General features: G+C 43.3%; 3 protein-coding genes across 5 annotated transcripts in view; 2 read left to right on the top strand and 1 right to left on the bottom strand.

Annotated features, from left to right (window-relative positions):
- LOC119431160 (neuralized-like protein 2) overlaps nt 1–8252 on the top strand; it is a 23184-nt gene extending 14932 nt beyond the window's left edge. For all 3 annotated transcript variants that reach the window (XM_049670207.1, XM_037698632.2, XM_049670198.1), the window contains exons 4-5: nt 4120–4322; nt 5805–8252. In XM_049670207.1, the coding sequence (XP_049526164.1) occupies nt 4120–4322; nt 5805–5935 (334 nt within the window). In that variant the 3' untranslated portion in view covers nt 5936–8252. The remainder of the gene's footprint in view (nt 1–4119; nt 4323–5804) is intronic.
- Nucleotides 8253–22142: 13890 nt separating this feature from the next.
- On the top strand, nt 22143–51430 carry LOC119431151 (cysteine and histidine-rich protein 1-like). Its single transcript, XM_037698623.2, has 5 exons — nt 22143–22881; nt 25255–25493; nt 35225–35436; nt 44793–44979; nt 51062–51430. Exons 1-5 carry the CDS (start codon nt 22597–22599, stop codon nt 51264–51266), a joined length of 1128 nt encoding a protein of 375 aa, XP_037554551.1. The 5' UTR covers nt 22143–22596; the 3' UTR covers nt 51267–51430.
- A 1199-nt stretch (nt 51431–52629) lies between these two features.
- On the bottom strand, nt 52630–60304 carry LOC119431140 (1-phosphatidylinositol 3-phosphate 5-kinase). Its single transcript, XM_037698615.2, has one exon. The coding sequence runs from the start codon at nt 60053–60055 to the stop codon at nt 54071–54073; it is 5985 nt and encodes a 1994-aa protein (XP_037554543.1). The 5' UTR covers nt 60056–60304; the 3' UTR covers nt 52630–54070.
- Nucleotides 60305–72089: the final 11785 nt, after the last annotated feature.

Here is a 72089-nt window from a genome sequence, read left to right as displayed (position 1 = left end):
CTTGTCGAAACGTTGGCTTCTGGCTCTCACCTTGTTCTCGTGTTGCTCACTTCATCGAGGTAGCACAAACAAATTTCCCATTTAAGTCTTCAGGGGATAGTGTCCATAAATCGTTTGAATGTTGCTGGCACGTTACAAAGGCCAAGCGGCATAACATTAAATTCATAAAGACCGTCTGGTGTCACAAAGGCCGTTTTCTCCTTATCGTCTGGGTGCATGGGTATCTGCCAATAAATACCCTGATCGCAAATCTAGTGATGAACAGGAGGCAGCGGAATGTAGACAATCGATGACATCATCAAATGTAGGAAGCGGATACACATCCTTTTTGGTGACTGCGTTTGGTTTCCTATAATCAATGCAGAACCGCCACGATCCATCCTTCTTCCTTACTTAGATTACTGGTGCTGCCCACGGACTAGAGGACTCTTGAACACTTTTCCATAGTATGTCTTTCACCTGTTCAGCAATAACTGTCGACATGCAGTAAGGCTTTTGCCGAATGGGGTGTGCAGATCCGATGTCAATTCTATGGCGAGCACGAGAACGCGGGAGTGAAGCCTGGTTGTCCCCTTGTGTGAAATCAAACACAGAAAGATGTGCCAGCAAAACTTGTACGAGAGCGTGGCACTCATGTGAAGGCAGCGCCTTGTTGATCATCCGTAGGATCTGCTCTTCCGAAGTGCTTAGGTGGGGGGTAGCTAGTATGAGACTGCTCCTCCTTGCTTAGAACTGTAATGGTGTTCTAAGTGATCTCGTCGAAGTCAGTGAGCTTCATATCGTGCGGGAGAATAGCAGGGACAGAAGAACATCTGAAAGCCCACAAATTTGAGGCGCTATTCACCACTGTCTCCAGAGAGCGTGGCACAAGTACATCTTTCGTTTTGTCAAATGATGAAAGGTCGGCCGCAGTGACATTGACAGGGACATGTGACAGCGACCAAGGCGGTAGCAGCAAATCGTTCGAAACAACAGAATAGTTTTTCTCTGGTAAGGATGTGTAGGCAAGGGTGCAGAGAAGCGCGCTATTCAAAGTAATTTCGCATGTGCCACAGTCAACAGAAGCACCACAATTCTGAAGAAAGTCAATCCCGAGAATCACATCATGAGTGCGCCGTGTTAGTACGAGATATTCTGTTTTAAGACCTTTTCCACCGAATAAACCACTTGCAACACAAATACCAAGGGGGATAAGGCACTCTTCACTGACACCACAAAACGTCACACCATCATGCCACGGGAACATAACTTTCCGACCCAGCCTTTCTTTGAAAGTCACACTCATGACGGAAGCGGTAGCACCGGTATCCACTAATGCAGTTGCAGGTATACTGTCAGTTAACACACGCACTTTGTTCTTCACCATCACAATAGGCAGAGGAGTATTTCGCAGGGACGCAGACTGTCCGGCGACCTTACCTCCATCGGCCGCACTGGGTAGTTTCCCAACCACAGTGGCGACATAGAATGTCGCCGTGGTGACGATGAACGGCATTGGCGACTGGTTGGTGCCGTCAGACTGCGGTCTGAAGCTGGCGAGCCACTCCTTCTGTTGTATTGACGGAAAGCATTCCTGGGTGGCGCACCTGTGGTGTTTGCAGCACCAGGGTCTGTCGGCCAGTGGTCGTCATACATGTTATGTTCAAAATTAGGCCAAGTCAGTGGTGGGCCATATCTTGTTGGCTGTCGGCGCAGGCAACAAGAACAAGCGATGTGTCCTATGGCGCCACAGCAGTAACAAACAGGTGATGCACGACCGAGGTTGTAGGCTTCGGTGTCAACCCTTCGACGCTGTGAATAATAAACTTGCTCTTTCGAATGCTGATTTGTAGTGGTAGCTCTACGAGTGTGTTGATCGTGCGTCATGTCATCGGGAAAGGAACGTCAGTGTTTTCGCAGCTGATAGACTCGACAGTCTGCAGCGCCTGGCACAGCAGATGCATGCTCTTGAAGTTGGTTGGAAGCACAAACAAGCTGTTCGACATCTGCCCCTTTGGTGTGTTGTTCAAGTTCTTCGTGGACAATTTGCCTTACAGTTGTTGCAAGGTCAAATCGAAAACTGTAGTCATCGTCAACGCTTGCAACTGTTGTGACATTCGCTAACCTTCCAAACTTTGGCGTGATATGGCGCAGCTTCAAGGCCTCAAGTGTGCAGCAATGCTTGATGAGGTCGGAGACCTAGGCGAGACTCTCTTTTCCGATTAAGTAATTGTACACATCCTTGGCAATACGTTTGAGAAGGTGTCCAACTTTGTCCTCTTTGGACATTCGAGGATTGACTGTTTTACATAGCTTCAGGATCGCCTCTATGTACGTAGTACGGGCACCTGGTACTTGAGCACGCTGAAGCAATATCTGCTCCGCCCGCTTCCTTTTCGTGGTGGACTCTCCAAAGCACTCTGTGAGGTCAGTAACAAAGCTGTCCCACGTTCGGAATGTATCTTCATGGTTCTCGAACCACACTAGCGTAGTGTCTGTGAGGAAGAGAACGACGTTGTCTAGCTGAGCCGTGGAGTTCCAGCCGTTGTACTTGCTCACATGCTTGTAGTGGGTGAGCCATTCCTCCACGTCCTCGCCGAATTTTCCTGAGAAAGGGCGTGGCTCCATCTGATGCATCGAGGCGCCTGTTGTCCATGCTGGAGCAGCCAGAGATGGCTGTTGGGCATCGGGATCTTTAGTGGTGTTGGAGGCAGTTGAGTGAGGCGTCAGCTTTGGTGTGGGACTTGCTGCACCAGCCTAGTCGTCTTGGTCAAAGTACCCATCACCTCCACCACAAAACTGTTGTTATGGTAGAGCTGGCTTTATTTACAGGACGAGGTTGATGGTCAGGTAAAGATGGCGTCCATAGGCTGCACCAGCTAACGTCGTCGTCTTCTTCTCCTTGCCCGGCTCATGCCATAGCAATATAGACAAATATTAAGACAGAAATATTAAAAAAGGAATAATTTGTCCTGGGTGTTATTATGAGCCTATAATTTAAACACTTTGACATGCTGTAACTTTAATTCAAATCAGTCTGGAGCATTCAGTCTTGTACCACTGCATACTCTGATTATTCAAGATAACTTTTATATGTTGATATGTATTGCACCATATATAGCTTAGTAAATAGTCCACTTCCAAGCAAGTTACGAATTTTTTTAATTTCTAGAAAGATATTATGCGAGAAAACTGAATGTATATCTTGAATTAGTGCATGGAAATACAAAAACTGATCAAGTTTCATCAAAATCTATTCGGAAATAAAAAGAAAGTTTGTAGATGCAGAGAGTCCTCTTAGCGACTGCGCTAAGAGCGATGGAACGAAAAATGTTAGGTGTAACGTTAAGAGACATGAAAAGAGCGGTGTGGATCAGAGAGCAAATGGAGATATCCGATATTCTAGTTGAGATTAAGAGAGAAAAAAATGGAGCTGGGCAGGCCATATAATGCTTTGGGCAGATAACTGGTGGACATTAGTTACAGAATGGGTACCAAGGCAAAGGAAGTGCAGTCGAGGATGGCAGAAAATTAAGTGGGGTGACGAAATTAAGAAATTTGCTGGCACAAGTTGGAATCAGCTAGCACAAGACAAGGGTAATTGAAGATCGCTGGAAGAGATTTTCATCCTGCACTGGACATAAATGTAGGCTGATTATGACCTGCCGTGGTTGCTTAGTGGCTATGGTGTTGGGCTGCTAAGCACAAGGTCGCGGAATCGGATCCCGGCCACGGCGGCCGCATTTTGATGGAGGCGAAATGCAAAAACAAAACACCCATGTACTTAGATTTAGGTGCACGTTAAAGAACCCCAGGTGGTCCAAATTTTCCAGAGTTCCCCACTACGGCGTGCCTCATAATCAGATTGTGGTTTTGGCATGTAAAACCCCATAATTAAATTTTTTAATTAAGGATGATTATGATGATGATACTGATGATAGGTTTTGTACCATGGAAGCCATGGAAGTACTGCATTCACTTATGATTTGTGTGCTGTCATGGACATACGAAACCTAGTTTTGATGCTGGTATCACTATGTGCTGTTCTCTATTGCATTTTTCTTGCACATTACCAGCATTTAAGAGACAGTTATTCAATTTGCTTTTCTGTTTGTTCTGCCCTTGTGGCTTTTGCTGCAGGTCAAGCATTCTTCCAACAGATGTCGGAAGTCGAATTGGTGTCATGTATGTGACCAGGGGTCAGTCAGCTGATATGCACTTCATCATCAATGGGGAAGACCAGTTGTACGCAACAGATATCCCTCACCAAGATGCCCCTCTCTATGCTGTTGTAGATGTCTATGGCACCACCAAGCATGTTCGCATTGTGCAGCTTTATGGTGGTAAGTTTTGGCTGAAATTGTTGTTTTCAGGCACTTTGGGGAGTGTTAAAAAGTAGAACTCTGGTTGGTAGGATGTCACCAAACATGGTGTATAAAGCAACTTGCACTTTATAAAATGAACAGAGCTAGACATGCATTGAGGTTATTTTGCATTGAGTTTTTCTAGTGGTAGCAGCAGGAAACACTCAGTACACTGCACCTGGTAATATTTTTTCAGCCCGGTTGCTATGCTTCATTATTTAGGGTTCGTACGTGGCATGTGGTAGTCGTACACATTGTTTTCACTTCTCACGTAGCAAGGACATCAGGCACATATGCTAAGTTGTGAGCATTTTTTTTTGGCTTCTCGTATCGCATAGACATCTGGCACATAAGCGTACTTCATTGTTTGCTTGATACGAGTGCCTTGATTTTAACCATACACACCATTAGAAGTTATCACCCGGATAAAAGCATAGCTCGCAACGGCACTTGATGCTATGCAGCGATTTGCTAAACACATTGTTTGAGACATTTTGAACTAGCTCAACATTCAAGCCGATGTTTTTCCACACTAAACTGGCTTGCTTTCAACAGAATTGCACTAAATTACACTAAAACATTAAGTGCTATGGTCATCTTTATGACTTTACAAAAAGCCTCTCCATTTTGCATTAAACTTGCATGAAAAGGTGTGAAGTACTTTTTAACTGTAAATTTAACATTGCAATGTATAAGGCTTGGTTCCTGTCGATGTTTAAATTTGTGTTAAGGGGGCCCTGAACCATTTTTCTAACCTATCATAGAATGGCTTCACTATTTAAGTAAGTTGTCCCACGAATCTCATGCTGCAAAAATTTTTTTAATCCTTCAAATATAAGTGGAGTTACCGCACCGATACTTGGCTTTCTCTATGTTTTCATCTCTGCTAGCGCCCTGGGAGCAACAAAGCGGAGAAGCCTGCCTAGAGGGCAAAGCACTAGCAAAAGTTTAGTGTCGCGGCGGCAAAAGTTGAGTGTCATGACATCCCGTGGTGGCCGCGGTAGACTATGCTACGCAGCACACCGTTGCCATCTCGGAGGCCATGTGCAGTAGACGCAGCTCTGTGCAGTGAAAAGATGAAATAATTTTTTATTAAATTATTAAATTAAGTTGCAGACATATATATATATATATTTATTTATTTAGCTCAAAATTAGCGATTATGTACTATATTGAGAATGTTCTTGAGATCACGAAATCAGGCAATAGCGTTGGTCCCTTTAATACCTCTTAATTTATTTTCATTGGTAAAATACCAGGTCATCAGTTCTCCTTCAACTTTTACATAATTTTCCTCACATCATCTTGCAACATTTAATGTGATGATTGTGCTAGTGTTAAATTGAATAAGGAAATAGTATTTCAACAACTTTTCCCTTTCTTCAACGTAGCATGTCAGGCGGTCCTCCCTTGGTAGTAAATAGTGTGATAAATGTGTTGCTTATTGTGTGCTGCCCACAGTGGTGGCATCTTTGCAGAGTGCCTGCCGTGATGCCATCCTTCAACATATATCAAGCTGTGCTGTGCGCACTTTGCCACTTCCACGCAAGCTCAAAGAGTACCTGTGTTATCACTCATCACGGCCACAGTAAGCACTTTGCAGCAACTCCAGCTGAAGACCACTACTTCTGCCTCATAATAACAAAAAATCCTTGGTAATTTCAGAGCTTCTTCTCAAATAAGTTGTTATTGTTGTTGTTGTTGTTGTTGTCGTGGATAGGGATTGTGCCTATGCAATTCCTGTCATAAGGGCTTTCTCCCTGTGTGCCATGCAAATGGAGCATCTTTTGTTATCTGTCTTGTATTGAACTGTTTCATGATGTTGTGAAGTCTATTATTTATCTTGCGTGTAATAAAGTTTAAGATGGACTCTGCACAGTTACTAGCGGTTGTTTTCTATGGTTGCAGTTAGGTTTGAAGTATCTTTATCACCGTGGGCCGCACTTCTTGAGGTGGTGGTAGCTAAAAGAAGAGGAAGCACCAACTCACAAATTTTGTTAACATTCTAGGGACCTGCGCTATGATATTTGTGAATTATGCTTGTATGTGTGGGCTCCCTTAAGTCAGAATTTTTCCACATAGTGACCAGTGATTGTTGTGCAGAGTATTCTGCAGTGTATTTAGTGAGTCTATTGTATTTTCATATGCACTACATTACCTAATAGCTTGGCACCAATTGCTGAGCATGTGTATTATGGGATTTTTCCACTGTAAACCCTTGTAGGGGCAATATATGAGATGTGGCCAGCCATCACGCTATCTTTGAGCATGCTTTCTAGGCATTTTTAGTAAACTGAATGTTAAATGTTGCTCTGCACTATGCTGAAGTTGTTTTGTAGGCTACTACTGGAGACAGTGAAATGTAGGCAGTAAAAGCCTTGTGGAAATAATTTTTATGGCTAGTTTTATGGAGAAGTATCTTGCAATTGAGAAATAAGTTGAGTGATGGGAAAGTAATACATTATAGTCTTACGTCCTACTCATTTCTGATGTTTGTAGAATGGTGTGTGTTGACTAGAGATTATTTTTGCAATGTTCAAGATGTCAAACCTGTTATAGGTGATAACAGAGGTTTTTGAAAATTGAGGTAGAAGTCCTTACATCCCATGTTTGTCCACATGGTCCTAATTTAAATTGCCTCTCTCACATTTTCTCTCTTTTTGTTCTTTTTTTTTTTTTGTCACTTGCTATATTCAATCCTGACCTGGGAAAAAAAATATGGTTGTTGTCAAAGCCTGTTGCTGTCTTGAAAAGAAAGGCTTTGAATTTTTGCAGTTGAAATCTCCACACTTTGGTTGTTATCAGTTATTGTTCTGAACTGCTTGCTGAGATGTGCCAACATAGATAAAACATATATTTACAGTGTGCTGTTGTTGAGTAGTTGTGTGTAAATGCTAGCTAACACTATTTATGCCTTTCATGTTCATGTATGTATATATTTTATCCATTGAGGCAGACATAAAGAGGTTGTGACTGTGTGAACTCATAGGTCTGTAGTTTTTGTTCACTTGAGGTCACATGCTGCAATGGTCTCACACAAGGCGCATTACTTCAGCATTGTTATAGTGCCATGTAAGTGCTGTGGCATGTTGGGTACAAAATAATGGGCACCATGTAAGCATCACTCAACCAGTCCTACTGTATGAGTTTGCAGGATTAGAATAGGCATTATTGCTGGACGTCTTCTTTGTAGCATGTTTGAAAAGTGCATGTGTGCTTGCAACTTCACCAATTTTGGAAGGCTTTCATTATCACTGGCGTGTTGATTTGAGCAAAGGTATGAATGAATGTGCCATAACTTCAGCGGAGGGTGCGGCTTACTGATCATGAAATATGGCAAAAAAAAATCTATCTTTTTAACATTCAAATGCCGTATTTATTCGTTTATAAGGTGGTCATGATTACAAGCCAAGGGTGCAGTTGGGGGACCGGAGAAAATGAACTTAAGTATGCACACTAATATAAGGTGATATAGAGTAGCTGACAGATTATTCAGAGTTGGCAGGGATTGCCTGAAATACCAAATAATCAGAAGCCCCCGGAATAATCGGTGTGGGTTATACAGTGTAGACCGCTTATAACGTAAGTTGCTGGAGTCGCGAATATCCGCACTATAAGCGGTACCGCACTATAACCAAAGCAACGATTTTCAAGGCCTGCACATATGCAAAGCATGTGCACCGAGCCGCCACGCACATGCGACAGTCGAGGAATGCGGCTATGTAACGTTTGTATTCAATTTACAGTCTAATCTCGTTAATTCGAACCAAATCACGCGGCGGCGCGTTCGACCGGCATTGCTCCGGCACCGCCATAGAGTAAAAGCTTAGGAGAGACCCCTCAATGTTGGTGCGAAAGAAAAAAAAAAAAAAAGAATGCGGCGGAAATTTCACCCTCTCAAATGGCAAGGTCGCCGATTCTGCGTTGCACCGGAACATGCGTGTACGTTCCGACGTCTCAGCCATGCTACCGTAGCCACCTTTAGAAAATGGCAGTGAACCCTTCTTTCTCCTTTATGCTTCCTCTGCTTTCTAGTCACGAGTTGACCTTGCACGCTGCGGCTACGGCACAGAGGGAAGCAGCGGCGCTGTCCCAGGCCAGCCAACAAAACTGCTCACGCCGGCAAATGCCCGCTTCCTGGTAACAGCAGAAAACAAAACTTCGGGGAGCTTGCGCCGGGCCGGCTGGAGCGGCGGCGCCTGCACTGCGGCGGGCACGCACGGTGACAGTCGAAAGTGAGGGAGCTACGAGGGAGGGCGAGGGGAGCCACCGAAGCGGCGGAGTTGCCGAGGCAAAATCCGCTTCCCTGCCGCCCTCCTCTCTCACATTCCACGGTCTCCGCGTGCGCCCTTCGCTGTGCTGTGCCGGCGCCGCGCGCTCCCTGAAGTTTCCTTTACTGCCGTTATCGTGAAGCGAGCGTTGGCTAGCGTTGGCAGTTTCGTGGCCCTCGCTCGCTATGCGCGCCGTGATATTTCACGACTCGCACTCAAGATTCTGGTTTCAGCCTCACTGGCTGTTCGTTCGCACCACGTGCTCTTCTCCTCCACTTCGTCTCTCTTTCTTCCTCGAGCACTCCTTGGGGCGCCCGTTTGAGGGGAGTGTTCGCCGTCTCCGCTGACTTCCGTACTCCCAGGCAGCCGCACAGTAACCGGCATTTCGTTTCCCGCAACTGCACTATAAGCGATACGTGTATACATAGAGTGCTATGGGAAAATTAACGGGAGTCTGAAAAGACCGCACTATATCCGGTCCTGCACTATAAGCGGTTACGTTATAAGTGGTCTATACTGTATGTGAATTTCACCTTGAGGTGTGGCTTCACGGCAGCGTCGTGCGTCTCTATGGAAAGCGTATTTCTCCCTCTTCAATTTTGCCGCCTTGTCCGGCTCCTCCAGGCAGAAGTCAGCGCACGAGGAGCAAAAGTTTCAAGGTCTTGCAAAAGTTCCTGATTGGCAGCACCCGCCATGTAACTGCAGACCGCTTTCCCTCAAGATCAATGCAGCATAGTTTCGATATCAAATCTTGCCTCTAATAATGGACCGGTGACCGTTAAAGTTGAAGTACAAGACAGTGCATAAATTTAACAGTTATAAGTGGTAGTCGCCAATCACTAAAATGTAGGCTGCTTCGGTGACTTCTGAAAACAGTGCCAGTGACATGCAGCACAGTGTGGACATGTGGCCCAGCATCTCAAGTGTGGTTGGAAAATTGCCTGCGCATGCAGACAACACTGTTCAAGCGCATCTGGAACCGTGTTTTGTTCCGGCAGAAACATTGAGTCATCGTGCTATGCATATTGTGGACGATGCAAATGCTCAGCTTAGCGCAATCGTGCAGGGTCATGACGCCATCTACCACTACCAGTAGCACAATTCGAGTTCAGTTAGAGCCTTATTTTGTGTCATTGGAATTGTGAACATGCTGCAACAGTTAAATGTTGCTAAGTGCATTTGCTGGCGATTGAGCACAAAATGACGGTGGACGGGCGAAGGTGACAGTCATTTCAGAATTCGGCCTGAGGATGAATTCTTTCTTGTACAACGCACGGTCCTAAATGCATTCCTCAGCAATGCTCTGTGCCAACAATGCGCAGCCTAGACTAAAGGTCGAGGAGGGTACAAACCATGTCTTGGCAGTGAATCTGGTGCTAACCAGTGCTGCGTGCAGCGCGGTCGTTAATCAGTGGTCTTCGCTGTGAATGGAAGGTAGCACGGCTTTTGAGGTAAATCTCGTGGCAATGCAAGCTATTAAAACTATTAGAAAAGGAGCAACTGAACTGACTGATTTTTAGTCAGCGATGAATGTCTCGCTTCGAGGGTTGCACCACAAAAGGTTCTAGAAACACCTCAAGGCAGAATTTTCGCTTGCTGGCGAGGCAGCCGTGACTTAGGTTTCTTTCTGACGCTGTCGTTACACAATTAAGTGGAACCAGCATCTACAAAAATGTGACAGTGGTGTATGACAGGACATGGATAACACGTGGTCATACATCCCACTAGGTGTGGGCACTGTGATAGAGTTTTACACAGCGTTGTTGTCCGACTGCGTTTTGCTGTCACACTGCTGTCATGGGTGTACGCTAGGCTTCAGAGAAAGTAACGAAGGCTACAGTGAGTGGTAAGATGCGCATGTGTGCCAAAAGATACTGATGCTAATGCTGGTCAAATGGATGTAGAAGCAGCACTACACTAATGCTGTTCAGGTGTTCAGTTCAAAAGAATGACTTGCACTACACGAACATTGTCTGTGGCAATGATAGCCGAATTTTCTTGGCATTCTGTGAGAGCAAAACTTAGTTTTATACCCCTCACAAATGAAGGTTACGTCAGCCATGTAAAAAACAAAAGGATGGGAATAGCTGTAAGGAGAAAGAATTTGTTCAATAAAATGTTTTCAAGATATCACAAAGTTTTAGTGGAGGCATCAGGGAGGCATTTTTAATCTTGGTGCCAATTTCGTCAACATTCATCAAGAGACAAGAAAGTTCGTTCTGTAGTGTAGCCTCAGCATTACCTCGGCATTTTCTTTTCATATAGCAAAAGTGTGGCCATAAACATGTTAAAAGCATTCTACACTGTAGCTTTGGCATAACAATGTTCGAGCATTCAGCAACATATCAACTGGCACGAGGAATCTTGTCTTTCATTAAAGTAACTTGCATGTCAGTTGATTCATATGTGTAAGTGCTTGTGAAGTTGTTACATCATTTTGTGTTAAAAGTGCCTTGTTTATGAAATTCAGACCAGTCCACTTGTAACAATACAACATATGACAGTATGTCACTTATGAATATTTTTGTGTTCATCCATGCAAACTTGAAAAGCACACTGGGTGTCCCAACACAGCTATAGAGTAAGTTTTTAAGAAACAGTGAAACCTTCTGTGTGGATGAAACCTACTGTATGTTGTTAGCAACCTCCTAGAGAAGCACTCAGTATTTCTTGTTTTTATTAAAATGGTAATTTGTACTGGTTAATTAACAATCTTTTAAATTATTAACTTTAATGCCCCAGTTTCGATACAAAGTTTCTATAGCACATTTGAAAATGCCACGTTCAGTTGTGTGCTTTTGTGTAGCTCTTTCTTGCTGCATTAAAAAAAAAAAAAAAAGAAAAAGCTGCTGTGGCATGCAAACAGCAGCTTGCAGCGACTTTTTAGAATTTTCATGGGCATTCTTTCAAGCATGGAAAAAAGAGACGGAAATGATAACACATTTTAAACAACTGAAAGTTATGTTTTCGTGTATGCTCTACATATGTCGTATTGACATTGCGTAATCACTAGTTTGTAACTAATCAGCACTAATTTCTTATAATAAGAGCACAGCAATACTGTAGGCTTCTTAAAGAGGAATTGCTAACACCATACAGTTGGTTTCATCTGCACACAAGGCTTCACATAAAAAAAAAAAAAAAAAAAAAAAACTAGCTCCATGTTAGCTGGGACATCCAGTGGAAATGATAGATTTCGTATTGCTTATCAGATGCTGCTATGAAATTTTGGCCATCGTGAAACTGTTTTAAGGGTAGATTGGTCATAATGTGAAGTGAAAATTCCACCACTCAAATGGTGCTGATATGGGCTAGTGCTGTCTGAAAAACCCCTAGGTATGTTGGCCTGCTGCTGAACGAAGCACAGAAATCACTTTTCTCAGCATGTCTAACTGCCTTGTGCACTGTTTTATTACATTGTTAAATTATGAAGTATAGCTTTGTTAATGCTGTCATAGAACCAAGCCATCTGATGAGGTGTGCTGTTCTGACACCACCCTTTTCAAAGATAACTGAAGAAAAGTGCAACCCCAACACCATTCTAGAGAGATTCATGGGTGACAGTTTTAATGTGAGTACAGAAATAGTGGTAACCTAGCCATTAGGCACCATACATATTCCAAGAGATGTGGCTTGTTGAGACTGACTTAATTTCGTAGATTTTTTTTTTTTTTTTTGTTGTTGTATGTTCATATTAAAATAAACTTGACAGTGCTTTATTTATGCTTTACATTTAAAACATGCCTCAGATGAATTATAGCTATGGCATAACTAGGGAAATTAGGTACTGTGTAAATGAAGTGGAAAGAACTGAATAAAATTGGTCTGTCAAAAAAAAAAAAAAAAAACTGCTTTCAATCAATACATTTAGGCATGCTTTGTTTTAATGCCCAATACTTTATTGGAGACTCGGCTATTAGTACATCATCATATTCACTTACATTTGACTCATTCCATGTGTAAAGGGATGCCTGGCCAAACTGAACCCTTAGATTAAGACTTGAATGTGGCGTGAATTTTAGGTATATTCTTGCATGGGTACTTATTTGTCACTGCGTCTCAGCCTAATGGTCTGCCAAAGGCTTAAGGGTCATTAAACAAGACTCCACCATGTTACAGCAGTTTGGAACTGTAGAATGTGTGTTGCAGTAATTTAATAAATTTAATCTAGCACAGGACAACAGGCAGGAGTGGATCCCATGACTTCACAGTACCAGACCAGATGGTCTATTTACCTTAGGTGGGTGCTGCACAAGGAAAATATTAAAGGTACCTGCTGGCTGTGGCTCAGTGTTGTTCTCGTTTTGAGCATGAATTTGGTTTCTGGCCACTGCCTGCAAGTATTCTTGGATCATTTCGATAATGCAAGAATACTTGTGTGTACTAAGCCTTGGGTAATTTTGGCTAACTGGGGTTCCACAATGTGCACCCAAGCACATTGTGGAACCCCAGTTAGCCAAAATTAATTTGCAGCCATTAGCTACGGTGTCTCCATAGCCTCTGTGTTCTTTTGGACATTAAAACCCTTCAATTAGAATTCTATAGGTGCAGGAATTAAACATCTAAACGTCATTTTTATTGGCATCTTACAGTAGCAACAGGAGTAGGAAACATTGCAGCAACATTTTGGCAACGCTTTGGTCCAGTGGTCCGAGCTTCACTGCAAGGAGCCTTTGTAGTTTTCTGACATTCTGCTGAAGGCAAGCTCATTCAATATACAGACTAAGAGGATATTAAGCTTAAAATATTTTGTTGTACGCTAATATAGCTGAGGACCCGAGTGGACAAGCAGGATTTTGTTTATACACTGTACCAACAGAGTGGCAACCAGTATTATTGTTGGGGTATGTGCACTCTTGGCTATTTTAATTGGAACACTGCAAGGCTCACAGCTCGTGACTAGAAAAAAATTTTTTTTTTCACTATTCCTATTTTTTTATCTTTTTTTCTTTTACCTATTTCAGCAAAAATGTATTGATATGGTGGCCATTGTTGTCCGCTGCTGACTATACTACTAGGATAGAACTCGTGGAATGAAACATGTCAATTTAGGGCTAACAACTGCACCGTCTTGTTTCCACTGTCTCGAGTTAGTATAACACTCCTGACAAACGGCATTTGAACTAAGGGACATCTACTGAAAAGGCGTTCACATAGGTGACACACGACAAAGTAGCATCTCCTTTCTGGTAAGGGTCATTTGCAGAAAGAGAGATATCTGAACTACTTTATGGGCGTAAAGGTGTAGCCTCATGCACAGCCCCTCAACAACACAAATGTTGAAACACTTTGTAGTCTTGGTAATAAATTATTTGCTTCCAAAAATGTTTCCTGTGGTTAGCAGATGTCTAATTTCTCTCGCAGTGAACTTTGATTGCAGCCATACTTTCAAACGCATGCATGCAACTGGCCCCGTCGCAGATGTAGCCACCATACTCACCGTGGGCTGCTTCATTCGCGTGTTTTTCTGGCTATCTAGGTTCGTTGGCGCAGCATTACAATGAACTGGAATACATGAGCAGAGCATGCTCATGTATTCCATGCATGCTCATGAATACATGCTGCACGCCATGTGTTATCGCACAAAGTGGTGCTCATAGAGGCAGTGTTGTCATTGCGAACTATTGAATGCATCTAGCAAACCGTAGCTCTACCCACGGACGGTCTGGAGCGTGCGTCTGGTCAGATGCCTGACGCATGTTCTTACACTTCGATCAGCGTTTCTACAACCTTTAGTGATCAAAGAGTAGTGAGGTCGCATTGCACTCTTGAGTAATTACACTTATTCGGTGTTCTACTTTCAAATTTTCCTGTCTGGTTTCGCTCCACGAGTACAGTTCTGTGTATTACGAGAAATTGTTTTCTTTGTGTGGAGATTTCACTTACAGATGAGCACATAGTCGATTTGAGACTGACCTTCCGCAGAAGCTTGGTTAGCGGTGTGATCTTGTAGCTTGCGCAATGTCCTGATTTATTGCTAGAAATACTGGACAATGCATGTGAAGGCTCCAGCATCATAACAATGTGCACGACTAGGCCAGCTTGCTTGCAGAGAGGTTCTGAACTGAGCACAATAGTCTGGTATTGAGGGGGCTAGTCGATGTTCTCCAACCGGACAAACATTTCAAGAATGGGCACCTATGGCCAACATTCATCTCCCCAAATCTACATATTTTTTTATTTGCGTGGTCTAACCTAGCATAGTTGTAAACCACCAGCAAGGCACATATTTTGTGTATATCAGCTTTCTATTACTCTCAGTACTTTAGTTAAAATTGCAATTTGTTCCTGTCATTCGTGCTTCTTATAGTGTTTCTTTGGAATTGCACATAAGCGTTCTAAAAATGTTGAACGATTATTTCTGCTTCCATTTGAAACACCAATTATTAAGGTACACTTTTATATATCGCAGTATACAGTCGAACACCTCTATAACGAAGTGCTTGGAGCCTCCGAAATCATTTCTTATACAGGCCACTTCGTCGTTAAGGTCACAGACCACACACCTCACAATAGAACCAGGACGGAATTATTGCTTCATTATACAGGTCATTTTGTTGTAGATGCACTCAACTGTACGTTACTAGTAATACGTCTTGACATAAAATGATAAAATAAAGGCAAAAACCTTACACAGAGGTAAATGGTAAAAACATTGAAAATGAGCGCATTTATGGTGGTGAGGAAAGAGTTGGAGGAAGAGCATGGGAAAAAAAAAAAAAAAAAAAAGATGTTTAAACACACCGCAGCTTTATTTGGCATAATTTATTGTGAGCTGCTGTTTTTGCTTTAAATGTGCTTAGAAAACATGTTACATAAAATGCCGATGTACTGAATGCATCCTTTGCATCCATCTCATGGTGTGGAAAAAAAATAGAAAGAAAAGCAAGAACAATTCCATGGCATGTAGTCTGGTCTCGACGTTCACCATGCGTGGACATGTGATAGCATTGCCACCACTGCTGTTATTGTAGCTGCTGATAATGCCACTGGTCACAGAGAATAAAACGTCACATGTTGTTAGAGGACTGCAAACCCCTACTCTTTAGTCTGCACTTATGAAATCCTCAAAAGCAACTTTGCAAAGGGCAGGCTTAAAATTGGGATATTCAGCAGGAGGTAGCTTGTACTCAACGCATTCAGTGTCCATCGCATCACCAGGACAGATGCTGCAGCAATAATTGGTTCTGTTTCTGTTGCCCCCCCCCCCCCCCCCCCCCCCCCACTCTTTCGCATTATAGGATCAAGTGAAAAATAGAATTTTGTTGAACACACACGCCTTTCCTTTTTTCTACACTCATATTGGCAGTGAACACGTAAATTTCTATTCAATGCCCCAGCAGCAATCTCAACAAGGCTTCCTCTGCTGGGGCCGGTGCAGACATCTGGGCACTGACCAGTTGAGGTAGGATTATCCAGCTAGGGCTGATTTCAGAATTGAAGTGAAGAAATCTTTGGTCCATAGAAATGTATGGGCACTGGCTGGGACCTTCGGACAGGATTCTCTTTGGCCATAACTGGCCCTTGCGCCATAAAACACTACACATCATCATCATCATCGGACAGGATCATATTAACAGGTCCCTTGCTGTAAATTTTTATTTTTTAGAGATTTCATGTTTGATGAGCCAATGTGACTTAATGAGCTGTGCATCTGTACGCATTACATGTGAATACTGAACGGTTTCCTTCTTCCTCTCTTGTTTTATTCTTTGCTTGAAATGATACACGGTCTGTGTGCCATTGGCGGGGGTGCAGACTGGTGAATCCCGTGAACTGTTCCCCCCCCCCCCCCCCCCCATTATAAGGTAATCTGTTATTGAGATGAAGAATGTATAACACTTTTCTTTCACGCATGCATAAAACTTGTGTCGCAGCCGTTAGACGGTAAGTGTCATATATAGAAACTGGCCTTGGGATCCCTTCTGTTTCCGACCCCCATACCGTGTGGCTGCATGATAGCAAAGCATCAACATTGTTAGGAATGTATTGCGAATAAATGTGAATGGAAGAAAGAAAATAATTGCTCTCAACCACATATTTATATATATGTATTGCAAAATTGATGCACAAGCTGTAGACAACAATAAAAAGATGAGAAAAGTAACAACTTGCCCTAGAAATAGCAATTATTTAGCACTGGGCCAGTATAATGTAAGAATTCTTTTCGCTTGAATCTGTTCCTATCTTATCATCTGTTACTGATTTGATCATGGTGACAACATAGGAGGAGCACTGTTCAGATGACTGGCAAACTTGAAAAGGAAAAGGTTGGGATATAATGGTTAAATTATCCCGGCCATGGTGTGTGCTTGCCTATTGGCTTCGTGAAATCAGTGCTTGACTGATGTATGCAACTTTGTTCTGTGTGAAAAATGTTGAATTGGTTCCCTGTCTAAATAGATTGTAATAGTAGTATGATAAATGTGTTGTACTTGTGAAATGGGGTTTGCGCCGGCATGTTGCACAGTATGGAAAAAATGAGTGAAGTTGCATAAGGACTGCTTGTTATGACATTTGTGTAGTGCCTGCTTTGCCCGATGTAGCTCTTACCACATTGCCAATGGTATCTAGGTGGCAGTCGGATATGGTCAGACTTGTACGGAACTAATTAAATGTAATTAATTGTAATTGATTAGTTATTTTTGGTACTTTCGTAATTGATGGTCACTTTTTTACTCAGTAACCCTCACTGTAATTCAATTACTTTTTCCAGTAACCAATTACACGTAACCAGTTACTATATTGATGAGGAAAACTGTAACAGGCGACACAGATTTGAGCACTTCAATTTGCCGAGAACTACAGTAGAGCGCCTACGGTCGCGCAACGCAGCAGCCTCGTGGATGTGTAGTGTTCAAAGAGCCAAACCCTGGTGTTCGGTATTTGTTTCCTTATCTAAACAGTCTACTGGAAGTTAGCCGATAAAATGAACCGGTGCTGCTCTGGCTTGATAGCGACGATGACTTCATACATTGATGCTAGGAAACCACCTACGGACAATGTTTTCAGCTTTTCATTGGCCCTACCAGAAGCACCTTCTCCAAGCCCCAGGAACAATAAAGCACTGCGCTTCATAGAGGATCCAGATGTGAGCATAGTGGCATTGAGTAACCACAATCATTATATATGGAAGATGTTCGTACGTTAAAACACCACCCTTCCCTTGAGCGTACACATCAAGTGTTTTCAGCATCGCTGTTGATGTGTATACAAGAAAACGAGGGAAAAACCAGGCCAGCTCATTCTATTTACTGTATTTGTGCAATGTTAAACATTGGAAGGAAAGTAATGTAAGAGTAATGATTACATTTTAGTAATTCCTCAGTTGCTTTCATGGGGCAGTAATTGGCCACTGTAATCGATTACATTTTTTTAGTGAAGTGATTGTAATCGGTTACTGTTCTTTTTGTAACATGTACAAGTCTGGAATATGGTGTCAATTTAGTATTGTGCTACGCTAGTCATGGCCTCTGCTTTTTAAATTTCACTGTGCTTACACACTTCGTTAGTGGACATTGCTGGTATAGTGAAGAAAATACTTTGTGAATTGAAGAGATGAGCTGCTGAGGCGTCTTTAAAAATTTTAGTGAAGTGAAAATGTTGTGGTGTAAATGAAAATCTAGTACCATAACACATTACTGTAGTGTACTGCACAGGACTGGCCTCATTTGCCAGATACTTTGGCTTATCTAGATCTGTGGCAGGGTGAAGTGGGTGCCTTATGAATATGCATTGGCTCAACCAGCTCAGATTGTTCCTCCCTGGTTCCTGTCACTTGCATTTGATGACACACTTTAACATGTGGGTACAAGCCCAACTTTAAATATACAGTCGTAGTAGTACGGCATCATTAGGAATTATCCATTGAGCTCAGAGATGCAATTTACATCACATTGAAAGAAGTTAAAAACACACTGCAGAACTCCATAGTGGAAATTTCATGCAAGGAAAAATCGCCGTCCAATTAAACCATACATAGCGAAATGTTTTAAAAGGAGTTGTTTCAGTCTCCTGAAAAGACAGAGTTTACATTTGAAACTATTCCTGTTTCGGTCACTGACATGTCAAAATTTATAGAGTGACAAAGGTTTAGTGTTTCTGCAGTGATGTGTGCTACATGTGTTGAATAAAAGCTGTCTTTATATATATATATGTTTAATAGTGCTTTCTGTCTATTACGGCTTTTACATGATTACCCAGGTGAAAATTTCCAACTGGGATCCAACTGGGATCAGCTGGGATGAACTGGTTCCAGCTGGAAACCAACTGGTCCCAGTTACACACCAACTGGTCCCAGTTGGAAAGCAACTGGGTAGCAACTGGTTCCAGTTGGGATCCAACTGGAACAATTTCCAGTTATACTGGGAGTGACTGGACCCAGTTGGGATCCAACTGGAACTTTGACCAGTTGTACTGGAATCAACTGGTTCCAGTAGAGAGGCAACTGGAACTTCCACCAGTTGTACTGGAATCAACTGGTTCCAGTTGGATTCCAACTGGAACTTTGACCAGTTGTATCAGTACCAACTGGAACCAACTTAAACATTGGCCAGTTGTTCTGGTAGCAACTGGTTCCAGTTTGAATCCAAATGAAATGGTGACCAGAAGTTTAAATGAAAGCAAGTAACATGCAGTAACATGCAGCAGCTAGTCCTACTTATACTGAGCAATTAACTTTGGCAGTTTTAGCAATCCTAGCAAACATTCTAATAGAAGTTTGTAATAATTAGTCTAATACATCAGTTTTGTATATAGTTGTATAAGTTTTGTATTAGACCAATAGAAATTTCTATTAGTCGTACTGATTTACCTATAAGACCAAGAGGCCGTGTGTATTAGACTTATTAGTCTTTTACGAGCAGTGTTGCATGTCTACTAGTTTCTCTATTAGACTAATAGGTCCTATTGGACTTATGCAGATTGTTGCTGGTCTGATACAACATGTACTGATAGATTCCGCAGCTCTTGTTTGCTGGTGAAAGTTAATTGACAAAAAATTAGACTAGCGGACTGCTTGCTTGCATGGAGGGGTGTTTCTAATTAATCACTGAATAATTAAAAATTCTGCTGTACAATTGTGCAGCAGATTGCGTTCGCACGTTTGCATTAGTTTCTGCACACCATCTCCCAGCGACGTACACAAAAGCGACGTGCGCCTACATGGTCTTGCCAATTTTGCTTCACTGAGCCTCGTCGCGATGAGTCGAGGAACCAGCTAGTGTTTACAGCACAGCGAATACTCCACCGCGAAAAAAAAGAAAAAGAAAAACGCGAACAACCAGCCGTCAGAACGCGGTGCCCGGTCAGCTTACGAACAACTAGTACACTGTACGAACAACCATAATTGTTTACCGCTGAAGTTTCGTCAGTGCCGTATTTTCTGTTGAAGTGCGCATAAAGTAAATGTTAAACTTTTAATCTAAATTGCTAACTTGATATCGCATATAAAAGGCCGTAATATTTATTGACATCAAAGAGCAGTATCGCAGAGAAGGGAACACGGCGGGTGGGAAGGATATAAAACTGCGACCGTACCCAGCCGTAGTTGCGCACAGCACGTGTGCAATGGCGGCCGCCATGTCAAGGCGAGGCGTCACGCGAGGCGTGCGTGCGTGTTAGTGAATGAACGATGTGTTTTTAAGCAACCCGTGGTGTTAGCGCCTGCGCAATCTCATTCGTGCAGTAGTATATTTGGATAGTTTTATCTATGGCTGCTGTTGTGACTTCAAAACAACCCAAGGCAACTGTTTTACCCCTGTCCTTCGCGGCTTTGTGGATATATCAGCGTGCATCAATGTGCAGTGTTCTCCCCGGCGCCAATTTACCATTTCGAGGTAATTATACTTCTTGTTTATGCTTCTATAGTACAGTATGAGGTGTTTTCTTCTGTTTTTTTTTTTATCCTGACGGTGGACGTAAGTACTTCTGTACAGTGTCGTCGGGCCGATTGCTGTGTGCGTTGCAGCAATGATCGACATGCCTGTTTCCGACAACGCTGTGCAAGATTTGTGTCTAGAGTTCTTTATATCTGCCTACTGTTTCGATGGAACACACATATTACATGTTGATTTTGTGTTCTTTATAATTGTCCTATCGTGTCACGCGGCGTCATTTTTTATTATGATAAACATTTTGAGCTAGCATAATATCACAGTCCTAAAATTAGTTTGGTAATTGCGGAGCCACATTACTCAAATGTGGAAGCAAATATTGCCAGCTTAAACGTTTAGTGGTAGAACTAGCACCCCTGTTTTTAACTGCTTCTATATGTGTGTATTTTTCTGCCCAGGTTTTTTTAACCACTTCCTCAAAAGGACGTCCTTTGGTTGAAGTCAACGAAAAGCTCTCAATCAAGATTGCTGACCTGACGAAGATCTCGAAGGAGGAATCTGTAAAAATACATGCTGTGCTAATAAATGCTTTTAGCAATTTTACCTGTTTTTCGTTATGTATCTGGTACATCGCAACATTTTCTTTCACTCCAATAGACCTATTACACTAATAGACCTACTAGACTGTATTAGTGTCGATAACCGAATAGGCTATTAGGGTTTGTATTAGAATTTTTTCTAGGGAATTAAGCAATAATAGCTGAACTGCCTTAGTTGTATGAAATCCATCAGCAGAATACACTTTTGATAGGCTTCTGCACGGGCCAGTTGCAATGGGGACCAACTGGGACCAGTTGCAATGGGCTACAACTGGGACCAGTTGCAATGAGGACAAACTGGGACCAGTTGGAACGGGGACCAACTGGGACCAGTTGCAACGGGTACCAACTGGGAATTGTTCCATAAACCAGTTTAACTGGAACCAGTTGCATTCCCAGTTGGAAATTTTCACCTGGGTACCACGGTATCTTTTGGTTTTTTTCTGGTTAGTCTCATTTGTTTTTAGTTTTTAGACTACTAGAGAGAAAGCACTCTTTATTTCCGTCTTCAATCCTCAGCCTGCTCCTTTGGTACGACATTGACTGTACTTTTGAATAGTTTCATTACACTATACTGTAGTGTGATCATTTGTGTCCCTGTTCTGGATTTTGCTCTGCTTGTGTGTTGCACTGTATACCTCACTACGCACGTGTGACGCTGCGTTTAGCTGTTGAAAAAATGCTGTCGCACTGGTGCGCATCCGCAGGGCCTTGATACTGTGTAAAATACTTTGCATGCTTGTTGGCGTGCACACGTATGTACGTCTACAGCACCAGTACCTGACAAGGGCTGTATATGCTGCAGCGCGTTTTTGCGCCGAGTCATGGTGCGTTTGTTCCCGTTCACGTGACAAATAAATGGATGCCAAACAATAGGCTGCATTGGGTCATTATCTACATTGCTGATAGGCGAAATGCAAAAACGCTGTGTGCTTGCGTTGTAGTGCACGTTAAAGAACCCCAGGTGGTGCAAATTAATCGAAGCCCTTCACTAGACGGCGTGCCTCATAATCAGAACTGGTTTTGGCACGTAAAACCACACGATGAAGAATATTGCTGATGCAGTCACTTAAGTGCCTGAAACGATTATTTTGTCATTTAAACTTTTGCCTCGAGAGTAACGCCGCCCATTTTAAGTGCAACACTGGAATTATGCCAAAGCTTTTTGTCTTGCGTCCGCATTATAAATCACTTCGCGCAACCTTGGCATGACTCGTGTCAAACGCGCATTTTGTTGTATCCAAGTGGCTTGGTTTTGAGCAACGTATATCAGCACGAAGCGGATGGAAATAAAACGGGACACTTATGTTTTCTACTATAATTTCATTCGGCCGCCGATATGCAGAAGTGCTATTGCTCACGAACACATGCCACCATCAACCTCGCTGCAGCATGCGCACGCCAAGCGAAGGGTCCCGACCCGCCCCATGAGTAGGAAGGCAGTGGGGAAGGAAAGACCTTGCGCAACGCTGGCGTGTCCATCACTGGCCAACCAAAGCCACGTGGTCCTCTTTGCGCGACTCCATTGGATGGCGGTTGTGTGACGTGAATGGAACAGCTGGTTCCGTCCGTCTCGATCAAAACAAACGGCATCCCCCTTGGCATCCCCACAGAAGGCAGCAAAATGGCTGACGAAACTGGTAGCTCCGTGTCGGGGTCGGAACTGGCAGAATCGACAAGCGACGAATGCTTGGCTGAACCTGACGGACCCGCTAAGAAGCGCTTCAAGGCTGGCGAAAGAACGCCTGGCAAGTCTGACAAATTGGAGCACAGGCTGGGCGGCATTCTTTGCTGCGCGGTCTGCCTGGACCTGCCCCGCACCGCCATTTATCAGGTACGTGGGAGATCAGCTGATCGCAGATCCAATCCCAGGCTCGTAACAGCTTCCTCCCGCCCTTGTGAACGTCGCGGCCGAATAAACGCGGCGCTTCACGGTCGCTCATTCGACGGAGTGTGTGGTGGAATGGGGCGACGTATTAGTGTTTCATTGTAGAGGTGCAGGTGTCGCGTCGTAGATATTTATATATGTATATATATTCCCCATTGCCTCCTGCCTTTTGTCCTGGCATATGTTTTGTGTTTGACTGTTTAGGCTTCTTTTCAATATAGGCATTTCTTACGAAATGCATTCACATTCATTGTGTTTGCGTTTTGTGAATGAAGAACGGGACATCAGCGATGCGAAGTGTTTTTCGTGCGGTGTAGTGCAATATTTGACAGCAATTATTGCTTACTGTGAACGCAACAGCTTTACGGCTGAGCAACTGCGGCTGTCACTTCTCAGTTAAGTTCTCCTTTCGTTGCTGTCGTGTTGCTGAGCTCGACTTTACCGAGCTTAGAGGATTGCTGCACTCCAGTTTATCAGTGGCTCGAACATGCGCATGCTGTTGAGTTCTGTGTTAAAACTATGTGGACTGAAAGACATTACGTAACGTGTATTACCCGGACTTGTGCCGCCGCACGCGTTGCCAACTGTTCGAAAGACGAAGATGCACGGGCCTTTTACGAAGACGTGTGCCCTTGGTCACAGTTATCACGCACACACGAACTGTCTGTACAATTCTGTAATATAATCACTGGTGGTGCAATAAACACAACCGAAGCATATACACGGTGTTGGTTCTATTGTGTAGACTGCATATGCAGTGCTGCCTTGGCTACTTCAAGTTGCAGTTGGGACTGCATGTAGCAGTAGGCAGCTTATGCGATGCCATGGTTTTACGCTTCATAGGTCCCCTTCGTGTGTGGCACATAAATTTACTAGCATGCTGTCTTGCATGCATTGTTTACATTGTCGTCCAGAGCCATTGCCATAGACAGTGATGTAATGTGGTTCATCATGCACAGCCTGCCAGAAGACATTTCATTCTTGTGTCAGAGAAAGCTAAAATATTCATGGATATCAGAGTTCGCTCTGTGAGAAAGGGTAAGTATTCATTGCTACAGAAGAAAATTACAATACATTTTTATGTATTAAGAGTATAGTTATGTATTAAGAGTGAGTGCATCACATAATGTGGTTGGCATGGGCCTTGATGCGGGAAGTATTCATCTAGAAGTTGCATGTCCTTCCGATAATTCAACTGGAACTATTATGAGCAAGAAACATAATGCATAAAAAAAAATAATGAAGGAATTAATCTTTGCTGGGTTCTTAGACACATGCACTTGAATAGTCTCCAAAGCAGTAAAAGCACCCTTAAAATGTGGTAGTTGTTATGGGCATGTCTAATTACAAAATGGGCAGATACACGGTAAGATTTCATTCATCTGCTTTGCAAGCCCGATTGCAATATGATCTGTTGTTTTATAGCAGCATGACCATACAATAGACCTGAAATTTAGATCCAGATTGAGGTGACAAGCTCTGTACACCTGATTTGAAGGGATGTAAAAGGTATGAAACTGCACTTACACAAAGAGATGACCATGGTACCATTGCTTGCAATTCTCCGAAGAAAATTTTTTGGCATTAAGTTAAACCTTAAGGCAAACAGTTTTATGTTTATTGTGTGCATGGAGAATCAAACACTGCTTATTTTGAAGACACATGTCTCTTGATTGAGGACTGCACTGTCAAATGGCATGCTTTGTTCTGTCAAGGAGCAGCATAGTGTGCTGTGTAGCAGGGACAGGCTGTGGGACTGCCTTTTTTTGACAAATTAATGTCTCCAGGTAATGTAGAATAGGTAAGTCATAAAGTTGTCATAAAGGTTTTTGTCTAAACTTCTAGTAATACAGCTTGCTTTTATATATCTTTCTGCCTCTTTCAGGTTCGTAGACCAGAAGATCCAGTCGAGCACACTTGTCCTAGCTGGGGAGCTTGCATGTGTCTATGTGTCTGTGACACTAACCCACTTGACTGTTGGCCTTTAGCATCTGGTGCAATAGTAGCTCTTGCCGCAACCTTTCCCCCAGGACTTGGACAGGACTTGGTTATGGTCAACAGTATTCTTGATACACTGTTTTCTTTTTTTTCTTGTTTCTGTATTGCTGCAATGTGTGTTTCTAGGGTGTTTGTGGTAATGCACATAGGCGTGGCAAGTGCCCAGGCTCGAGGCTGGGCCTTTCTGTGCTGTTGTCTGACCACTCTTGCTGCAGTTCTTTTTCCCACTTGCAAGGTTTTCTAACGGAGCAGCTTCCCAAGAGGAGAGCATTCCACTGGGGCAACAGTGGTGATTTTCCTCTCCCTGCTGTGGTTTTGCAGTGCACCAACGGCCACTTGATGTGTGCCGGTTGTTTTACTCATCTCCTGGCAGATGCGCGTCTCCGTGACGAGACCGCCACCTGCCCCAACTGCAGGACAGTCATCAGCCGTGAGCTCTGCTCACGAAACCTCGCTGTTGAGAAAGCAGTCTGCGAACTGCCCACCGAATGTCAATTCTGCGCCAGTGAACTTCCCAGGTCACAGATTGAGCGCCATGAAGCAGAACTCTGCGAAGAGCGGTGCGTCTCAAGGGATACATTTTCTTGTTCTATTGCCTTGATCAATTTTTTCTTGTTTATGAACAATGGCCATATTCTTGATCAATCATTATTTTCAGTACACGTTTATTGGCCAGCTTCAGCGGAAGCAGATGTGATGAAAGGAATGGCTCACTTCCAACCAGCATTGTTTTCATGTCATAGTTTTTGAGTGAATTGAAAGAGTGCCTATAGCAATACAGAAGCTTTGTGCTGGAAGTTATGTTATGTAAAAGGGTCATTCCATGCCAAACAGTCCCAAACATTGAGCTTGACCCTCTCCGACTCTATTCTAAAAAATTTTGGGCAATCGTTTTATTGCACTATTTGCCCTCGTAAAGTATTTTTGGAAGAAAAAATTTTTTCTGTCTCTTACAGTGATTTGAATGTTGCCGTAGTGGGTCAAACCTAGGTTGCCAAACAATACTCTCAAAAATACAATACTACACGAAACGCCTTAAGTATCAGCGATTTGCTAGAAAAGGAATGGCGCTTTTTTATTCTCTCCCATTGGCAGCCACTACTATGTCTCACAAAGTGCTTTGTGGTGAAGCAATACGGCAATTCTGCGTCCATTTTGATTATTTGTTTAAAAATTATGCAAAGTCTACAGGCACAGTACAACTATATCACCTGCCTGGATAGTTGGCAGTAAGTGTGAAAAAAAAAGTATTGAAGTCGATGACCGATTAGTTTCGAAGTGGAAGGGGCAAATGTGTGAAATGCCCCATATTCAGGAACATGTAGATTAGTGATGCGGTTCAAGTAAAAATGCACGCTTGCACTAATTTGGAAGATTAAACAAGGGAGATTTATTTGTGAAAGTTTCATCGGAGTGATTTTTGTTTTAAGCGAGAAACAAAATTGTATGTTGAGCATTTGCCGCGTCCCTGGGCGCCGGCCCGTAAGTCTGCTTAACTGCGCCGCCACACTTCCTTGGGGCAACGGAAATATGCGGCGAGCAAGATCGTATGCTCCTGTGTGTTTTAACGTTTTTACACACATTCTTCGGCTATCCGCAGTGCCGCCGGCCAGTGTGAGAGAAAACGAGATATGGTTTGTTCAGAAATATATTAATGTACATTTACTAAAAGTACATAACAGACACTGGGAATACACTTACAGTTCTTTTTATTGGGAAGCCTCGCTTAAACGTTATTCGCGCCATTCGTGCCTCGGAGCCGACTGGTACTTCAGATTCTTCAGGTTCTTCGGCAGAGGTTAATTTTGCTGCGGTGATCGCGTCGCTGAGCTAGCGCGAGGTACCCGCGGTTCGTTTTTCGGCCGCATCCGTTTGCAGCACGTAAGATAAGCATTGCGAACGGTGCGTATACTGTTGTCGTGTCAGTATTTTACACGGAGAGCCTGTACAACAGAAAGTGAAAGCGATAAATATCTAAAAGGACGATGCCGCCTTACGATTAAGGTCGAGCAGCAAGTAAAATATTTAAGAGAACTCAAAACGAACCTAAAGAGCGACGAGTTGATTCTTCAATTGGACTTCGCCGAGAATTATAGTTTCCTTGTGCAAGATGCTCCCCAATCATACCACTAGGTAAACACACGTGTAGCCACATTGCATACCTTCGTCGCATACCATCGCTGCAAAGAAACTGGTTCCCTTCAGGCAAAATCACCTGTTTTGATTTCAGACTGTCTCTGAACACACTACAGCTGTAGTGGCTACATTTCAAGATGAAGTACTCAAAGTTCTAAAACATAAACTTCCTGATGTCAAAAAAGTTCACTACTTTTCCTACGGTGCATTGTCGCAGTACAAAAACAAGAAAAATTTTGTAAGCTTGTGCTACCATGAAAAAGGCTTTAGTTTAGCTGCAGAGTGGAATGTTTTTGCAACCTCATGGCAAGAGCGCTTGCAATGGTGTTGGCGGTGCCGTGAAGTGGCTGGCAGCCAGAGCAAGTCTTCAGAGACCCTACAAGGGACATATCCTTACACCCCATGAGCTTTTTACATGGGCAGAAAAAAAAGGTATATGTGTGCTCTGGGTGCCAGAGAGAAGGGTTGAAGAAAAGAAAGTTGAGCTCTCAGAAAGGTTTGAGTCTACAATCTCCTTCAAAGGTACGTGCACATTTCACCGTTTCGTGCCATCATCACTGACCACTGTTAATGCTGGGATCACCACCTACTCAGCAACACAGGCATTTCAAGTGGCAAAGACCATTCGTCGGCAGCGGGAATAAGAACTGCAACCTCCCCAAAGATTGAAAACCGGGACAACAACCCAAGTTTTGCATGTGTCGTACGTGCGCTTGTAGTGAGGTGGAAGTGAAATAGTGCTTCGCTCTGACAACTAACCGGCTGCCTTTGGTGCCCTTTCGGAACCTCCTGCCAGCCATCTACACTGTTTGCAAGTTTTCAGCTAGGTGAAAACACACAGGCGCATACGATCTTGCCACCCGTGTGGTCGCCGCATATTTCCGTTGCCCTAAGGAATCGTGGTGGTGCAGTGAAGCGGACTTACGGGCAGGCGCCCTGGGACGTGGCGAATGCTCAACGTAAAATTTTGTTTCTCGCTTAAAACAAAAATAACTCTGATGAAACTTTCACAAATAAATCTCCTTTGTTTAATCTTCCACATTAGTGCAAGCGTGCATTTTTACTTGAACCGCATCACCAATCTACATGTTCCTGAATATGGGTCATTTCACCCATTTTCCAATGTTTGCACCCCTTCCACTTCGAAACTACTTGGTCATCGACTTCAATACCTTTTTTTCACACTTACTGCCAACTATCCAGGCAGGTGATATAGTTGTATTGTGCCTGTAGACTTTGCATAATTTTTTTTAAATAATCAAAATGGACGCAGAATTGCCGTATTGCTTCACCACAAAGCACTTTGAGAGACATAGTAGTGGCCGCCAATGGGAGAGAATAAGAAAGCGCCATTCCTTTTTTTAGCAAATCGCAGATATTTAAGGCGTTCCGTGTAGTATTGTACTTTTGAGAGTATTTTTTGGCACCCTATGTTTGACCCACTACGGCAACATTCAAATCACTGTAAGAGACAGCAAAAATTTTTTCTTCCAAGAATACTTTACGAGGGCAAATAGTGCACTAAAACGATCGCCCACAATTTTTCAGAATAGAATCGGAGAGGGTCGAGCTCAATGTTTGGGACGTTTGGTGTGGAATGACTCAAAAGTGAATGTATAGCTAAGATTAATTGACCAAGAAAACTGCTGCAGGTGGCAAAGTGACATGCAGGAACTGACATTGGCAGAACATAAAAGTAATTTTAGTTACTAATGGCAGCATTTTGCAAACTATGAGTGGGGTCGTGAAGCAATTCTGGAGACAGAAGAAAGGGCCAGTGAGTGGGCGTGGCATAAGGTCACTACAGGTCACAGTGTAGCATTGAGCTGCAGATATGGGGGCCACTGTCTTGAAACTAGATTATTGGAACACCTTACTGCATGATTTATTATTTTCTTGCAAAAAAATTGGACAAGCCTTCGTTTAGGCCGGATGTGCCTAAACCAACGTTACTTTTCCAAACAAATGCATCGTTACGTTTTCATGAGCCAAAATTATTGCATATCATATGTGTTACACACAATGCAGTTATGGGCATATTAAAAAAAAATTAGAATCTGTGGTTTTATGTGCCAAAACTATTATATGATTATGGGGCACATCGTAGTGGGGGACTCTGGATTAATTTTGACCACCTGGGGTTCTTTAAAGCACACCCAAAGCACTGTACATGGCAGTGGCGTAGCCAGAAATTTTGTTCGGGAGGGGGGGGGGGGGCTGACGTTGCAGCGCGGCCTCCTCCTTATAGAATTTGTCGAGGGATCAAATACATGAATAATGTATTGATCATGGCAATGACATTGTATATTAGATGCTGCAAACGAATTATTGAACGCTACGCACTGTCAAGTAAAATGTGTATTTTTTCATAAAAGCATATATTCGTATGTGCCAAAAATTGTGGCAGAAATAACTGATAGCAATGCTTCCGTGTTTTTTTTTTTTTTGGTCTATTTAATAAGTAAAGAAAATATCACACGAACTTTAGAACTATATCAGTTCGAAACCAGCAAAGCAGTGCATGCAGCTGATATGAAAAACGTAAAGGCCAAGAAATGAATAAGTTGAGGACACATATTTTGATGAATCTGTGTCTTTGAAGAACCTTGTTTACATTTTTGCACATATGCAACGGCGAGGAAAAAACTCACTGACGTTATCTCTCGTTGCAATAGATTGCGCAGGAACAGCTGTTACCGGTCGTGTATTGTAATTACACCGAGATTACACTCGCAACACTGAGTACAAATAAAAAGTAAGAGTTCTGCAAAATATACATTAGAAATGCGAAGATAGAACGAAATATACAAAGTCGAAGATACAACTTCAAGGGCAAAAAAGTGTCGCTGGAAACAAAGTTCACTGCTTGTATACACAAAACCTCGCAACAAGATATTTAAATATACGTCTAAGTCTCCAATAAATCTACGTATTTAAGCAAACGTCACTGTATATAATCCGTCAAACAAGACAAATAAACATGTTGCGCAGTCACAGATAGTAAACTTCGCCACAGAAAGACAGATGGTCGAGGCAAGAACAAAACTATGATCGCAGAAATCATGATATGTACTCGGGTCATGCGGCGGTCGCGACAGCGCCATATGTGTAGAATAGAGGAATAATGCAGAAATCGGTACGAAGATGTGTAATTTAACTGCCTGCACAGCGGCAACAATTATTCTTCACCCAAAATTAAAGGATGGTATTGCTTCGTTTCAGAAAAGAAGTAAAAGCAGGTAGCTAAAATGGAAAGAAAAGGACAAACGAAAGCCGCAGATGATGCGCCAAGTTGAACACCCTATCCGAGCTTTCAATGAGCAAGGTCGCTCAAAATTGGTTATAGATGTATGTGCTCGTAATTTTCACATTCGCATGATAATTTTGATCATGATGCTAACTGCTAGAATAAACGGCTAAAATTTCTGTGGTATTAAAAAGCTAACGAACAGTCATACGTTTTGTGCATCTGGACTTAGATACCGAGGCATTACTGGGGCAACTTTCCAAATGGTTCCTCAGATGTGTATCTCCACAATCAGCTTTCATGCGAAGAAGCGCTTTGAAAATACCTGTATTTTCAGCGGGGGCTATCCTTTAATCCATAGGGCCACTGTCCCTGTGGCCACAGAGAGCCAGACCTTGTCACCCGCAAAAAGAATTTCCTCAATAATAGGCCATTTACTTTGTTCTGTTTTCTCATATTTTACTTTGTCTGCCCTGGTCCAGCTGATCGATCACATTGGGCACGCTTCCTGAAAATGTTTGGAGAAAGTTATCAGCTGCTAGCTCACAGTCACGGTGATATTTAGTATTTTCGTATGTGTGCAATATTGCGAGCGCGTGCTTTCATTTCTGGAACGGCTTGGTCACGAGGGCTCCGGTGCACGCATGTTGGCCCAAGTGTATAAGAGCATTAACCCCATAAAGTTCCAGAATTGAAAATCTTTTAAAGCACGCCTTTGGAAATGTCAGTGAACCTTTCGCGTCAAAAGTTTATGAGAACTTTATACCCATAAAGTTTCGTAATAAAAATCCATGCGCTCTGTAGATTCCGTGGCCGCTGCGAGATGCCGCAACGCGCCCGCTCGCTATCAAAAAGCCCTTGAAAGTTTGTGTTCGGATGGGGCTCCTTGCGTTGCAGTGACTCCAGGTGCAAGGGTGTTGCCATGAAATCCAGCCCGAGTTCGGAATGTTCGTGCCAAAATGCCCTTTCGATCGTGAAAAAGACATTGTAGACAGAATCCAGAATGATTCCCGGCGTCGGTGGTAGTTTTGGTCGGCGGTGCATGCCGGCACGAAAAAATTTCGGGGGGGGGGGGGGGGGCTGAAGCCCCGTCAGCCCCCCCCCCCTGGCTACGCGCCTGGTACATGGGGATTGCTGTATTTCACCCCCATTGAAATGCGGTGGCCGGGAGGTATATAATGCGAAAAGATATTTGCATTGCAGAAAACGTGCAAAAAATATTAGAACTATTCGAAAACTGGACACATTGCTTTAAGAAATGGAATGCATTTCTCACAGCTGCAGCTAGTACAAGTTTCATTAAAATTTGATGATGCCATTCTTGATTGAATAATCGATAACTTCAGTATCTAGGCCGGATCAGTTATAGACCTTGGATTTATGTTAATTTTTGGATGTTAACGTCTTTGCATAGCCTAGAAGTTTAAGAGTTTGATGCAAGCCCAAAAATACCTTGTTCCTCGTCTTCCAAGAGTCATTGGTTGCTGCTCTTGTTATTAGCTCATGGAAAGTGGCAGGCCCAACGCTATCTCCATAGTAAAGACACCTGACATTTTTACTTTCTTACATATTGTACACCAATAACGGTGCTAAGAAAAAGCATAGCCTGTACGAACATATTTTGCCACTAAATTTGTTCTTTTGTGAAGAAACAAATCTCTACTGTCCGCCACAAAACAACCCATAACTGCATGCTATATCATATATGGCACGGTAATTGATGCCTGCCTCACAGAGTCACCCCAGTGTATTTCTCGATCAAAACCTCGCACTAGGCTAATAAACTGTAAATAAATACCCCAACATTTTTTTCTGCACTATTTTCAAGGATATGAATTGTGAAATAACCTGTTTGTTTATGAACTTCTTGCACATTGTGTGAAGAGCTGCCACTGTAAATCTTTTAAAGAAAAAGTAACTTGAAGGGGCCCTGAACCACCCCTCGGGCTTGGTGAAATAACATAGTTCACGGGTAGCATATGCTGCTGTGAACATATTGCTGTTGTACGCGGTATGTGGAGCTCACAAGCGGAGCACGAAGTCACCTTTCTCTCAAATGCTCTCTTTACAACAGAAGCCATGATCCTCACTCTTTTCCGTGTGCTTTATTTTGTAATAAAGCACATTCCATATGCGGCTGCTATTGGTCACTGCGATCGGCTACACCGCAGCCGCTGTTGAGTGCTGCCACGAGTCCACTGGCTAAGTGCACTGCGGCTCGCTGAGGACAACCGCATTTGCCATACGTTTAGCGCTTCGTAGGCACCAAAATCAGTAGCCATGGCATCTACGTTCACATCCAAAATGAAAATTGAACTGCACGCCACGCCATGGTGACATTTCGATGGCAAAGCATCGTGGCCACGCCCCACCCAGCCGTAGCCTTAGCAGTGCAAGGCATTGCAGAAGGAACGGGAGCACAGCGGAGGCTGTGTTTGATTGCTAATAACTCCGCTTCTGCTTGACACATTGAAGTACTTCTTGCGGGAAAGTATTTCAGAAATAGCCTATTTTCACTTCAGATGCCTTTCTTCACTTCGATAAAAAGTGGCTCAGTGCCCCTTTAAAAATGATCTCCAATGCTAATATTGCTATGCATTTCACTGCTAGAGAGGAATTAGATTCCGGGTGAATATTAAGGATTTTCTTCCTTTTCGATTCTATTATGTTAAAAGTAGTTAATGCGTACCACATATGTGTGGTACACAGGTACACCATGTGATAAGGTTAGAAATTCAGCTCTCAGAAGCTAGTTCATTTTGGTCAACCAAGAATAGCTGTTTCTGATTTTCTTTTTGTATTGGATTATACCCTAGCTGAATTGCTGGTATATCAGCTTCAAATAAAAATTTGGCTTTATTTTACACTAAGATGTAAAGGAATTTCATATTGTGAAAGGTTGGGAGGGAGGTTGGAATTGCAATGCAATTTGTTTTATTATTGGTGTGTCACAGGGTAGTACATTTAGAAATAATTGATTTGTGGTCTTGCAAATGATATTGCATCTATAGCTGAGCAGCAAAAGCGATGGTGCTTTTTGTGTCATGTCAGGGGCAGTGCCAGAATTTTTCTGTTAAGGGGGGTGGAGGGCAGAGCATGATTCTTCATTTTCGTTGGTGGTGGAGGAGGGCACTACATTACTTGGCATGGGTGGCAGGTGGGAAATATTGCAACCCCCAATTTGCAACATGTGATATTGTAATGCTTGCATATAGTGTTTTATTTTTAATTGGCTTGAATGAAAGACTGGGAGGGGAGGGGCCTGTGCGAGGCAGGCCCCTCCCCTCCTTGCTGGTAGAGAAAGAACACATGGTAGAGCCTTATCCTCAAATGAGAGTGCACGTTAAAGAACCCCAGGTGGTCCGGAGTCCCCCACTATGGCGTGCCTCATAATCAGATTGTGGTTTTGGCACATAAAACACCATAATTTTTTTAGTGAACAGCATGTGTGCAAGAAATTAATAAATTCTTAGTCAAATGAAAACTGCTTGGCTGTTCCTAAATCAAGCCTGAGCTCAATGCACAAAGAAAGCATTTGTCACGGTGATTTGAAAGCATATTAAAGCTTGTAGAGAGATCAGAGAAAACATTGGGATACTTGCAAAATTGAAAAGGTCTTGCGTGCCATCATGTAATGAGGGCCGCTGCTGTTATGTTCCATTGTTTCATGCTTCTTTGAAGCATTGCTTTTCAGCGTGGAGTGTACATCATAACACCCATAAAAAATAATGCAAATGCTAATAAAATATAATGATTGCCTTACTAAATGCAAGGTGCATTTAAAAGCAACTAAGTTATGTATGCCACTTCATGATAATGCAGGCAGACAGCAATGTTAGTATCCAAGTTTTACAGTAGAATGTCGCTTTATTTAGTTTTATGCGACTTTCTGTTGCCAATTTAATGTTTAAATTTCTTGGTTAGGCGCTAATGTTGTGCTTCATTCTATAAACGTAAAGCACAATCTTTCCATTTCCACCATAAAGAGCAGCTGAACAACTTTTTAAAAACAGTGAGCTTTCAGCTAATTATTATAATTTTTCATCCCCTGAATATGAAAATCATAGTTTAACAGGCCACAAGTCACCGCAAGCTGCTTTAATTTAACAAAAACGAGCAGCAGGTGGCTGCAGGAGATGCTGCAGGTCGTTTAACGGACTCTGACGGCGAAGACGATCGTGACGTCTTTCTAAGTATTGGTGAGGCACGTGATTCAAATACAGTGCTCACATGACCTCTATGTTGATGAAATTTCCTTGCACCTGGCCTTTCGCTGCTGTGCTCAGCACGCTTCGGAGGCGGAGCTTCTACGAAAGATTAAACTGTGATTGCAGCACTGCTACACTCACAATCGAGAAAATACCTTCAGGAGTTGGAATTATAGTGGCAGCTCTCCAAACCACCGTAAATCTTCAAGTTCCAAAATCTGTTCAGCTTCCCTATAATGTTGCAACATGGTGCGGTAAATTGTCTGTCCCTTGTAAGTGCTTGAATGTTTACTATACAATTGCTCAGGTTTTAAAAACACGTATGATGAAAGCAAAGCATCCACCCTTTGTTCAATGCAGATGTTACTCTGCAGCGGCGCTACATTGTAAATAGTTATTTGCATCTACCACTTTGTTTAGCCAGACTAAAGTCTTGTCTTCGCAACGCTCTGGACAGCACTGTTCACCTCTGTTAAGAGCATACTTCACTATATGAATGTAACATATAAGCAGAACCTGTACATCTTTCTTTTTTATTATTTTTTTTTTGCATTAAAAAAAAACTTTCTTTTTCGTTAACTGATAAGCAAAGCTTGGTCCAAAAAGGACATTGCTGAATGGTTTGCACAATGTGCAAGTGTCAAGTCTACTGAATGGCTGACCTGAGCTTGAGTTGTGAGAGAGTGGCATGTGAATGCAGGTTGACACGCTGCCGCTACAGTCGGATTGGTTGCCAGTGGAGGGGCCCGTACCATGAGCTGGTGGTGCACACCCAAGTGTGCTCCCATCCTCACAAATCAGGCGGAGAAGTGATGGAAGCTCTTGAGCTCATTGACCAGCAGATCCATAAGGAGCAGATGCTGTACAACACCATCTTTGAACTGCTGTCGTTCGAGAAGATCACTTTCAATGGTACTGTACGACTGTACTTGGCAAGAGCAAATTTAAATGGCACATTCTGGACACACTTACATATTTGACTTGGTTGGACTGCAAGCCAATATGCCAACCTTGTGCGATCCACAGATGGCACAGTGGCATATTAGCAAGAGTGCAAAGTGCATGTATATGTAGGTTATTGTTGTTCCCATACCATGTATTGGCACCGAAAGTTGCTGATGGGCCATCAAAATTCTAGGCGACCCTTTCCTGGCCCGCCAGAGAGGCATCATGCTTGTGTTTCCTTTGCATAGACCTCATCGCAATTTTTGTTCACCATAGCAGTGTAGGTTTTTTGTGTTGGATGCGAATTCATTATAATGAGGTTTGACTGTATGTCCCTTTGCTTTCATCACCCAAGACCACGCAGTTCTGCTGGTGGGTGAGCTGAAGACCACCCCAAAATGAGTTATCAAATAGTTTTTTCTGGATATTATTTTTGAACATTTATATTTTGTAATGAAAGAGGAAAAAGTTTCTAACCTTACGATCTAGTGAAAATGGTAAATAATGAAAGTTTTTGCAATCCAAGGAGACTGTTTGTCATTGTCTGTAGAACAGAATGAACCCATTCATTGTTGTAAAACATACACAAGTTTTTCCACGAGCTTATTTTTTGTAATTATCTTGTGAAGCCATTGTAAAAATTTCCTGCAACCGGCTGGCAGTCACAGCAATAATTTTTCAAGGTAACACAATGTCAGTCCAAGAAATGTGCCCCGTATGGCGCGTCCCATGTCTCCATGACAGCACCATCCTAGACTTTTTTCTGGTGCTGATTATTTCAAATACTCTCGCTATTTGGTGTCTAATGGAACATTCGGCTGGATGTTTTCGTGTGCTCTGGCAGTGCGCATTACATTTGGCTGGTCGAAATCGATTGCTGTGAACACATTCGGCTGGTTCTCTCGGAGCGCTGCGCTCCAGTTTAGAGTGCTTGGAGGTGCTCTCACCTTCGACCTGGGAGCATGACCAAAATCTGATGGAGTTCTGGGCACCTGGCTCCTGCAGCTTCCTTTGTTAACGTGACGTGAGCCACCATGGCATGTTTCTATGCCTACGCACCTCGTTTGTTTACAACAGAAGTGCTGATGTTTCTTCTTCCGGCCTCTGATTGCTTTGGCAAGCGGCTGCACATTCGGCTTGCTCATGCTTTCTTGGGCTCCGATGAAGAGGGGGTCTCCGCATCGTTGCTATCTGAGTAAGAGCGTGGCAGGGACCAGCTGAATGTACCATTAGTTCTTTCCTGGGTTAGAACAGTGCATCCGATTCTCTTTTTTAGTGACCAGGCAGTCGGAAAAGCTGCTTAGTTTTACTCTTGCGCAGATGCATTTGTATGGTTGCTTCCTCCCAAAGGTTGTTTAGCAGCATGACTTAAGTTTTGATGCACAAGTATAGCCTGCAGTCCTTGTGTGTGTGTTTGGGCGGCTGCCCATCATGTACCCCGAGTTAGTTTTTGGAGTTAGCATGAACTTCATGAATGACCCTTGTATGGACGACCCTCTATGCAAGTGTTTTGACATTAACTATTAACATCTGTAATCTGAGTGTGGCTTTTTTTTTTTGGGGTATCGCACGAATGAGCTTGTAAGACTAATATGGAAGAACAAAATGGCAGTTGATGTTCTTCAATGATATTAGTTTGCATTAATGTCATTCCCATAAGTTCTGGTGTTGCCTAGAACCAGCTCAATTTCAGAATGTAAGAGCTCCACTGTATCTTTCATATCAACATGCCATTGCACGATAGTGTGAAGCTGCACTTCCTGAAACATTTTACAATAGTTGTTTTTACATTATTTAAATGCTTGTTTGAACATGGTCAGCATTTCTGGAGTGACCACTGGCACTTGTAATTAGGCTGCTGGCAAGTCAGTCTAGCTTGAATGATTCCATATTCAACAGTTTAAGTTCAAAATAACGAGCTTTTCCCTTCATAGGAAATCATTAGTCCTTTCTTAGACTTATTAACATAGGCCAATTAAAAGTGATGTTGAATTGTTGCCTATCGGTATGCAGGTCAACTGTATATGATAGCGGTCTGAGTCTGTGCTGTTGGAACATTTGATCAAGTGTACCTTCTTCAAAAATGTTAGTAACAATGCACCATTGATAGTCTCAGTACAGTGCTGCTATACTGAACGCATGCTAAGGCTAACAAGTACAAGGCTTGTACATAATGCTTAACGCTCTAGCCAGAACGAAACCACTTATGGCTTGTAAATTTTATCTACAGGAGTTTTGTTTCATCAACCATGTCTGCTGTGCAATACTGTCTAGAGTTCTACTGATAGTAAGTGGGTGTTTACCACCTAACATTTTTGCCTGTGCAGTCACAATACCCACTACAGCCAAGTGCGTACAATAAAAGTTGGTCAGTCACTCGCTAAACAGGACATGTGACTGATGCGAGTTGCAGTGTGGTGCCAGAGAGATGTGGCTTTGACAAGCGATTTAGCACAGAGCATTAGCAGCTGCAATGTTGTACCTGCTTTTTAGTAGAAGATGAGCAAAAATGCATGGAGGAGAGATGGCAAACAAGAGGATCATTTTTTTTTCTAGCATTGTATGGGGGGGGGGGGGGGTCAACATTTCCTGTAAAGATCAGGTGGTATTTTCTCATGGGAAATGGCATGGATGTATGCTATTGGCTCCTCTGTAACATCCTTCGAGGAGACATATTATGGCTGGCACTTGTCACCAGAGAATGACAATATTGGCTTAACTACACAATTAGTGATGCTGTCTTAGGTAATATGGGAAGATAAATGATCACAATATCCTGACTGGCATTTGTATGAAAGGTTTTGTTTGTATTAAGTACATCATACACTGGTTCATTTTGTGACTGTTTGTGGTCTGTACAGTGGCCTGCGATTTTCCCTTAAAAATGGTAAAAAAATTTTTTGCACTTACTGCTGCTTTGTTACTGCTCAAATTTTGGAGCAAGGTTGCATTATGGTTTGAATCGTTCAGCATAACTCCTTGCTTGTTCTTGCCTGCGTTGTCAAAAAAGAAAAAAGCAGAATCCATCACCTGGCGGCCCTCTTTGTGTCCACATTGCCAGTTCCCACCGATAATTGAAAACGAAATTCGAAAGCCATGCTTTGCCATACTGCAGATATCAGAAAGGACCAGGGAATGTCGTGGCAGTGATGGAAGCAACATTTTACTTTTTGGAGCAGATTTCGGAGCAGAAAAAAATGCCACTTTGAAGCATCCATAAGTATTTTCAGAGCAGATGGCAAAATATGCTATAAGATTCCTGGAGTTAAAAGCATAACTGAAGCGTCTCATACTTATTAATACTTATGAAACATATTGCACATAATATAATCAATGCAAATTGCAAGAAACAAACAATTAAGAAGATAGATGGTTATTGAACTCGCAGTAAAATTATGCTATATATTTAAAATTCCAGTACTTGTGGCAGAAATGAGATCAAACCGGTAAAGCTGAGCACCATATAGAAGTAACCACAATCACATATAACCGTTGCCAAAGTAGCAGTTGATAATTGGTATGAGAACGAAGTTCTCTCAGTCACTTTCCCATTTCACCAAAATACAGTGGAATCTTGTTAATACGATCTTCACGGGAGCTGGAAAATAAAGCGTATCATCCAAAAATCGTAGTATCCAACATATCATCTAACCAAATCGTATTATCGGTAAAAGAAAGAAAAAAGTACCGTATTTACTCCATTCCAACGCACCCTCAATTGTAACACGCCCCTATTTTCTGTGACCCCCCCAAAAAATCCTTTACAGTACTGTGCACCTCATGCTTTCATACAGAAATACAACTTTCTCTCATTTGTAAAAACAAAGATTTACTACCGATGCACTGAAGTTGCGATGAATAAAAAAAAAGTCGCAGCTTCGCCTTTCGGTGAAGCATCGATTGCGATAGCAAATCAGTAGAGCGCTATACGAAGTAAGAATAGTAGTTTTATCAGCCGTATAAACTTGCAAACATTCGAGTTCTAAATAAATTAACAAGCGCGGTGTCACGCGCGCACAAGCAAACGTGAACACATCTCACTCGTTGACCGCGGGAACTCGCTTTCAAAACGCTGGAGTGACGAAGTGCGGCGGGCAAATTGACCTTCGGGCTAGCACACTTCTCGCTTCAACACGACCTATAAGCGGCGAAAACACGGCGCATGGCGAATTCTCCCCGTCGCAGATCGCTTCGAAGATAGGGCCAGGGCAATCGTATCGCCGAAGTGAATCGTCGCAGAATACGTCCTGCTTTGGTCGACTGAAACCCTTCCGCGTCGCTTTGCTGGCAAAAATCCTCTCCTTTTTGCGCCAGTGCCGCACACAAGTTTCGGATGCGGCCCGATTTCCGTCCGTCTCCGCACACATGATCACTTTCCTTTTAAATGCGGCATCATGATGAACTCTGCACTTCATGCTCATAGAGCGGATGCAGAAAATGGGAAGACAGACGGTAGACTAATGCGTTAACACACGTACTGCAGCACACTGAGGAAGATACGGCAGCTAGGCTAGAGTGTAGCTACGCTCGAAGCACGTGCGAGGGGGCCATTTTGAAATGCCGACGGCTATATGGTAACACAGATTTAGGGTCATACTCGATTCTAATGCGCACGCATTTTTTCGACCTGTTTTATCAGAAAAAAAGTGCGTGTTAGATTCGAGTAAATACGGTATCATCCCGAAAAACTTTACACAGAATCATAACGAGGTTCCAATAGTCTGCATGTCAAGTTAAAAAATACGGCTAAATGGGCTATATAATTAAAATGCCAGTTATTGTGGCAGAAATGAGATCAAAGCTGATAAAGCTGGACATCACAATGTAAAAGTAATCAGTCGCGTATCACAGTTGCCACAGCAGCAGTTGGTAATTAGTATGAGATCGAAGTAATCTCCACACATTTCACCAAAATAGTCTGCTCGTCAAGCTCAAATATATAGCTAAATCAGCTATATACTGAAAATGCCAGTACTTGTAGCAGAAATGAGATCAAATCTGAGTATGACATGATAAAAGTAATCACAGTCGGATATCACTGTTGCAACAACACAGGTTGATCAGTATGACATGGAAGTAGTCTGTCACATTTCATCACGCATTTCACCATCAAACTTGACATGTCTGCAGGCCAAGTTCTATGGACCACTTCAACGGAAGTAGTCCATAGTGCCTTTTCGGAGCAGGTTCACCGTAGTTACTAACAAAAATGACAGTTTGGAGCAGCATTTCTCTGAGCAATTGGAGCAGCACTTCCCATCACTGTCATTGCCACTATGTTTTGGAAATCACTCGTTGTGAAGAGTGCAACCAAAGGCAACTTTTTCTTGATGAACCAGGCAAGTAACGGCGGCAAGTGTTATATTGAACGATCCAGACGATCATGAAATGCAATCTTGATGCGAAATTTCTGAGAGAAAACAACAAAAAACAAGAAAGCGGGTAAGCGAAAAAAATGGAGGTCATTGAATAATATCTTATTTTCCCGATAGGGATGACAGAAATTAGTAAAATTAGGGGACTGCTGAAAAAGTTATTAAAATTGTGAGACTTCATATAGCTTGCCTTCTTTTTGTGGTATTTTTCTTTAATTATATTGAGGCACATCTGCTTTCCTTTTGGAAAACTTAACATGAGAAGAATTGGGTGCTATTATCATTTTGCACAGACGTATCAAATTTGGGTCATTCCACGCCAAACGTCCCAAACATTGAGCTCGACCCTCTCTGATTCCATTCTAACAAATTGTGGGCGATCGTTTTAGTGCACTACTTGCCCTCGTAAAGTATTTCTGGAAGAAAAAAATTTTTCTGCCTCTTACAGTGATTTGAATGTTGCTGTAGTGGGTCAAACCTAGGTTGCCAAAAAATACTCTAAAAAATACAATACTACACGGAACGCCTTAAATATCTATGATTTGCTAGAAAAGGAATGGCGCTTTCTTATTCTCTCCCATTGGCAGCCACTACTATGTCTCACAAAGTGCTTCGTGGTGAAGCAATACGGCAATTCTGCGTCCATTTTGATTATTTTTTAAAAATTATACAAAATCTACAGGCACAATACAACTATATCACCTGTCTGGATAGTTGGCAGTAAGTGTGAAAAAAAAGTATTGAAGTCGATGACCGAGTAGTTTCGAAGTGCAAGGGGCGCGAACATTGGAAAATGTGTGAAATGCCCCATATTCAGAAACATGTAGATTGGTGATGCGGTTCAAGTAAAAATGCACGCTTGCACTTATTTGGAAGATTAAACAAGGAGATTTATTTGTGAAAGTTTCATTGGAGTGATTTTTGTTTTAAACGAGAAACAAAATTTTATGTTGAGCATTTGCCGCATCCCAGGGCTCCGGCCCGTAAGTCCGCTTCACTGCGCCCCCACTATTCCTTAGGGCAACTGAAATATGCAGCGACCACACGGGTGGCAAGATCGTATGCGCCTGTGTGTTTTCACCTAGCTGAAAACTTGCAAACAGTGTAGATGGCTGGCAGGAGGTTTCGAAAGGGCACCAAAGGCAGCCGGTTAGTTGTCGGAGCGGAGCACTATTTCACTGCCACCTCACTACACGCGCACGTACGACACATGCAAAACTTGGGTTGTTGTCCCGGTTTTCAATCTTTGCGGAGGTTGCAGTTCTTATTCCCGGTGCTGACGTATAGTCTTTGCCACTTGAAATGCCTGTGTTGCTGAGTAGGAGGTGAGCCCAGCATTAACAGTGGTCAGTGATGATGGCACGAAATGGTGAAGCGTGCGCCTACCTTTGAGTGAGATTGTAGACTGAAACCTTGCTGAGAGCGCGACTTTCTTTTCTTCAACCCATCTCTCTGGCACCGAGAGCACACATATACCTTTGACATTTTTTTCTGACCATGTAAAAAGCTCATGGGGTGTAAGGATATGTCCCTTGTAGGGTCCCTGACGACTTGCCCTGGCTGCCAGCCGCTTCACGGTGCCGCCAACGCCATCGCAAGCGCTCTTGCCATGAGAGGCGAAAAAGTTCCACTCTGCAGCTAAACTAAAGTCTTTTTCGTGATAGCAGCCAAGTTTAGAAAATTTTTCTTGTTTTTGTACTGCGACAATGCACTGTCGGAAAAGTAGTGAACTTTTTTGACATCAGGCAGTTCATGTTTTAGAACTTTTGAGTACTTCATCTTGAAATGTAGCCACTGCAGCTGTAGTGTGTTCGAGACAGTCTGAAATCACAACAAGTGATTTTGCCTGAAGGGAACCAGTTTCTTTGCAGCGATGGTATGCGACGAAGGGATGCAATGTGGCTTGTATGGTATGATTGGGGAGCATCTTGCACAAGGAAACTATAATTCTCGGCGAAGTCGAATCAACTCGTCGCTCTTTAGGTTCGTTTTGAGCTCTCTTAAGTATTTTGCTTGCTGCTTACTCACGAAGTGGTGCAACTTTAGCTCTTGTAGCATGTCTAAAAACTTCTCAGAAAATTAGGCTGGGCTTAAGAAAATTGTTTCGAGCCTGCAGCGGACACCACTAATCCATTGCTGAACATGGAGGTAGTCACCCTTATCTGTATCTAGGGATGGTGTGTTCTCCAGCATGCTCTTGAGGGCGTCGCTGCCTGGGCACACAAGACAGCAGCTGCGCATGCAGTCTTCATTTTCTGTCTGGCATACAATTGTTGATAACAATTCTTCTGTTGTTTGCGTGAAGCCTGCGGCATTGAGCACATTGTGGTGAGCCATGCACACTCAAAGTGTGTGGGTGCCACTTCCTCCGGCCAAAACGCAGTGAGGTGGACGCAAACTTGCGAATTAAGAGAATCCGCATTTGAGATTGCAACTTTTTTTCCATTCCTCGTAAAGTTCTCACAAATTTAGCAAAAGCAGTCGTTTTTGTTGGCCATGGATGACGTCTTTTTTTCCCGGTAGAGAGTATGAAACCAAATCGTCTTCATAAAATTTCTTGACTGAAAGTTTGACTTGTTCGTTGATGGGGCGTCCTGTTTTTCTTGACGGCGTGCCAAGAATACTGTCCTTTGCTCTGATACGAATCGCTTCGCGTGCCTCTTGCTCCAATGCTCCGAAGTAATTCATAACTTTTTCACGGGACCATGAAATTGGGGCTAGTGTCAAAATCTGTATAAAATATGACACGATAGCAGCATACGCACCGTTCGCAATGCTTATCTTACGTGTTGCCAACGGATGCGGCTGAAAGACGAACCGCGGGTACCGTGCGCTCGCTCGGCGACGCGATCAGCGGAGCAAAGTTCACCTCTGCCGAAGAGCCGAGCGTAAGAATCTGAAGCACCAGTCAGCTCCGAGGCATGAATGGCGATAATCACGTTTAAGTGAGGCTGCCCAATAAAAAGAGCTGTAAGTGTATCCCCAGTGTCTGTTATGTACCTTTAGTAAATGAATATTAATATATTTCTAAACAAACCATCTCTCGTTTTCTCTCACACTTCGTCGGCGGCACTGCGGATAGCCGAAGAATGTGTGTAAAAACCTGAAAACACACAGGAGCATACGATCTTGCCACCCGCGTGGTTGCCGCATATTTCCGTTATCCTAAGGAATCGTGGCGGCGCAGTGAAGTGGACTTACGGGCCAGCGCCCTGGGATGCGATGAATGCTCAACATAAAATTTTGTTTCTCGTTTAAAACAAAAATCACTCCAATGAAACATTCGCAAATAAATCTCCCTTGTTTAATCTTCCAAATAAGTGCAAGTGTGCATTTTTACTTGAACCGCATCACCAATCAACATGTGCCTGAACATGGGGCATTTCACACATTTTCCAATGTTCGTGCCCCTTGCACTTCGAAACTACTCGGTCATCGACTTCAATACTTTTTTTTTTTCACACTTACTGCCAACCATCCAGACAGGTGATATAGTTGTATTGTGCCTGTAGACTTTGTATAATTTTTAAAAAATAATCAAAATGGACGCAGAATTGCCGTATTGCTTCACCACAAAGCACTTTGTGAGACATAGTAGTGGCTGCCAATGGGAGAGAATAAGAAAGCGCCATTCCTTTTCTAGCAAATCGCAGATATTTAAGGCGTTCCGTGTAGTATTGTATATTTGAGAGTATCTTTTGGCAACCTAGGTTTGACCCACTACGACAACATTCAAATCGCTGTAAGAGGCAGAAAAACTTTTTCTTCCAGAAATACTTTACGAGGGCAAGTATTGCACTAACACGATCGCCCACAATTTTTTAGAATGGAATCGGAGAGGGTCGAGCTCAATATTTGGGACGTTTGGCGTGGAATGGCCCATTTGCTTTTGTGGTTAAATGAGTGTTTTTCAGTGCCTGTTTGTAATGGCTGTGCCATTTTTTCTAGATTTGCAGTTTAAACCATACCGCACAGATGAGTTCATTCACAAGCTGTACTATGAGACATCTCGCTTCACTGCCTTTGGCTCACAGTGGGTTGTAAAAGCACGTGTGAATGACAATCAGCGTGATCCAACACAGTCTTGTGAGCGCACCCTCAGCTACCACCTTGTGCTCAAGAGCAAAGCTTCAACGTAAGTAGCAGCTCTGAATTCTGAACTTTGTTCATTTCTTTATTAGAAACCAAGCCTTGGCAAATTTAGTAGACGATCGCATACAATCCGACACTCACTCGTACTTGTGGCTACACACTCAGTTGCTCTTGTAACCTGTTGCTCCCACTGGCCCTCGCACCCACACTGACATCTGGTCACATTCTTCAGGACTCGGACGTGCATCCACATTTACTCGTCAGTGCTCATGTCCACCCATATTCCCACTTGAAAAACAAGTGTAAAGCAGTGCAGTACCATCAGCAATCTGGCAAATAATTCCAGCATATTGTGTGTTATTCAGAATATATAAATATGGATCGTGTCCCATGCCATGTGGGATCCTTTGTTTTCAGGTAAAAGCTGATAATTCCAGATTTTGCACACTGAACAAGTTTTAGCCAAAATGGGGTAAACCAGATTTCTTTCCAAAGTTTACCCCATTCTTAAAGGATAATAATAAACGCAGGGGTTGTATAACTAATGACCGCTGCCCACCTTGTGTGGGCAAGTGGTCAAGACATTACATTATAGTAATATTACAAAAAAAAGAAACATAATATTCATGAGTAATAATTACTCATATATGAATATTTAAAAAAATTTGTTTGTCGCTAGACACTCCAGCGAAAAGCGGCATATGTAATATATTCACCGCTTACCGGCCTTGAGTGAACAAAAGCTTGTTACTTTTTTAGTAGTCGCGTTTACATAAATATGACAACGGCCCATCAAGATCGGTATGAGGTTCACATACTGTTTTTTTTCCTGCACATCGCATACATGTAAACAGCTGTATGCGCTATGAAGCGAACACAGCGCTGACGTTGCTCTGCATTGTGAGCAGTAGCTGTGTTAAGAGGATGTTTACTCAACTAAGTTAAAAGAAGGGTGGCAGATTGGTCCAGTTGGTGTTCGATTAATTTTGTTGCAAGAGAGCATGGTGGGAAGGCAGTAAAACGGGACAACAGACAAGGAATAAAGGCCCGAAAGGATAGCACAGGAATGCTCAAAATGCACATAATGTACATCAAGAAGGGCTTGTAAGACAACAAAAAGCATCTCGCCTCTTATAAGCATGCCCGTGTGCACTACTTAAAGTGCAGAGAACAAAGTAAATAAGGGATAGCCAAATGCGTCTGTTGTATTTGTTTATGTGGTTTCTTCTAATGATATAAATAATGCCTGCCAACAAGGATTTGTATAAACGGAATTTGTCACATTACTTGTGAGCAGCTCTTTGTCCTTACTTGTTCCTATGAGTGATTGCGTGTGTTAATTGTTACTAGAAAGTTACCAGAAAAATCCATTACTTTTACCAGAAGCAAGAACCCCGACATCTTCCTCGTTTTCCTTTTTGGAAATAACAGCCGATTTTTAACCCCTCAAATTTAAGAAAATATAAATCCCAACAACAAAGGACCCTACACATACGTTTCAGAAGCAGTTAATTTTCCTGCACTTTATCAGTTACTACAGTGGCATAACAAATGTCTGGCCAACAAAGGTGTAGTTTGATATGACCTATGTTTATGGTGAAGAAGATGCTAAAAAAGGGGGGGGGGGGACAGACAAGCGTCTTTTGAATCGTGCCACTGGCGTGCTATGGGGGAAGCAGGAGTTGAGCATCCCCATTGACTTTTGATTAAGCCCCAGGCCAGTACAGGCCAACGAAACAGCAGTGCTAATACCTCTGATAATGTCTCTAGTATAGCGAGTTATACTGAGCAATAGCAAGTGGGTACTACCGTAAAATTCCGAGCAAGCACCCCTACCTATGCAAACCCCCCCCCCCCCCCCCCCCCGAAAGTGCTGGGGGGGGGGGGGGGCACCACTTTCGAGTAATGTGAAAGTGGCGCCGACTACCGAGCAAGCGCCCCTCTTCCTTTCTTCACCATGTTCACCACTTCATGCATTTTTACCGGACAGTTTGGCTAGTTTTTTTTGTGTGTGTGTGTGAACTTTTTATAAAATTGCATAATAAATTATATAAAAGGATGTTATTTAGTCATAAAGAAATTTATTGTTTAGCCGCACTTCTGGAGAGGCCCACTAGTTCACCATAGCCAGGTATCTGCATAGCCATAGGCATAGCTTTCGTCAGTTGCCATTTCTGTCAAACCTGCTAAGTTTTAGGTGAATTAAGCACAAGACAAATGGTGCGATTTTGTGTGCGATCCGTCGTAAGACGTGTCAGAGCCCCATTTGCTGCATACGACGATTCGGGACACATGGTATGAATGAGCGAGCGGCGCGTAGCTCAGGCAAGAACTGGTGCCCCTGTAAGGACGCTCGGAATACTGCGTAACTTTGAAAAGAAAGTGAAAACAAACGTGTTTGCACAGCTATCTCGTTTTAAACAAACAATGTCAATAAAAACATGAGTATGCGAGCAGCGCATACTTGTTTCTGCAAGGCCACGCTCGCAGTGTCAGCTCCATTGACAGCCGCTGATGGCTAGGAGCCGGCAGGTCTAGCTCGTTGGCCCGTCAAATCGGAGACCGGTGGCGCTTGCGACGTGACCGCATGCAGCTCGTAATAAAGTGCCTATGTTGGTCAGCACAACATGTACACAATTACGTTGTGCTTAAATTGCAATACATTTGATTGTATCGATGCCGACGGAAGTGAACGTGCAAGCTAGGCAAGCTTGCGCATTCGGAGACTATAGGCCGAGCTCACTGGCAGCCGGATCCGGGGCTGCCAGCCCTTGAATTTCGGTCCGTGACCGAGCAAGGCCCCCCGCTCAACTTTTCTTGGATTATCTTTCACCATAGGGGTGAGGGGGCTTGCTCAGAATTTTACGGTACACATATTAGGAGAAGTAAAAGTGGATCTAATGTATGCTTGCATATTGACTGTCATTTGTTTGCAGCAGTCTGTGGCCAAAACACTCCTCGCATAAGTTGTTTGCAGACTGTTTATGCCATGGCAAGTTTTTTTTTTTTTTTTTTTTTTTTACATAAAAATTAAGTTTGACTGCTACAAAAATATGAGAAGTGTGCATGCATGAGATTGTAAGCAAGCTGAAATCTGATGTCTACGTTATCTACACTAACTGGAGAACATGTAATCTTATCAGAGGAATAATTGTGTGTTGGGAGTACAAACAGGCATTTATGTGAATATGATGAAACGGCTACCTTAATCCTGTGCCGTGGACAAGTCTTACTCGGTTACAATTTTTTTTTCGCTGGGACTAAGGGGCTTACAGCTCCGTTTGTCCGGCAGAGCTTTTAAAAATTGCGGCTGCCAGTTGCGTGTTGCCGTGCCCATCACGAAAGTGCGGCTTTAATTTTATTTCTTTTTCAAGCTCCGAAGATGATTTGCTCCTGTGTGAAAGCATCGACAGTGATGGCAGTTCTTTTAGTGCCATAGACGCCTCCAGAGACTCCGATGTCGCTGACTACGACGATAGTTCTGACAAAGTGCGGCAGTTTACAAAGTTAGATGGACATAACCTGGTTCTTGTTATTTTGAATTTTAGGCACAAGTTGTGAATTTACTATCCCCATATTATACATATGTTAAATCTAAAAAAAAAAAAATTCTATCCAGATGTGCAATTTTCTGGACTCTTGATTTTTTGCCGGAACTTAAAGGGTTAAAGCAAATACTATGACCAGTGCACCTGTAGAATTTAAAAAGACATTATAGGCAAACACTGGATCAATCTAGATTGATTGGCCTTCTAGAAACCTTGCAAGACTTGTATGCCGGGAGATGGACTAGTTGCAGAGAAAATTCCAACTGAAAGGGTTGCAAAATTAATCCGCATATTAAGTTGTCCACAACAAAGGAACTGCCTTACGTAGTTGCTGCGCTGGATATCTCTGAGGTCAGGCTCTGTCGGTTGCTACTGCCTCTGAGCCAGAGGCCTACGCAGAGAGGATGCCATACTCCTGTAAAATGCACTGACAGAATGGTGTGAATGATGGAACCAGTGAGGAGTTCAAGTGCATTTTCTTTCATGTTGAAATGCAACATTGCTGTATTTACTCAAGCCTAGCGTGCCCTCGATTGTAACGCGCGCCCTATTTTTCATGGGCAGAAATGCAACTGTTTCCCTTCACCAGATTTTCTTGGTAAAAAGACAAAACTAGCAATTTGTTCTTAATTGAAAAAAGAAAAAGCTCTGAGGCAGCCGGAGGTGCAATTGGGACATCAGCTATAGGTGGTGCCCAACAATGACGAACTCCTGGCACCTACAGTGCAGCAAAACACGGCCTTTGATGATGGGGCGTGGGATTTGGAAACCACGGATTGCAGTTTTGGTTTCATACACAGTTCTGATGTGCTAGTCATATTTTAGCAAATTATTTGAAAAAAAAGTACATTAGGATTGAGCAAATACAGTGACTATTTCATTATCGGTACTTGACTCCAGTTTATCAGTTATAAATAGGACGTGGTGCATCATGGGAGCAGGCATCGCATTTTCTACGGTGGCCGCCAGTCCTGTTAGGTTAATGCAATTTGGTCATTTGTTAAGACTCTGTTCTCTTTAAATTTAACACTTTGGACTCTTTGGAACGCTTGCGTTGTAGTGCACGTTAAAGAACCTGAGGTGATCAAAATTAATCCGGAGCTCTCCACTATGGCGTGCCTCATAATCGGAACTGGTTTTAGCATGTAAAACCCCAGAAAGAAGGACTCCTTGGAACACTAATCTATCACTTTAGCTTGACTTAATGTTTGCTGTTAGCTTCCCTTCAAGGAGCTTGCATCATCAATGGCCAGGTGATACATTTGTGAGTTCATCTGTCAGTCTGAACATAAAAAATATGTTGCAGAACACATCCTTTGAATGGTTCTATTTTACTATTTTAAAGGCTTTATCTTCAGTGTACTCTCGCAGTGAGGTTAGTAATGCAGTCGACTTGTTATAATTCAGCCCTGAATAGGTGAAAATTCTAGCTAATTTAAATAAGCCTGTAAATTTTAGCTTGCCTGGAATTTTTTTCAACATATTTTGGAGCCATTTAGTTCAAACAAAGCTTTCTGTTGAATTTTGGTTGAAAAACAGCTGATACGATATCCACGAAGCATAGATAATCATAATGTGCCGGTGTTTGATATTCAGGTTCCGTTGTCTTTTTACACCCTTCATCATTGGCTTAGCACACCTCTATTCTTGCTGGGACCAGCCACACTATGAGATGTATGATAAAAAAATGATACAATCGACAAATGAAAATAAAAATATCTTGGGCAAAAGCGCAGCCTGATGTTACTTCTATATTGTGGTTGCATATCTACTCGAACATGACAGGCTGTGTAACTCATACTTCTGGTAATTCAGGGCCGGTATTGTTTTGTAGCGATGCCTTTTCCCGATGCTAATGCCTTTTGGTGTGCTTGGTGTTCGCTAGCGGACAAGCGACTTTTGAAGAGAATGGCAGATTACCATTAACATCTGTTGTGCCTGGAGCAGAAATTTTTAGGGCTGCAGTGCGTTAATTATGCATGTTCTGTAAGTGAGTGCACGAGTGGAAGGAAATGCAGTGGTGCCGATGTATTCTAAATAGTGAACCATGCCCTATGATGCTGCACTGTAAAAATTGGGGATAAAGAAGGCAAAGTTAAAAATACTTGTGTAAGGCTATTGCCACATGCTTACCTCACAGGTATTATGTACAGAATAAAAGCATCCCTTAGACACACTACAGGAAAAGAGGCAAAATATTTAATTGCAAGTGCCTCTGGAATATCAATCATTTTTAAACTGAGAAGCTGGTTTTATGAATCTTATGCTTAAGCAACCATGAAACCAGTGTGTTCTGCATCTTGACATTGATTTCACTCATGGCTTTTGCACCATGTCTCACTTTTCTCAGTATGAATTTAGCCTGGAAAGTGATAAAGGTCATGGGTGCCTACCTTTTAAAGTGCATGACAATGAAGGTGTCTTCAAAACAACCTGTTAGAGCAGCTGTTAATGGGCTACGGTGCTGTGTTGAGTCAGTTAAAATATGCACAGCAACTTGATGGTGTTTCGATTGCCGATTTGATTAGGGGGAGTTTCGTTGAAGCTGCTCTGTTTGCTTTGCTTCTTTCCACATAGCACTATGGGCATCCACTACATGGTGCTCAAGGGCCCATTTGGAGACCTCAAGGTGAATCCGCGTCTCTACCAACATGAATTTACTGAAGCTGCCATGGAGAGCCCGTATCAACCGCTGCCGTTGCTGGACTCTGCCGAATGCAACAAACTGCTTGCTGCCAAAGCCTTCAACTTTCGCCTCATCATGTTTCATGTGACCAAGTGAAACTGCCTCCAGTCATCCAGATTCCAAGCACACTGTATATTTGAATTCTGTCCTTCCTGAAGATCTGTATCAAATCCCTTTTCATTCAGATTACTTCCGCCAAATGGCTTAATTTAGAACCATTCCCCAATCCCTTGTCGTACAAATATATCCACTTTCCTGTCTGTTGTGTTTTTCTTATCTCTGTAGTCTTTTGAAGACAAATTGTGCACACTTGCTAAGCAGTCACAATGGCATGTCAGGGTTTGGTCAGAATTAAAGTGTGCTAGAAGGGGGTAGTGTGTTCAGGGGCAGCATACGCCACGCATTGCCGTGAGGCGGCAAGTGTGGAAAGGTCTGGCACGTGGATTCCAGCCCATGCGACAGCAGTGCCGCCACCGACATCCGTCGCTCTTCCCGCTGTGGTTGTACGCTGCTAGCGAGTACGTCGAAGTTTGTGTTTTGCGATTGTTTTGTAGTTTATAACGAAGTATTGTTTAAAATAAAGGCTTGATTTTCGATGAAGTATTCCAGTTTGAATTATACACAGCGGTTGCCACCGCAATATAAAGTGCTGAATCCGTCTAATTGATTTCTTATTTAATTTATTTTAATTATCAGACTGAAGTAACTGAAGTAATTTTTAAAAAGTATGAATAATTACTTACTGAAAGGTAATTGTACTGCTGGGTTGCATTACTCATATTACCTAAATAATCGAGTAATTAGGTAAATAATCATTTTGTAATCAATTACTTCTGCTATATCCAATATATTGTTGATCCTGTGACTTCTAGAAATGAAGTACTCTCCACATAATATTCATGTGCGAGTTATATCTGCATACAAAGGAGTAGATTTTCATTTATAAATTTTTTCAAGAGTGACACATAATTCTAAGAATTGCTTGTGCATTCCACAGTTCTCTGTGCATTTCCAAGAAGTTTGCTAACAGATTCTGGCTCAGCCATCCTAGGATGCCTTCGAAGCAGGGACGCATTAGCATTGACAAGTTAGCGATTAAAACGCAGATTCTTAAGCGCGATGTATCCAAAGCACCGTAGCGCACTGGAAGCAGTGCATGAAGCAACAGCCCATGCTTTGGTGGCACCATCTCGTGGCTTTCGACATCAAGTGCGGCAGCCAAGAGTCCTCCCTGAACACACTACCCCATAGTGTAGTACACTATAGTCGGAATATACCCATGCCGAGAAGAAAACTGTACTGGTGTGTGGAGTGTAATTTACTCCTTCATGAAAGGAAAAATTTACATCCACCTGTATGTAGCACGAAGCTACAAAGCAAACCCACACGGATTTCTAAGAAACAAAGCTTCGTAGTGCAAGAAAAATTGATCCTGGTCTGGGATTTTTCTTAAACTAAGAAGCTTTATTTCCGAGACACCCACATGGGTTTCCTTTGTAGCTTCATGCTACATACGGGTGGAGTCAATTTTTCCTTTCATGAACTTTCCTCCACCTTGCAGAATTCTGCAGAACTGATTCACCATAATCAATTTCCTCCTTTCTTGATATGTTCTACTTGCGTTAATTCAGGCTTTAGTTTATGGGGCACTACTGATGCAGGTGCCACAACCAAAAGCATCTATAATGAAAAAATAAAGCAAAGTAGTTACTACATTGAATGTAAGTGGAATAGACAAAACTCACCGTAAAGCTCTTTATGGTGCTAGTTTTCAACTTTACATGCACAATGGAACAATCATTTTCAAAGATGGTGTTTATGAAGCAATGGGGTTGCTGCACACTACCCTCATTGCACATCAGTCTTATACGCTAAGGTGCCTAATGCATTATATTGCACTGAACAAGTGCTTGCACAGCCACCAGTCCAGTGCAATACACCAAATTCATGAAGAGCTTCACAACACCACTGCTGCTGCAAAGGGTGCTGGTAGTAGCAAGGCTGAAGGGCTATGATAAGAGGCATGTTTTTTTTCTTTATCATGACAAACTGGCTTAGCCCTCTAGCATCAACAGTGGTATTCTCAGCATTCCCCTCAAGGCTGCCTTGAACCAGAGTACAGTGCAAAAGCGGTGAGGACTAGTGCATCGTGCGTGGTGCCAGCAGGGCTGGTGTACATGCACTTCGAACATTGCGATATCAGTCTGCTGACTATTGCTACAGTGAATACTCGCATGTATGAGCAACCATGTTGACATGCAAGTTAATGCCTTGTGCACTGTACTCCCAACACTATGCTGTCAGTTAAGCTTTCTTTGCTACACACAGTCATAATGGAGGCATAGTCACTTTTATAGGGCTTATGAACTGAATTATCTCTAGGTTGCTAAGGTGATGGTGGGTTTCAGACAGCTTGTTGCCAAGTGTGGTTCACTTGCATAGCTTTCTCAAGCCCACACCTTGCAGTGCACCTTTTGCCAACGTAAGCAAATGCAGTTGTATTGGATTCTCAACTAAATTGTAGCACAGTATCATCTGAAAAGTATGTTTACCATCTTTGCAGACTAGAAAACTTGGCAATACGCAGTTTTAAAGAACATATATTGTCAAAAAAGAAAATCGAGTTCACAACATTGGATGTTGGTTCGTACTTAAGCTTTTGCTGCTAGAATGTGGCCATTTCTACAATGAGAGCTCACAGACATTCATTAAAATGTTGAATAAAGGTTGCATAATATTCGTTTAAGGCTACAGGCAATCCAGAAAGAAAAGCTCTTTTGCCCAAGAAAAGGTTCTATCACAGTAGCGTTCCAAGTTATTCACAGCACTAAAGTCAACAACAAATAGCAAATTTCACGAGAGACAGCAGAACTTGCTTTGATGTCAAGATGCACAGCACATCAACACTCGACGCCTCTGCCTAGGCCACTCCAGTGATCAGGTACACACAGAAAGTACTTGTCCATTGCTTCACAGAACCGAACTCTGTAAAGGTTTGGCCACACAATTGTGGGAAGTTTCCCATGGCCCCGAAGAGTCACAGTTGACTTCACCACCATCTCGAGCTTCTTGTCCCAGGTGAAGGTACGTATGTAGTCTATTATACCAACCACCAGCTCTTTTCGGTCGTTGTCAAAGCCAACAAGCAATGAATAGTCCATGACAGAATTATCAGACAAAAAATTTGCATCATTCCTGATAGCCAGAGACAGGACAGTTTTGGAATGCGGTCGAACATACAGAGGAGAATCGCATGTTGTCTTCAGCAAGTTTTCATCTAAGAGAACCACATCACCTTCAGTTTGTGAGCGTGTATTTACCATACGGTTACGCACAGAACCCTTGAGGTCAAACTTTTGAGCAATGTTACGCTTGTAGAAAAGGTTCTCCATGACCAGAAGGTCTAGCTTGGATGCAGCATTGGTGGCAGAGTTCTTGTACCCGATGCGGAACACACCAACTATCTTGGCCAATACGGTGGGTTGCCTGTCTGTACAAGCACTGCTTACATATTGAAAGTACAGGGGTGCAAATTCAAGAAAAGACTGGACCTCGTAACGAGACATTTGCTTCAAGATGAAACGGTCATCATGTGTTTTGCAGAATGAAGAACCAGACTTCCCACCTTGTGCACTCCAAGACACACATCGAGAAAGTGAGTGGATGAAGCGATCTTCTCCGTGAGGAAAAATGAGACATCGCAATTTTCTGAACTGTTCAGCAAAAAATATGCGGCAGTAAAACTGTGATGTTGCATCACTGAACTGGGTTTCAATGTGCATGTTGGGGTTCTTGTGTCCAGTTCGCTTGTCTGTTTCCTGGCTGCTACAAAGAGCCAGATCATTAAAATCTACCATAGCATTCTCTGCAGGTGCTTTTGTAGTTGGACTAGGCTGCTCTCGCAACTGGCTTAGAGCTGTTGTCAGGGTTGACTGCAGCTCTGCAAGTTTCTGTTCGTAATCCGTGGAAGCAAGAGCATGAGCAATAATAGAGCTGGGTTCCTGGTCGTATATAACGATGGGAATTCTGGCGCCATGCGACACATTAAAGTGGTCTGATGCAGGAAATGGGCTTTGAATAGGATTGCTTCCAGAGCTAGACAGAAGCTGGCTGATAATGGTTTTAACAGTTCCTCTTTTTTCCTGCTTGCCAGGCACGTCATCATCTGCTTTGGATGCAGCGGACAGTTTGGTACGATTTTCAAGCAAGCGTTCTGCACCATCGGAACGAGACCGTTCGTGGCTCCTTAAGGCTGTAGACTTCTTTGACTCTGTGCTATCTTCCAACCCCGGTGCTTGACTATAGTTGTCCTGCTTTGGAGTATTGGTGTCTTGGCCCATAAGACCAGCATATATGCCTGGAGAAGCGCCATACATACAGCTTGAAACTGATGAGCTACTACTTGACACCCGTAGTGCCGTGCCAGTAGGAGGACTAAAGCTGTCGTCGGGTAGTAATGCAACATTGTCATCCCTGCTTATATCCACCATTTGATGTGGTTCAATGCTGAAGTGGCCCTCCACAATGTCTGCATCTCCAGCAGAATCACTATCTCCCAGACTGCTGGCTGTGTCTATGTTTTCATTGAGTTCATGCTTGACTGCACCTATCTGGTCATCTGGAAATGCTGTGGTGTCAGCTCCAAGTGAAGATGTGGGCTTCTTCATTTGGCTTGATTTTGCCAACAACTTTTCTTCTCTTTTTCTGACGGATTCAAAGTCTTGTAACCTTTTGTTCCAACAGTTAACGGCATCTGCAATATAGTGTTTTAGCAAGACAAGGCTGTCATTTATTTTCCAGGCCAGTGAACATGCCTCATTGAGGACGCATGTGTCCAATGTAGATGGATCTTGAGATTGGCACTTTTTCAAATTTGGTGATGTCAGCTGGAGCTGAATATCTTCTATTTTCTCTTTAAAGGCATTCTTCTCAGTTTGCTGCATTTCCATGAGGTCTGCAGCAAAAGCTTCGTATTTAGTAGCCTGCACTTGTGCCCTAAGGGAGCACAATGTCTCAACGACAGTGTTATAAACCCAGTAGCCTTTAAGTGCCAAGTCCCTAATCTCATCAACAACTACACTTACTTGAGGAATTTCATCAACAATGGAGATCACAGGTGGAGGCAAAGCCACTTCCCTAATTGCAATAGGTGAGTACTTGAAAGATGCCACTACTTGCTGTGAAGCGAAGTATTGATAGTGATCATGGTGTAAAGAATGTTGACACTGCTCATGTGAGCCCCTGCATGTGTATGCATGACCATGAAAACGCAGCTCCAGGTATTTGGCAAATGAAAGTGACCATGTCTCCTCACTCATTGTAGTAAGTGGTGTCACAAAGCGACATTTACGGCACCAACTCCACATGAGAATAGAACTCTGGGCTGTGGATGGTGGATTGTCTAAGTGATGCAACAGAATTTGAATACAACCATTTTCATGAACAAACTTGCGCACATGCTCCAGCATGGGGGTGTCACAAGATGCATTGGGACATGTGTAGGATGATCTAAAGCAATAGCGCTCTAGGAAACCACCAAGTGGAATGTCATTGCGACCATAAAAGTCCATATTGACTACCCATGGATTTACACAGAAGTACGGCGCATTGCTTGAAGTTGGTGAATAGCTACAGAAAAGCACAGCAACTCTTTGATGGTTGTAGGGACTGAGAGCATCAGTTCTGCCATCCCAGATGTGCTGGTCTGCTGTGGCCCCAGCCCCATTGGTTGGTGAATGTCCTTGGGAAGTTTCAACCTTGCCAAAGTTGTGATGGCAAAGGTTCTGGATTCTTCCACCACGTGCCCGAAAGTCGGCTAGCAGTGCTTCTGCTTCAACCGATTCCCAAAAGTATGAAAGCTTCTGATACGTAAAAGGGTGATATGGAAGAATGACCACCTTTTCCAGCGTATTCTTAGCACTCAATGTGCTCAATGATGAATCATCAGGTTCCATTTTGTTCCACACTTCCTCAGTGTCGCATGTTTTAGGAGACCAGTAAATTTCATCAGAGAAAAACTTGCGCAGTTCACAGCGACGACCAGCTTCAGTCTTCAGGTAGGGCACTGTGAGCCTAATAAAGGGTGAACAACATAGAATTGTTGAATCCAGGGCTAACTTAAATGAGTTACTTAGTGGCAGAACTTGCGACTTCAATGAAAGTCTGTGCTCTGTGATTGCAGCCGCATCTTCATCTGAGTTCAACAAAGTGTGGAGTGGGTCACTGAAGTCTTCAACGCAGCTAATCTCAACTTTTCTTGTGCTGTCCTCTGGCCCCAATGACACCTTCTGTTCTGCGTGGTCTGATGCAGCAAGGCCTTCATCATGCACTGCACAGTTCTCTTCAACTTCATTTTCCATGTCATCCTCGGCAACGTGTAACCGTGCCGGTGGTTGAGCATGTTCATCCATCAAGAAAGCCAGCTCTAGTCGCCAGTTAAAAGCTACATATAGCATGAAACGAATTATGTTCTTGACTTTCTTTAGTTCAGTTCCCGAACCTCCTCTCAATAGAATAGTGCATCCCAGTGTGCTAGAGCATCCGTCGAAAAACAGAAGTGTCTTGAATCTGTTTGATGGGAGTAGATAGGTCTTCACAAAAAAGTTTTGGCAGGAACCCAAGTTAGGCTTTCGAAGCTGGGCATCTATGGAGCTAACAATAGCTGATTGAGTGCATCGTGAAACTCGTTCCATAACCGATGGCTTCACATTGATTGCTAGAGTAACATCCATCTGCAAAAGCTTTTCTTGTGCCAGCCGAGACACTGTTTTTTCAACAAGAAGCAAGTCTGGCTGAAAGACCTGTATCTTGGCGACAACATGCTTGAGATACTCACATTCTTGCATAAGAATAGGGTCAAGTGAGGAAAGCTTGTTTTCAACTCGCTGGTACACAATTGATGAGCCCACAAGAAGAATGCGTGGATTAGTCAACTGTTGTCGCATTTTTTTGTGAACAACATTCTTTGTGCAAACAACGCCATTGACAACAACACATTCGGTTCTGTGTCCACCTGGAATCTTCTTTATATGAACATACTGCCGAATATCCATGTCATCATCCAGGTGCTTCACATCAGGTGTTACAGTGTTGGCGACTCTGTGAACTATTGGCAACACTACCTCAGCCCAAGGTAACGGAAGCCCATCAGCAGCTAGAAGCTGGTTCAACAGGTCTTTCTCAAGCACACTATAGGCCGAGTTCAAACTCTCTTTCGTTTCTTTCACCTTTGTTTCATCAAGAACAGACTTCTGCTGGCCAGGGTTATTCATGCTGCAGCTTGCATACAAAGCTCCACTGACACAGTCATCTGCAATAGTGCGATTACAGATTTCACTATTTATAGCACTACGATGGGAGTCCCAGCGGCTTCGCCTTGTATCCTCAGGTTCTTCCTCCTCTGGGGATATGGCTAGTGAGTCTCGTGGTCTTGACACAGTTACTCTGGATTCTTTTAAATCAAGATTGAGAAAAAACGTTGATGTTGATGCTGCAAGTCGTTTCTTTTCCTTGTATGGCATTGCACTGTCCAAGCGATCAGTTGGCATCTTATCTACTCTGAGTGCATCATCCATAACGGCAAAAGGAGAAAGGCTGCCAGCGGGTTGAATTTCAGAAACCCAAAGAGGATCTTGATTCTCCTCCACAACTTCATCAGGAGGGCTGTTTGAATGGCTTGGGCCAACATCTGTCTGATTGTCTGAACCAGGCTTATATAGAGAATAGGCATCAATAAATATTGGTTCATGGGGTAGCACAGGCTCCAGGAAATTGCTATCAATCAAAGCCTGTCCAATTGAAATTGCCTCCCCTCGTGAAGAGACCTTTCCCTGTGCCACAAGCCAGTCCACAAGTTCATTCCCAACCACACAATTGCTGTAGGAATGTAGACGGTGCCGGTGGGTCTGAAAAGAGACTCCATGAACTGGGTGTTGTATCTGAGACCACAACTCACGAATGAACATCTTGTCGTAGACAGGCGTCCTGCCTGGTGAAGGTGTTTGGAAACCAGACTTATCTGAAGGGCTGTAATCTTCCGTGTCTCCCTTCGGAACGACTAAAGCTTCTTCCCGAAATCCTACCGAAGTCTTTCTTCTGCCTGAAGAACCCCATGTGCCAGTATCAGGTGAAGTGGAGTCTTCCTCTTCCATGCGCATCATACCCAGCTTGTTCTGCAGGTCCGATAGGACTCCACGCAAATCAGCACTCAAGTCCAGCGATTTGACATACGATAATACCACTTGACAACAGTACATACAAACCCGCAAGTCCCCTCTATATCCGATTATTTTACCGGGAATCTCACGGTTACAGCAGCGGCTGCAGAATATCTGGCCACAAATCCTACAATGGTGGCGCCGACGAAAAGTTGTGAACTTGTCGCCGCATTCGTAGCACTCTCTGCAGTTGCTGTCCGGCATCCAGTACTGTTTGAAATCTGCGTCTTTGTACGCATTTGGGGCCACGATACCGCGGTCCATGATGTGGGCGATACGACTCAACACACCAGAGAAACTGCGTGTGTACAAAACGTCCAGTTCTCCTCTGCCTTCGGGAAGTGGTGGCACTACTGTCTGTGGCTCAGCAGTGAACGCAGATGTAGCAGCCACGGGAGAGTCGCATTCGGTCGTGGCACTGGGCGATGATTGTGGAGTAGGAGCAACTTCGTCTTCGGGGATGCATTGACAGGGACTCTCGTCGCGCACTTCAGGCACTGCGGAGTCCGCGATAGGACCAGTTCTCGGTGCTCGTGAAAGCTTGAAGAATCGGCTCAGAGAAAACCCACTGGCTTTAGTTTTCACGTCGGAGCTAAGAGGAGCAAACTCGGTGAGCGACGTGGGCGAGTCGAGTTTCTTCGCTCCGCGACGGTAATCAGCGGGCTCCATTTTGCACGCCCCGTTGACAGCAGGCCAGCTGTTTTCGATGCACGACTAGGGCATTGCTTGGGCTTGAGCGTGGTTGGCCTGTCTTATTGTGATTGGTTTCTTGCCAACGTATGAGCACTCAGTAAGGAAGACCCACAGAAGCGTCAAACGAACCATGTCCACGCACTAACAGCGAGTGCTGCGCTAAACGTATGAACGGTATGAAGGATGAATGAAATGACTCTTGCCTCGACCGTAGCGCCCAACTGGGCCAACAGCCACACGAGCGCATTTCACCGCTCTTTATGCGCATGCGCGAGGAGCAGTGTTTGCGAGAGAAATGTGGGGACTTTCGGCATGGATGTCTTTCGGCATGAATAGAGTGTACTAGACAATGGTAGGCATGACTTTCGGTCTATGGATGGAGGGGTTTTAGCCTAGGATATTGGTTAGTGAGTATATTCTAGGCACTATAGTTTGTGTGCCGAGCACCCTCCCTTTTCAATGGGGGAGCGTGGATGCCCACGGTGGTCGGCAGGTAGTACACTCTACGGCAGGGGTTTTAGGTGGGTGCCGACTGCGCGTGTCGTCTGCTTGGCTAGAGCGGCTAGAGCAGTTTCGCAGTGGTTGCGTCGTATTCTGTGTTTGCGTTTTCAGTGTCATTACAGTGTTGCGTGTTTGTTCTTGCGTCATAAAAGCTTCCAGTGAGTTTGTGGTTGTTTTGCTTCTGTGTCTGTGAGTAGAACTATGTGACGGCGGTGAAAGTATGTTGAAACCACAGTGACAGTGAAGAGAGGACTTGCTTTGCGTGGTTGTGCTGGAGTAGTTACTGCTGGAGCGAACGGCTTGTATTCTTGTTCACTGCACCATTTGATGGCACATGGCTCGCAGAATGGGAACGAAGGATAAAAAGAAACGACAAAACGCTGACGCCAACTGCTGTGGTGTGTGAAAAGTATTTAAAAAGCTTTTCATCGAACGCACGTTCACTCGATGCGATACGTACGATATTCCATAAATATCCTACATACCTTGTACCTCGAGGCATAAAATTAAAAAAGACATAAAATGTCTCTTTTAATGTCTCTGTGCGAAAGAACTTCCATCAAAGTGGCACAGGCGCACCCAGTCGGTGGCCTCGAGCCTTGTGCGCAGCTAGCCGTTGAGATGCGCCGATTCGATCGGAGAACTTCGAAGGATATGGTGTCCACCGCAAAGCTTCTGTATCAGAAGAGTGCGCCCAACGCTGTAGTTTCAAAGCCGCGAGCGCTGATGGATTGCAAAATGATGGTGCACAACGGCCGCAAACCACCAGTGAAGGTCGACATCTGTACTGCAATCTCGATCTATATGTTCCAGTCGCGTGGATGAAAATGCCATTTGGGCCAGTGGAATCATTAGCCTAATTATGCCTACTGTGAAGGTGAAATGAATAATTTCAAATAATTTATTTGCCACCTTTATTTAAAGAAAATGGTAGTGTTCAGAATGCTGTGATGAAGACTGAAGCATATCTATACCAGGGGGGGGGGGGGGGGGGGGGGGGCAAAGTATGCCTTTGCCCCCTCACTTTTGAAAGCGGGCACTTTCGGCTACACGCTGGAAAGTCCAACAAAACTACAGCTGAAGCAAAATTTTCTTTCTTAATAGAGTGACCACCTAAGTAATGCTTTTCTTTACTACGTATCCCCTGCTTGGGCAGCGAGGATTGTCTTTTGTACCTCCTCGTGACGCGCTGTAGCGGGCGACGTACGCGCGGGATTCGCCATATATACGTACGCTTGCATTGTGCAGAAATCATGGCGCTGGACAGTTCCCGCCGTAACAAATTTCCGCTTGCGCTACTTGGATATGATGCCCAGTTTTTTGTGACCGCCTAACTATGTTTGGAAAAAAAAAAAAAAAAAGACAATCGGATTGCTATATTTAACCTGCGGGCGAGGGGAGAGGTCCGGATTAAGTATTATAATCGACCGCGCCCAACGATTGGTGTGCCTTACAGCATGAAATTGTTGGATTATATCACATGCTGGAACTATTGAATCTCCGTTCAAAGATAGTCTACGTTGCGTTGCAGTCTAAATATATTGTCACCATCAAAATTGTAATCAAGCCACTTACAGGTTTAACTGCCAAATTTCATTGTGTAATCACGATCGACTTATCATACATATATCTTCGTGAAAATGACCTTTGTCGAAGGCGCAGAGCAATTTCAATACCTATAGAACAATGAACTGAATTTTTTCTAAAGGCCTGTGTGACTTCTGATTTTATTGATTTCATTTTGAGGCCGTTTCTAAATAAGAGCTACACTATTACTTGTTTTCTGGCAGGAGCAAAAACAGCAGATATTTCATATTTTGAAGAAATGAAGCCCACCTTTTGGAGACGTGTACCGAAAATTTGAACTGTGTAGGTTGCTTATGTGCTCGAAAAACGGCATTTAGTTGTTTTCCCCCCAGTATACACGGTAAACAATGTGGGGCACTGTGTTTATATTTATTCAAAGTAGGAAGCAATCTTCTGAGTGATGAGCGATATGTGCTTATTCCGTGTAAGTTCATTACAGCCTTTGTATAGATAGGTACATATTTCAGTGTTCCAGGGTGTCATACCGCCGCTTTCCCAGACTCCTAAAACAACTGCACGAAATGCGGACTTGAAATTCCAAAAAATAGGGGAATTTTAAGCGCAGTGCGCTGTGAAACTTTAACTCTCTTGCTTTAAATGCAAGTGTTGCTGATAATTACTAAAACCTTCGTTTTACCATGTGTTCTCATGCATCACACAGGATGCGTATAGGTTGTATCTACGGTGCCCTCGGCGAGCTAAACAAGGCATCTTTCTTAAATCTGGGGAAAATTAGGGGCATGGTATGGGCAACATGTAGGTAATGTTCTAAATAAATGGGTTGAAGTAGCATTTTCCAACAGAATAGACGGCTACGCTGTCATAGCTACAACTACAACTGAGGTGAAATTTTGCGAATATAGGGTGAACAATATGCCAAGTTGATGTGCGATGACAAATGCATGTTGACCAAATGCAGTCTAAAAAAAACTGTAAGCAAGTATTCAAAGGTATCCCACTCTTGTTATTAGCTGTGTTTCCCAATGTTCCAAGAGAACTCTGAATTTCGGATATTTTATACTTTGACAGAATAGGCAGCATTTTAAGTAAAATGTGTCACGAAGGTTTAACATTTCTGGCTTATTAACAGCGGAACTGTTTAAGCTTTTCGTTTCCTTGCGTAGCATTCACAAAAGCTCGCCTAGCGAAAACGTAACTGCGCGTTGCCTAGCAACCACCTGCTACAGCTGTGCCTCACTTCTCCTAGCTCCGGCAACGCTCATTCGCCGCCGCTCCAGCGATGACATCACTGCGCTTTGCATAGCACAGCTTGCAACACCGGCACCGCGTTCCACCATGCTGCAATGCCGACACTGCGTTCCAGCAGACCCGCTCCGTCAATGCGGTCGCCTAGCTAGCAATCACTTACCCAGCTTCACCCAGTCATGTCGTTGCTTTGCGCCGCAATTCTTGCTTTGCTTAGTCATGACAACACTTAGTGAAGCTTGGCCATGACGTCACACTGATTATAAAGATCATGTCGCCGCGACGGTGACACACGTAACTCTCGTAGACTTCGCACTGAGTAAATGTAACATGGCACGGCCGAAGAAGCCGCTCAGCTGGAAGCTCGTTGTGCCGCCAGCCGAGAACGAATGTGGAAATTGTGCGCTAATCCGGAGTATCGCGCCTCCAAGCCTAAACTTAGCAAAACTTAGCCGAGCCTAGTAAAATTTAGCCATGCCTAGCAAAACTTAGCCGAACCTAGCAAAACTTAGCCGAGCTATAGTGAAACTGAAAGCAGCTAGGTGATCACCAGATCCGCTGTTTCACCAGCCTTGCACAACTTAGTGCAAGCTGTGCCAATTTTTTAGAAGCGTTACGAATAATTATTGAGTCCTGTTTTTCTTTTTCATGCGTGATATATTGGGTTCACATGGTGTCCTCACTGAACTAAAGGAAGCAGCTTATTTATGTTTTGTGACTCTGAGGACCAGCTAATGTTTAATGTGTAGGTAAAGTTCAAAAGAGGTGGTAATTGGGCATTTCGTAATAAATTACGTATGCAAGCACTCCAGAGTGTTATGAGCCTGTCTAATGAGGGGGGCAGAATTGAACTCACTGCCTTGACAGAACTATAATCACCAGACACCAAATATAGCCAAAATTGGTGGTGTGCTGTGAAAAGTTCCCGTGCGAAGTTCAAGCGGTTGGATCAAACACAGTCTTTGTAAAAAAAAATCTTACTAAAGTGTTCGGGCGTGTGATATGGCAGCTTTCAGCTATGCTTCCCAATGTGCCGACATAGCTGTTGGTTACAACATATTTATATTTCGTGGAAAGGGGAGAGGGATCGTGATAAGTGCGATGTGCGACAAAATTTTTAGGTTCCTGGTGTAGTTATAAGCATTCCAAATAATTACTGAGCCGTCGTTTTCTGCCACTATTTTAATGCATCATAAGGCGTTCCTATTTGGTTTCACCAATGTCCTCGGTGAACTGTAAGTTAAGTGTAAGAAAACTTCAAACACAGATGAATAATTATCATATCACAGTATATTATGCAAGAAAGCGATGTGGAGCTTTATGAATGTATTTTGCGAACAAACCAGAATTTTTACCGCTCCCCTGGGAAAACTGTGAACTCAAGGACATCTCGAAATTTTCTGGTGAAGTGTGTTCATGAATCACTGGCATTTTAGAAATTTCCAAGAAGTGCTCCAAAGCATTACATGGGGACAAGGTTTCAAACGGAACAGTCATGTACGGGAAACTTTTTAAAGCATGCGATATAAATGCAGGAAAGTGAAATATTTAGTGCAACGGTTCGAAAGAAGCAGCTTCGGTGGAAATCGGGTTGTAATGCTCCAAGGGCGCACACATCTGGTGTCTATCTTTTTTTTTTAGTATTGAGAGTAATTTATGTTGATTGTACTTCGTTCTGTGTAACGTCGACAATACTATTACTTGTGATACAATACAATACTTGTGATACATTTCTAGTGTAGACTTAAACACCTTGGAAAGTTATTTTTCAAGTAGTAAAATTGTCTGCAACAAATGGTGCATTTTTTAATGTGCGCTGTGCGCTCCTGGACACTCATTGCCATTTGTCCCTGCATCACATATACATATTAGAGTGTCAAGGAGTAAATGCGAACTCAAATAATTTTCCCGGCCCCCATGATTCATCATGTGTGATTGATTTAACAGAGTCTGTTAAATATCAAAATGTTTGACAGATGCATATCCAGGCTTTTTCACTTACTGTAATAGAAATTCGATATATATATATATATATATATATATATATATATAGAGAGAGAGAGAGAGAGAGAGAGAGAGATAGTCACATCGTCAGCGGTTTGCCCCCCCACTCGAGAAATATTTGGTACGCCACTGAAGTCAGAACAGGTCACGCAAATTGTGATGAGGTATATTCCAATTGATCAAGAAAATTGCCTTAATTAACAGCTCCAGCTTGTTTATGGTGGACTCAGTTTAATTAAAGCCTGCTTCAAAGAAGCAGTACTATAGAGACATGGCCGGTTCTTGCTAAGAATATTTGTTAGATGTATGAAAACACATACAATGTACGGGAAACATTGTACGTGTTTTCTGCATGTGCCAAACATGCAGTTCTCATGTACCAATCGAGCCACCATCCTTCTCGGCTCACCCTCCCAAGCTTTCACTCGCACCTACATAATACGGCGTGCGGCCACAATGTTATCGCACTTGGACTTTATATACAGAACATCACGGCGACGGTGGAAATTCACCTGGAGTGTCCACAGAATTGCTATCGCAAAAAAGCAAAAGTGCAGGAAAGTATGGGGAAAACGAACAATCGATAGGAATAATTCCATACAGGAACATTCTGGCAAGTGAAGCAAACGTTAATATTTTACCCTGAAAGAGCAGCTAGCTGTCAAGAGCTATAGCTGTGTCCTTGTTGCACAACGTAAGTCGCATCACGACATGCGATACAATAGTGAGTTTGTCAAACGTATGATGATGAACATGCGAAGCACATATATGAACATCTTTGAAAAGAAGTCATATACAGGGTGTTTTTTTTAAAGACAGTCTAGATTTTTTTTAAAAAGGCTATAAGCGTAGCAAACATGACGTATTGCAGATGAGTTCCTTGGCGAGGCGGACATACATTGCCGCTAATAACGTGAGGTTCAGAATTAAGACGAATTAACAAAAATTTTATAATCAATGTTTTTATACAGTTGAACTGGCGAATATGCAGGCAGTGCAGAAAAGGCGGCCCCGCTGTCATATGAGACTGAAACGCCCCATGAGGACAAGCAGGGAGGAAGTAGCAAACCGAACGTCTCGGCTGTAGTCGCGGCAGCTACTGATGCGTCAGTGCGCTCACCGCACACAGCACGCTTGTGTGCGGCTGTGTGTCGGGTACTTGCCGCGCCATGCTATCATTCAAACTTCTCCGCACACTTCTTGAATATCTCGAATGAGGTGCGATCTTCAAGGTCTTTAAAAGATGGGTGTGCATGAAAATGCCACTGCCTCCTAATTTGCCATTTTAGACAACTGTCCCCAAGGCATGAATAAAAACTTTATTCAATAAATTTTTGCTAATTAGTCTTCTGAAGCTCATGTTATTAGCGGTAATGTCCGCCTCATCTAGGAACTCATCTGCGAAAACATCACATTTGCTTTGTTAATTACTTGCAATAAAAATCTGTATTGTCTAAAACAAAAAAAAGAAAAAAAGAAAACTATATATAGTCTGTACCACCCATCCCATCCTCCAGTTCATTACTTGTTTTGATTAAAATCTGTATTGTCTAAAAGAAAAAAAAAAGCTATGTATAGCCAGCTTCACAGGTCCATATAAATTAGTCACTCTTATTCTCTATTACAAAAATTCGCAGAATAAGTATACTTTAAAAATCCTACGTTGCAATGGGCTGGACTTTCTTATAAAATGAATGTAGTGCTCCCTTTTCCTGAATTGAACCACCGAGACTTGAAACAGAGCTAAGCTGGTATGTAAGCTCAAATGCAAGCAGCAAGAAGTAAACCCTAAACCAAAAATCACCTTCCTACATGTAAAATTTACTGCTCCTACGGCTTTATAAATACAAAAAGCGCAGCAGCCCCCTTGTAAAAACATGGCGGTCTATGAAGAGCGGGCGGCGCCGTGGCACCCACCAATATGGATGGATGAGGCTGAACCCTTTAAATCGGGCGGTGGCACATGCCACCTAGCCATGACTATTAACATATTTTGTACTTTGTGCTGGGTGTTTTTTCACCCCTGGGGCCTTGATTTTAGCCACCAATCAGATAACCTCCATTTGGTTATTTCTACCCGCTTAAAGTCTATTTTGCCTTCACTGTCCCTAAACCCCAATGCTTTGAAAAAATCAGCCCCGTTGCTTTGCGCTGTATGTAGGGTTAAGCCCTTTACAGAAAAGTACGAGGTGTTCAGCTGTTTCCTCTTCCTCTCCACACACACAGTACAACGTGTCTATACCTTGGTACTTGACTCGGTACATCTTAATCCGCAATACTCCCGTCCTGGCTTCAAACAACAAAGAGCTTCCCCTAGAATTATCATAGATATTTTCTTTGGCAATTTCTTGCTTGAAAGTTCTGTATGTTCCAAGTGCTGATTTCGTCTGCATCCTTGTTTTCCACAGACCCCTCTCTGTTTCTTTAACCTTTTTCTTAACCACTGTTTCCTGGTTTGCACCCCTCCTGCAGTCCAAATATTTGATTGACAATTTTTTGGTCAGCTTCCTCCATTTTGTGTCAACATTCCTCATGTACAAATAACTGAAAACTCTCCTTGCCCACCGCTTTTCTGCCATTTCTCTCAATCGCTCCTCTAATTCTATCTTGCTGCTAGCTTCCCTGCTCTCGAATGACGTCCATCCCATGTCACCCTGTACCCCCTGATTTGGTGTATTTTCGTGTGCTCCCAAAGCAAGCCTACCTACCCCTCGCTGCTTAACTTCCAACCTTGCTCAAACTTCTGATCTCATGCAAAGGACCGCATTACCGAAAGTCAAACTAGGGACCATCACCCCTTTCCAAATCCCTCTCACCACTTCGTACCTATTGTAATTCCACAGTACCCTATTTTTCATCACAGCTGCATTCCTGCTACCTTTAGTCGTTACATATTTTTTGTTCCGTTCGGTACTCAGCCCCATTGTTTATTCACACTCCAAGATATTTGTACTAATCCACTACCTCCAGCATAATCTCCTGTATCCACGCTCACTGCGCCGATTATTAAAAATTATGACTGCCGATTTTTCTTTACTAAGCTTCAAACCTAAGCTATCTCCCTCTTTACCACAGATGTCCATTAATCCCTGCAAGTCTTCCTTGCTGTCAGCCATAAGTACAATGTCATCCGCGTACATCAGTCCTGGTAATGACTGTTTAATCCATTCTCCTTGCTTAAAAAAGGAAAGGTTGAAGCCAAGTCTGCTCCTCTCTAATTTTTTCTCTAGTCCTTGTGAATACAGCATGAACAACGAAGGTGACAGAGGGCATCCCTGCCTAAGCCCCTGCTGTATCTCTATAGGCTCAGATACCTTGTTTTCCCATTTTGTAGGCACCTTGTTACTTTTATATATATCTTTTAAAATATTACGTACTCCATCTTCCACATCTAGAGTGTCCAGTATGTCCCACAAATCCTTTTGAATTACACTGTCATAGGCTCCCTTGATATCCAGAAATGCGAGCCATAGGGGCCTGTGTTCCTTTTCTGCTATTTCAATACACTGCGTAAATGAAAACAAATCATCTTCTAAGCTTCTTTGTTTCCGGAACCCATTTTGTAGTTCCCCCAGCACCTCCTCGCCCTCCACCCATGCCTGCAGTCTGTCCTTTATAATCTGCATCACCACCCTGTAAACCACTGACGTCACCGTTATGGGATGGTAGTTGTTTATGTCGGCTTTGTCCCCCTTTCCCTTATATATCATGCTCATCCTGCTCAGTCTCCACCCGTCAGGGGCTTTACCTTCCATTATCATTTTGCTCACTGCCTCTCTTAATGCTTTCTTAGATTTTGGGCCCAATGTTTTTATTAACATAATTGGGATGCTATCAGGACCTATCGACGTGCTACTAGGAACCCTCTTCTCTGCCCTTTCCCACTCGCTTTGTTCAAGGGGAGCCACTGCACTAACCAGTCTATCCTTACCTGATTGAGCACATGCTACGTTTCATTCTTTAAATTTTTCTGTCATCATTGTTCTGATACGTTCCATTGCCTCATCTCCTTCTAGCCGAACACCTTGAGCTGTAACTATAAACCTCTGCTCTAGGCTAGTCTTATTACTCAAGGAGTTCAGATGTTTCCAAAATTTCTTCGCTGCTTTTCTATCCTTTTTGTTTACTTCTGACAGCCATTGGGTCCCCTTTCTTCTATTCGTCTCATTGATCAAATGGGGTGCTTCCCTTCTACAGTTTAAGAAGTTATCCCATTTTCTGTCTACATCAGCTTCTGGTTCACCCCTCTACTTTAAATATCTGTGTTCCCTGGATGCATCCTGACGTTTCTCAATGGCCTTCTTAACCTCCTCATCCTACCAGCTCTTGGGTTTACGTCTTCTGTTCTCTTTGGGCCTGACTCGTACCTTAGCAAGCTCTAGCACAAATAACCCTGTCCATTCTGTTTTAGTATCCTCTGAAATTACTTCCTCAATTTGTTGGGTTGCTATTTCCAGCTGCTTTTCCGAGTAAAATATCCCACCTGGTTGTTCATCTTGCCTCCTACCTACTTTCATTTCTCTTCCAAAACTCACCTTAATACCTCGACTTCTGGAGCCATATTCATCTATGTTCATTACCTTTAGCCTATCATGCATCCTATGTGACATTAGTGCATAATCTATCGTCGACTACTGGCTCCCTACCTCCCATGTTATGTGCCGTTCTCACTTCTCAGTACTGTTGCATACAACTATATAAGTCATGCCTTTCACACATATCCAGCATCATGTTGCCTGTTGAGTCTGTGTACCCGTCCATGTCTTCTATGTGTGCGTTTATGTCTCCTAGTATAATAATCTCGCACCCTCCTCTTAGCTCATTAATGTCACTTGATATGCATTCCAGCATTTTTTGTTTTCCTCTTTGGCATTTGCTCCTGTCCACAGGTATACGAAGCCAAGAAGTGTCTGCTCTCCTGCCACTTTCCCTTTTAGCCATAAATGCTCCTTGCATTCCTGTTTGACCCTTTGCCAATTCATACTTTTATGAATGAATGCCCCAATTCCACCCCCTTTTCTGCTGCCCTCTGTTGTATATTGCAATATTCCCATGCATAGTCAGGATTACAGGGTGGTTGCTCTATGTCCCTAAGATGTGTCTCCACAAACACGTACGTATACCATAAGCTTTTCCTGCTTTAGTTGCTCGTCTATCTCCTCCCACTTCAGCCTATTCCTGCCACCTTGCATGCTAATATACCCTATGTCCGAATAACCTTGCCACTGGTGCTTACGTCTATTTCTTCACCTACATGCAGACTCTATGTTTGTTGAATCTTGGGGCCTCTCTGGGTCTGTCTTTGTCTACACTGGTGGCCTCAGGGCTCTGGGTCCCCCCAAAAAAGCCATAGCTTGGCGCCCTATCCTACTACCTACCTTCCTGCCCACTGTAGTGAATGCCATCCTGTGCAAAAAGGTGGGAGCCAGACTCGTACATGTCCCGGTTTACGTCCATTACGCCGTACCCAAGTGGTCCGCTCAGACCCCTAATGACCCGGTTAGCCTCAACCACACTCCGTTCCATCCCGCTAGCCTGGCCCTGGACCTCTGGAATTGTGCATATGGTCACATCATCATCATCAGCCTATATTTTATCTCCACTGCAGGACAAAGGCCTCTCCCTGCGATCTCCAATTACCCCTGTCTTGCACTAGTGTATTCCAACTTGCGCCTGAAAATTTCCTAACTTCATCATCCCATCTGGTTTTCTGCCGACCTCGACTGCGCTATTCCCTTCTCTTGGTATTCATTCTGTAACCCTAATGGTCCACCGGTTATCCATCCTACGCATTACATTACATGGCCTGCCCAGCTCCATTTCTTCCGCTTAATGTCAACTAGAATATCGGCTATCCCTGTTTGTTCTCTTATCCACTCGCTCTCTTCCTGTCTCTTAACGTTAGTCCTAAGATTTTATTGCGATAGCAATTATATGGACACTTCAACGGGATTTCTGCCGTCGGCGTCGCCGTCGCCGTGAGGTTCCGTAAAGATTCCAAGGGCGATAAAATCGTCGCCGCGCGCCGTATGCGCGAGTAAAAGCGCGCGGGGGACGCGCGCTATCACGGAGAGCCAACGCACGGCGGAAAGCAAACGCGATTGTCGCCCAAAAGGCCGTGGGGGTATGGGGGGGAGGGAGGCGGGGCGACGCTCTGCTACGGCACCAAATGCTTATCTTGCAACCCAGCGCAAGGAGAACTGGCAACGCAATCTCCCACGCGAAAGCAAAATAAAAGCGGGGAGGCAGCGCGGGAGGGACGGGGGTAGCAGCTTCTACTCTGCCAACAAATACGCTTGCACTGGTTGTGGTGGCCGTCGCCCGCACCATCTCTTTATCTCCACCACGGCCGGGCTCGACTGGCGCGCGCACTCGCTTCTTAAGAAGCGAGCGAGCGCGCGCAAGCGAGTGCGCGCGCCAGTCGAGCCCGGTCGTGTCTCCACTCGGCTCTGACCTTTATGCGCTGTCCATTCGCCGCTCAGTTTCCGTTGAAGCGATAGACCGCACGATTCTTCGCCCGCTGCAGCGGCCGCGCCAGCGTTTTGACAGTCGTTGTCTGCGGTCATTCAGTGAGATCTATTCATGTTTGCTTGTGCGCGATGACACCACGCTTGTCAATTCTGTTAGAAAGCGAATGTGTCCAAGTTTATGCGGCCGATAAAACTACTCTACTATCCCTACTCCGAATAGCTCTCTACCAATTTGCTATCGC

Source organism: Dermacentor silvarum, chromosome 1, assembly GCF_013339745.2.
Source record: "Dermacentor silvarum isolate Dsil-2018 chromosome 1, BIME_Dsil_1.4, whole genome shotgun sequence".
NCBI lineage: Eukaryota > Metazoa > Arthropoda > Arachnida > Ixodida > Ixodidae > Dermacentor > Dermacentor silvarum.
This window is presented reverse-complemented; position numbering and strand designations above follow the sequence as displayed.

Bases quoted from the DNA above. Each gene is read 5' to 3' on its own strand.
- LOC119431140 (XM_037698615.2), bottom strand. From the start codon at position 60,055: ATGGAGCCCGCTGATTACCGTCGCGGAGCGAAGAAACTCGACTCGCCC.
- LOC119431151 (XM_037698623.2), top strand. From the start codon at position 22,597: ATGGAACAGCTGGTTCCGTCCGTCTCGATCAAAACAAACGGCATCCCC. The intron at 25,494-35,224 runs GTGCGTCTCAAG...ATGTGAATGCAG, and splicing joins GCAGAACTCTGCGAAGAGCG to GTTGACACGCTGCCGCTACA. The intron at 35,437-44,792 runs GTACTGTACGAC...CATTTTTTCTAG, and splicing joins CGAGAAGATCACTTTCAATG to ATTTGCAGTTTAAACCATAC.